Source organism: Barbus barbus, assembly GCF_936440315.1.
Source record: "Barbus barbus genome assembly, chromosome: 34".
NCBI classification, from domain to species: Eukaryota; Metazoa; Chordata; class Actinopteri; order Cypriniformes; family Cyprinidae; genus Barbus; species Barbus barbus.
In genome coordinates, this window is record NC_136762.1 from 15,141,329 (window position 1) to 15,199,807 (window position 58,479).

Consider the following 58,479-nt stretch of genomic DNA (forward strand, 5'->3'; position numbering starts at 1 on the left):
ATTATAGGAGAGGAAGAATTGTATAAACTTGTTAAATCATCTAAACCAACAACCTGCATGTTAGACCCTATTCCATCTAAACTACTAAAAGAGCTGCTTCCAGAAGTCATAGATCCTCTTTTGGCTATTATTAATTCATCATTGTCATTAGGATATGTCCCCAAAACCTTCAAATTGGCTGTAATTAAGCCTCTCATTAAAAAAAACACAACTTTACCCCAAAGACCTAGTTAATTACAGACAGATCACAAATCTCTGTTTTCTGTCAAAGATACTAGAAAAGGTAGTATCCTCACAACTATATTCCTTCTTAGAGAAAAATGGTATATGTGAGGAATTCCAGTCAGGATTTAGACCGTATCATAGTACTGAGACTGCTCTCATTAAGAGTTACAAATGACCTGCTTCTATCATCTGATTGTGGTTGTATCTCTTTATTAGTGCTACTGGATCTTAGCGCTGCGTTCGACACTATCGACCACAACATTCTTTTGAATAGACTAGAACACTTTGTTGGCATTAGTGGAAGTGCCAAATCATACTTATCTGACTGCCATGAATTCGTAGCAGTGAATGAAGAGGTATCATATCGATCACAAGTGCAGTATGGAGTACCTCAAGGCTCAGTACTAGGGCCTTTACTTTTCACGTTTTACATGTTACCCTTGGGAGATATTATCAGGAGACATGGTGTTAGCTTTCAATGTTATGCTGATGATACTCAGCTCTTTATTTCTTCGCGGCCTGGTGAAACACACCAAATTGAGAAACTAACGGAATGCATAGTCGATATAAAAAAAACTGGATGACGAGTAACTTCTTACTGCTAAATTCTGAAAAAAACAGAGGTGTTAATTATCGGACCTAAAAACCCCACATGTAATAACCTAGAACACTATCTAACACTTGACGGCAGCTCTGTCATTTCTTCTTCATCAGTTAGGAACCTAGGTGTGCTGTTTGATAGAAACCTTTCATTTGAAAGCCATGTTTCTAGCATCTGTAAAACTGCGCTTTTCCATCACAAAAACATATCTAAATTGCGACCTATGCTCTCAACGTCAAATGCAGAAATGCTAATTCATGCGTTTATGACCTCAAGGTTAGACTATTGTAATGCTTTATTGGGTGGTTGTTCTGCACACTTGATCAACAAACTACAGCTGGTCCAAAATGCAGAAGCTAGAGTTCTTACTAGAACCAGGAAGTATGACCATATTAGCCTGGTGAACACTGCACTGGCTCCCTATCAAACATTGTATAAATTTTAAAATATTGTTAACTACTTATAAAGCCCTAAATGGCTTAGCTCCTCAGTACCTGAGCGAGCTCTTATCACATTATAGTGCTCCACGTCCGCTGCGCTCTCAAAACTCTGGCCGTTTGATAATACCTAGAATATCAAAATCGACTGCGGGCGGCAGATCCTTTTCCTATTTAGCACCTAAACTCTGGAACAATCTACCTAACACTGTTTGGGAGGCAGACACACTCTGTCAGTTTAAATCTAGAATAAAGACACATTTCTTTAACCTGGCTTACACATAACACACTAATACACTTCTATTATTCAAATCCGTTAAAGGTTTCTCCCAAGGTTTTTTTCTCTATTCTGTCACAGAGGGAGTTATGGTTCCTTGCCGCTGTCGCCTCTGGCTTGCTCAGTTGGCGACACTTAATTTCCAGTGATTATCGTCAATTTGATTTCACAGATACTATTTAAACTAAACTGAGCTAGACGGTGACATCTCTGAATTCCATAAAGAAATGCCTTAACTGAAAATTGAGTGTTTAATCTTATTTCTATACATTACTGACACTCTATCCTCCAATTTGATACTGTTAAGTGCTTTGAAACAATCCGTATTGTTAAAAGCGCTATATAAATAAAGGTGACTTGACTAATTATGAATTTCCAATCAACATAAAATGTAACAAAACTGCCTGGAAGAGGACATGTGTCTATATCCTCCTAATGCATGGTGAGAAGGAGAGTTTGAGTGGCTAAAGACTCTCCAAGAACCACAGCCGGATAATTGCAGAAAATAGTTTAATCTCGGGGTCAGAAAACCTTAAAAAAAAAAAAAAGTCAAACAGCACCTACATCACCACATGTTGTTCGGGAGGGTTTCAAGAAAAATTCTCCTCACTCATCCAAAAACAATCTCCAGCATATTCAATTGTCAGATACGACTGGAACTTCAAATGGGACTGGCTTCTTATGGTCAGATGAAACTAAAAAAATCAGCTTTTTAGCAGCAAACACTCAAGTTGGGTTAGGTGAACACAGCGATAAAAAGTACCCGATGTGTACAATGAAATATACTGCAGTATGTTTGATGTTGTGGGCCTATATTTCTGCTGGAGGTCCTGTGCCTCTTGTTTAGACACAAGGCATCATGGATTCTATCAAATACCAAAAAATAAAAAAAAGTGACTGACTCTGTTAGAAGTCTTATAATGGGCCATGTTTGGATCTTCCAACTGGACAATAATTCAAACACAAACCTCAAAAACAACACAAAAGTGGGTCACTAAGCACAAAACCAAGCTTCTGCTATGGCCATTCCAGTCCTCTGACCTGAACCCTGTAGAAAATGAGTGAGGTGAACTGAAGAGAAGAAGCACCAACATGGAGCTGTGAATCTGAAGGATCTGGAGTGATTCTGGATGAAGGAATGGTCTCTGATCTCTTGTCAGGTGTTCTCTAACTTCATCAGGGATTATAGGAGAAAATTTAGAGCTGTTAAACTGGCAAATCGAGGTTTCAAAAAGGATTGGATAAAAGGGTGCCGTTAATTGTGGCCAATGTGTATTAGAGAAAAACATTTAATTCATAATGATAATTTTAAATTCTTAATATCCAATGAAAGGTTAGATTTTTGTGAATTTTTTAAATAAAAGATCAAAAGGATTAACAATACAGATTAATTTTCACAGCCTCCTTTGATCATATTTGCCAAGGGTGCCGATATTTTTGGCCATGACTGTATATTATTTTTTATATATTATATAGCATATTTTTAAAACTTTTGAAAGTATAAAATGTATGTTTATTTGCAACAGTTATGCTAACAACAACAAAAAGACATTTGACATTTAAACAGCGACATCTGCTGAGGCACACCGTGCTGCGTTGTCACGGGAACATCCCAGCAGAAGATAATGAGGAAATTACGCTCCCTTCACCAAGTGCATTCCAAAAGACTACATAATGACATGCACGTGCCCTGATCACTCCAAAGTCCCCACTCCAAGTGATAGGGATGATCACTTCCAATTGGAACTGCCCGTGAACCGTTCGATACACGATACCTGTACCGTTACACCCCTAATTGAAATGCATCATTTATGCTAAAAAAGGTTTGATGATGTACCTGCAGGAGCACTTTGACTAAGCAGAGCATCTGAGGCCTGAACACCAGTCACCATTGTGCCGGCCGCTGCGTCTGAGATAGTAGCAGGGTAATATGTGTAATGGGTTTCTGTGCCATCGCCCTCCAAGCATTCTGACTGAGAGAAAACAGCCTGAAAAACACGTTTAAATAATAATAATTATGTAAATGTATTTAGGTTAAATTCTATTCATCTATGTGAGGTGAAGCAATTTTCCACCTGCGTAACAGGCTGTGTTGTAGCAGGAAACCCAGTCACTACACTAACAGCTGTTGCACCATCAGTTTGAGCTTCCAGCTGCCCATCTGCGACTTGGATTACGCGATATGTAACCTGAGGAAAATTAAGAGGATAAGTTATGTTATGCAATTCAATCTTACACTTGTCTGTAGAAGCTACCTAAAGTGAAAAAAAAAGAGATGACTGCTAAATCTTTCTTGAGTCGTCATCAGAAAGAACACTCTATGGCAACAATGTAGGCTGGTTTAAACCTGGTATTAACATCTGTCTGGAATGGACAGCAATAAATAACATTGTGAAATTGTTCTCCATTGTCATCACCAGGTGTAAACTGGGCCTAAGTTCTCACTCAGGTTTGAATGTAACCCTTCCTCCCCATCTCCTACCTGCCCTGAGGGAGGGTACAGCTCCCCTACCTGCCCCCCAGCTCCCTCGGTCTTGAAGAGGTATTTAATCGGCTGCTCCGACGAGAACGTCGAAGCAGACTGAATAGTTGTGATTGCTGATGGGTCCTCTGCAGTAGCAACTGCCCCTGAGAGAGAGAGAGAGAGAGAGAGAGAGAGAAAACACACACACATCAATTCTCAAAACTTATTTAAAACTAAAACTTGCATTACTGCATCGTGCTTAATTTTATAATACCTTCTTCGATGACTGAAACATTGACATCAGGTTCAGAACTTTTCTGTTGTCTAAAAACACATTTTACACTGTTGAATATGTAGTTAAAATGGTGGTATTACAAATTGTATAGTTTGAATATTTAGTTATTTGCTACAAACCCTTTCATATCCACAGTCAGTGTGTAACGGGTAAAATGTGCCTTCACTCCCAGTTGCTTGATCAAACCTGTACTAGATCCAACAGAGGAAACCAACAATATAAACGTTAGCAGGAAAATACTTGTGAAAATGTGAGTGTGTACTTAATAAAATACACATAATAACCGCTATTAACAGTACTGGCCAACAGGAGTCACTCCTTACATTAACAATATGAATGTGTATTACACGGTAAATATTTTAAAATAAATAAATATTATATTAGATGCACAAGGATAAATAAATTGTGCATACAAAATGATTTATAATCCATGAAAATGGAGATTATATTTGATTCATAATTGAAAGGATAGCTAGCTAGCTACCAGTGCTATCTGGCAAGCTCAGACAAAAAAATAAATAAATAAATACGTTTTAAATGCGCCGCGTACACGAATAAATCACTTGCATATACATATAGCCATTATAAAGTTGGTGTTTAAATAAGCAAAAGAAATTGGTGAATTCACTTATATCTCACCGTTTACTGTTGTGCCGTCTTGTTCACAACAGGAGCAACCGGAGCGGTTAGTTTGTGCGCATGCGCACAGACTCGACTCCAATAAGACGTCACTGTGCATTGCCACTTTAGCCGCAGTAGTATCTATCATCACAGGGTTTTACAGAAGTTGGAACGTGAACTTTTTGGGATAGTTGTAAAAAAATAAAAATAAATAATAAATAAGTATGCATCATTTTCTGTAACTTTAATAATTCGCCTTCTTTTGGGATTAATTAGGGGTTAAATACATTTGAATTAAGCAACTTTAAGCTGCTTAATTCTTATAAAACAAACATGACTTTTTATAAAGCCGTTTCGTTCCGGTTGAATAGTGGAGCGTCCTGGGTACGATCTCATGGCGGGAGAGCTGACTAATAACGTTATGTAGGGAGTACGTTTGTTGGAGTCCAAATCTGAGTGTCAAATGTATGTCTGATGAAAACGCTCTCGGTTACTCACGTAACCTCGGTTCCCCGAAATGAGGGAACGAGACATTGCTATGGGAAATACCTTTTTCTCGAATACTACGGAAGTCTTATTGAATCATGCCAGTGAAACTGGCCAACGGCGTTCAAGCCGCGAAATATGAGCAGGAATCCCACTCTATATAAGGCAGTGCTTGTACGTCATCCATTCAGAATCTTTGACTGAAGCAACTTGCATTCTAAGATCCTGAGCTCGGTGACACGACAATAAGAGTCTCGTTCCCTCATTTCGGGGAACCGAGGTTACGTGAGTAACCGAGAGCGTTCCCCTTCAATTCGGTCACTCTACATTGCTATGGGAACGTATAAAATCCCGCCGTGTCACAGCGATGGAGCCTGGCTCGACTAAGCAGTAAGCACGTCAAGTTTCCTATTCGGAGGCGTAATGAGAGCGGCAATGATATTGGTGCTCTTAGTAAACACAGCTCAGGTCTACAGGACCTAGTCGAAACCATGTAAAAGTCAGGGAGGGGTCACACCAGGGGTGGAGTTAACTCCGGTGAGAATGTGAAATGGCGGCGGCCTCGGCGCTTTCATAGATTAGTTGAATTTGTTTAATTTCAATGAAATCATGTGTTATTATGATGCTCGGCCGTAGCGGTGCTCAGTAAGCAGAGTATGATGGTAATCAAGTCCTAAAAGACAGCTTGAACTATATCAAAACATTGTGATAAACTGTTAGGGACCGCACTGAATTGGTGGTGCGTCAATACAGGGTGTATACGACCCAGTCGAAACCACTGATACACAGATCATAGCTGAGGCTGAGTAGGCGCGTGCGCTGCTTGCACTGACAGCACTTGCGAGACAAGCGACGACACATCTAGGTTATAAAACCTCACGAAAGTGCTGGGTGACGACCAGCCTGCCGCCATACAAATGCCCTGAATAGACATGCCATTTGCCCAGGCCCAGGATGACGCGAGTCCACGGGTTGAGTGGGCCCGAACCCCTATCGGACATTCCACGCCCTTAGAGCTGTAAGCCAAAGCAATTGCGTCGACGATCCAGTGTGACAGCCTTTGCTTGGACACAGGCAGTCCTTTTGTGCGTCCATCAAAACATAACTGCTCCGAGAGTCTGAACTGTCTAGAGCCCTCGATATAAGTGCGCACCGCACGTACAGGGCACAGCAGTGTATTAAGCGGCTTCGTCCCGGAGGGTGTTTCGGGGCGGAAAGCAGATAGTGTTATGACCTGCGCTTTAAATGGAGTCGAAAGCACTTTAGGCACATATCCTTTTCTAGGCTTCAAGGTGAGTCTGCAATCACCTGGCCCGAATTCAATACACGAGTCGTCAATTGAAAGCACCTGCAGGTCTCCAACTCGCTTAACAGAGGCCAGCGTGAGCAGGAGCGCTGTCTTGAGAGAGAGCGCTCGCAAGTTTGCTGATTGTATGGGCTCGAACCGGGGTCCCGTGAGAGCGTCAAGCACAAGCGCCAAGTCCCAAGTGGGTAGAGTAGAAGGGCGAGGGGGGTTCAGCCTTCTTGCTCCTTTTAATGGAGCAAGTATGATCAGTTCATTTCTGCCGATCGAGCGATTTTCGACGTGCGTGTGAAAGGCTGTTGAAGCAGGCCCATACACTTTCAATGTGGATGGCATACGACCACTATCAAATCGCTCTTGGAGGAAGGCAAGAATTATTGGTATCAGGCAGTTGATTGAGTTTTCGCCCCGCGATACTTACCAACTTGAAAAAAATCTCCATTTATGTGCGTAAAGACACCTCGTGGAAGGAGCCCTAGCCTCAGAGATAGTGTTCAGCACACGCTGAGGAAGTGCATCTGTTACTGGCAAGCTCCGTCGAACGACCAGACATGAAGGCTCCATGGATTTGGGTGCCATATCGTTCCTTGTGCTTGAGAGAGAAAGTCTCTCTTCAGTGGGATAGTCCACGGGGGGGCTACCAGCATCTCCACCAGTTCTGGGAACCACGGCTGATTGGGCCATTTCGGTGCCACTAACAGAACAGATTAATTTTCCTCTCTGATTTTGCAAAGCACGCGAGGCAGAAGTTTCACTGGAGGAAAGGCATACTTGCGTACTTTCGGCCAGCTGTGAGCTAGTGCATCCACTCCCAGGGGAGAGTGTATCAGTGAATAAAACAGCGGGCAGTGAGTGTTCTCCGCTGATGTGAAGAGATCCACCTCCGCCCTGCCGAATACACTCCAAATCATTTTGACTGTCAAAGGGTGTAATCTCCACTCCCCGTGGATTACCCTGCCCCTCGACAGTAAATCTGCGCCATAGTTCAGGCATCCGGGGATATGTACTGCACGGATGGAGAGGAGGTGTCGATCTGCCCACAGAAGGAGGTCTCTCGCCAGCCGCAGCAGTGGTCGCGAGCTCACGCCGCCTTGGTGATTTATAAACGCTACCACTGTCATGCTGTCCGTCCTGATGAGAACGTGACGGTGAAGAATGTCTGGGAGAAAGCACTTGAGCGCTAGGTGTACAGCACGGAGCTCCAGACAGTTTATGTGCCATGACTTCTCCGTTTCTGACCATGTCCCGAAGGCTGGTCTGCCATCGCATACGGCTCCCCAGCCCATGCTCGATGCATCTGTCGTAACATTCTTTCTACTGATCGGCCTGATTGGCCAATACGAACACCCCGGCGATACAGAGTCATATTGCGCCAAGGGGTCAGTGTGTGCAAACAGTCGCGCGTCACTGTGATGCGCAAGGTGCCCGTGCGCCATGCATTCTGTGGCACCCGGCTCTTTAGCCAGAGCTGAAGCGGTCGTATATGTAGGAGCCCTAGACTGCACACTGTCGAAGCAGCAGCCATCTGGCCGAGCGTCCTCTGAAAGCATTTTAGCGGGGAAGAACGCCCTAGTTTGAAGACTTTGAGAGAGCTGATCAGTTTTTGTGAGCGTTCCTCTGACAAACGCGGTAACATATTGATTGAGTTCAACTCCACTCCTAAAAAGGAGATGTTCTGGCTCGGTACCAGCATGCTTTTTTGCATATTTACAGTCAGCCCTAAGCTCTGAATATGAGCGAGGAGTCTGAGTTTGTCGCTGAGCAGCGCGCTCTCTGATTGGACTAAGACTAGCCACTCATCGAGATAGTTCAGGATGCGCATTCCGCTCTGCTTCAGAGGAGAGAGAGCAGCGTCCACGCATTTCGTAAACGTACGAGGGGCCAGGGATAAGACGAAGGGAAGGACCGTGAATTGGTACGCTATCCCCTCGAATGCAAATCTCAGGAAGCGCCTGTGGTGGGGGGCTGAATGTGAAAATAAGCATCCTTTAAATCCACGGAGATAAACCGATCTCCCGGCCTGATATGTGAGAGGATTTGTCTCAGCGTAATCATTTTGAACGAGCGCTTTGAAAGCGCGCTATTCAGCGGTCTCAGCTCCAAGATTGGGCGGAGTCCGCCATCTTTCTTTGGCACCAGAAAATAACGACTGTAGAAGCCGCCCTCGCGGTCTGTGAGGGGTACTGCCTCTACACCACGCTTTGCAAGAAGACTGTGTATCTCCTCTCGGAGAACTGAGGCATTCCGCTCCCGCACAGTGGACATTAACACACCGTTGAAACGGGGCGGTCTGCGGAAGAACTGAAGCGTGTACTGAAACTGGCATCTACGATTTGAGCTATTATACAGTTAGTTAACAGGTTGACAGGATCAGCAGTCTGAAGACTGTAAAACATTCATGACAGAAAACAATTCAAAAGCTCTTACCTTTGATGATTGTTACTTCAATATATTTGAGTTTTGTGTGAATAATCCTTCTATTAGCCTAGCTATTTGAAATTGTGAGAAACATCTAATGTTGTGGGCAGGGTTCAAATGAGAAAAATCAATGGTAAAGTGCTTTTGCAAGCTCTTATAGCATTAACTTGTGTGTGAGCTGAGGGGTTTAATGCATTTCAGATGAAGACAATTACATAATACAACAAGGAAACTATTACTCAGAATAAAAAAAAAAATATATATTTTTTTTAATTATTATTACTAGCATCTAACAGCCTACAATATATCACCCTTTATTTTTTTTTAATCATAAAAAATGTTATTTTCAGCGAAAACCACAGCCTTCCCTTACCACAGTGCATCAGTGTGCCTTTTACATGTGCTAAAACATCATGAATTATAAATGGAACTATCAGAGATATTCACTTTGATACATTTCTCAGATCATAATTGAAATTCTCAGAACTACTTGTTTAACCTCCACATCATCTATTCACGTGTACAAATCAGAAAAGCAATTTCTCATCTTTTTGAACAAATTGGTAATGCTTTGGATCAGTTATGCACAAGTCATTAAATGCAAATTGGTTCAACTAGTTGTCATTATCTGTCAAGCATATTTTCTGCACATTTCTATTAGATTTTCTTTGTAAATGCAGGGCTATACACTTACTTTTCTTTTTAGGAGTGCTTGTGTTCCTAATTTTAAAAAAGCACAGTCAAAAAATGAAAAGAACATGCAATAATGTATAAATTTGATGTAAATGTATATTTTTCAAAATGAAAATGCATAAAATTAATTTTGTATCTTTTAGGATATAGAGTATATGGAATTGGATTCAAGTGAACCACCTCACAACCTCCAGCCCTAACCAAAAGTGCTGGAGTCACTTCTGGATTATTGTTTGGACTCTCATTCTGACGGCACCCATTCACTGCAGAAGATCCATTGGTGAGCATGTGATGTAATGCTAAATTTCTCCAAATCAGTTCCAATGAAGTTACAAACTCATCTACATCTTGATGGCCTGTAAATTTTCAATATTTATTTTTTTTTAGTTAGTTTTTTTAGTTTTAGTTAATTGGTTCCTCTATCCCGCGCCTCTCTCAAACACATAATTTTCTACAAAGCCCCTCCTTCCGACAAGTGCAGTCTGCTCTGATTGGCCAGCTGACACAGTGCATTGTGATTGGCCGAACACCACAAACACGCGTCGGAAATGTAACGCCCCTTACCATGATCACGAGCTTTCAAAGTAAATATAAAGACAGTTAATAATGTCCTTAGTTTTACTGTCAGTTCAAGCCTGAGAGGGAAACAGACTGGCGTGACAGACACAGTGATGACGCTCATGTATTTGCAGTACACAAGCCACGGTTTAGACAGCTGACTCCACTGTGATGTGACCCTGTCTCTCTCTATCTCTGTCTCTCTCTCTCTCACACACACACACAACGCGTTACGCTACACTGCGCAAAACTCTACATTTGAACAGTCAATACCAAATACATAATAGCAAAACATACTTACAGTCGCTGATTCAGATTGTCATAGCAAAGTCGGAATTGACAGCCAGCCTTGTACTCTCCTAGGTTCACATAACTGTTGTCCATAAAATGCATTGCACAAATTTGAACACTTGGGTTGTGCTGTTCTGTTGTAAACAAATCTTAACCAATGATTCCTAATTGCATCTACTTTCGGAAGGCCAAATAAAGTGCTTTTGCTTTCGCATAGAAACACACAGCGTCTCCCTGACATGGCTGCATCAACACTAGGCTACTGCAGTTACTGAAACCACGCCTTCTTTCTTTGCGTGCACATTTGCGCATCATTATGCAAATATTTCCACATTGTGATGTAGACATGTGGGGACGTGTTTGAATGAGGCGTTTCAGCCTGGTCTAGATCAGCCTTCTCTTTTAGGGGCTGTTTACACCTGGTCACTTCATGCGTTTTTTTTCTGAAAAGACCAGGTGTAAATGCCCTCTGAAATGCATTGGACGGATATAAATCTGATCGCTCAAACCACTTCAGGAGGTGGTCTGGGTCGCATTCCAGACGAAACAGGACAAGTGTAAATGCATCTGGCTGTTGAAACCACATATGCTGATTTTACTCCTCCCAAAATATTAAGATAATATACGTGTGAGAGCGTTTTATAGGCTATATGGCATGTTATAGTCAGATATGACTGAGCTAATGCAACAAGCATCACTGCGGATGAGTAGCTGAGTATCTCTTCAGCAAGCCGACGCACACTGCCACGAATGAAACTGAAAGTAAGTTGCAGATGCTCAACACACAATCATCTTCATTAAGTAGTGAGACTAACCTATCTTTGCAGTGCTGATGCCGCGGTCTCTGATATTGAAATTAGCTGATAATTAATAAAATGCAGTGCATATGTATTGCTTTCATTGACGTGAATGTTAAATTTGCATATGGCGCCAGAATTGAAGAACGGATTTATGTCAGTTTTGCGAAGACACATGTGGCCAAATGAAAACGTTTTAACAAATCAGTTAGATATCCGATCAGAGAAAACGCATGAAGTGACCAGGTGTAAACAGGCCCTTAGATAGAATAAATCCTTTTGTGGGAGACTTTGAGCTTTGTAACTCTGCAGATCTTATACATGCACAACCAGCTACAGAACACAATAACGAAAGGGAAAACAAGAAATCATATGACCCCTTTAAAATGCACGTTTGTACTTTTTATTTTTTTTAACAACTGTTTATTGAGTTTTATTTTGTGGAACAGTAGTACAAAACAAAAATCAGCTGTACAAATTTAAAACCCACCCCAACCCATCCCACCCCTTGGTAGACTTAAAATAAAAAATAAAAATAATAACATAAATAATAGTAATAAACACATATTAATTCATATTAATAGATAAACAAATAACAATAAAATAATTTTTACAAAGATTTTAGAAAAGAAGACACAACATTAAAAGCCATGAATTTACAGTTTTCACGTTAGATCCATGTATGCGAAAAGTAGAGAGTTCATTGAGATAATGTCCAACAAATACACAGTCCAGGTTCTTCTGTCTATTGTGTGAGGAGGATTCCAACGGTTGACTAGCAATTTTTTTTGATGCTGTGAGAGCAGCTAACAGTAAAGATCTTTGTTGGACGGACAAGATGAAGTTCCAAAACTCATTCATGAAAAAATGCAAAAATGTGCCTAAAACTCCTTGGGAACAGAGATTATATGAGAAGACGACAGATTCATATAAAAACTTTTCATTGGAGTCAAGTAAACCCTATGCAGCAATTTCCAATGAATTATTTGGTGATTAGGGTTTTTAGAAGACAATTTAAACAGACCCCATACCTGATCGGAAAATAAAACATGCACATCCTCATTAAGATCCTTAGCCCAAACAGTTGTAATAGATAAAGGTTTGTATGAATGCTCAAGAAGAAAGAGATAGATGACTGAAGCAGAGGAGGGGGATTCCAAGGCACCCCATATGCCCGTAGGGCCGATCTAATGCACAAATACATAAAAAAGGAGGTGCCTGGCAGATTACATTGAGTTTTACGATTCTGGAAAGATTTTAAACCACTATCATCATATCTCCCAGAGTGTTTACTTTATTACGAGTCCATTGCAGACAATGAAATGGAGTACTGCCTGACAAAAGGTTATTATTGTGAAAAATAGGTGAATGCCTATTCCATTTTGTAACTAGTTGTGAACATCTTTCAACATCCCTCCATGTGGAGAGGAGATGGGTTACAATGGGACCAAACCGAGATTTACACTGCCTAAGCAGAACTCCCGAAAAAACAAGATGCTTCAATTTATACGGATAAACAATAGATTCCTCAATTGCTCTCCAAGACACAGAAGCGTCAGGATCAAACCAAACTGCTAAAGGGCGGAGGGAAAAGGCTTGAGCATACAGTCTAAAATTAGGGAAAGACAGACCTCCATATAATCTACATCATTGTAAGGTAGTCAGTTTAATACGAGGACGTTTCCCATCCCATATATACCGTGAAACACATGCATCTAGTTTATTCCAGTAGCCAACCAGTGGAGCGAGAGGAATCATGGAAGAAAATAAATTAATACGTAGGAGAACATTAATTTTAATCACCGATATACGGGCCTGAAAAGAAGTAGGAAGACGAGACCAATTTTCCAAATCTGAGGATACTTTGGCTAGAATACCATTATAGTTTTTTAAAACGATTTCCTGCAGGGAAGGAGAAACATCTATCCCCAAGTACTTAAAGACTTGAACCAATGGAATAGATATAGAAAGGGACATGGAATACATTTTAAAATTGAGGGGAAGTAAACATGACTTACTCCAATTCATTTTAAACCCAGAGAGAGATCCAAAATGGTCAAATAAATTCAATACACGAGGAATAGAATGTGACGGCTTCTCCAAAAACAATAAGATATCATCACCAAACAAAGAAATATGATGATGAGTATTCCATATATATCCACTGAACCTTGGTTAATTTCAATAAACTCAGCAAATTTATTTCTGAATTGACTGCAAAAATTTTCATCCTGGAAAAATTTAGGGTTAAATCGCCATCTAGTGGCATGAAATGGCCGAGGGATCAAAGATAATCTGCACAAATTTCCATCATGATCTGACAGAGATAAGGAACAGATATCGGCATCACGAACAGCTGAAGATAAATAAATAGAAATGAAAATATAGCCAATTTGCGAATAGGATTTATGAGTAGCAGAAAAGAAAGTGAAAGACTTAGCAGAAGGGTTTAATAAACGTCAACTATCCACCAACGAGGATGAGGTTACACTGCTGAAATTTGTCAGAACACAAAGCTTGAGAGTGTGATTCCTTTGGTCCAGATCTATCTAGAATATGCGACATTACAGAATTCATATCTGGACCCAATACAATTTCAAAATCTGAAAACTTCAAGAGATTGGTTGACAAAACAGAGAAAAAAGTAGGGTCAGGAGTACAAGGGGGATAAACTGAGAGATATACAATATTCCTATTCTCCGCTATTGTTTTTATATGTGTTATTCTACCATCTGTATCACAACCTTTATCTAAAATAGTAATATTTAAAGTCCTCCGGACCAATATTAAGACACCCTTGGTTTTAGTATCCAAAGATGAGTGAGATACCACTTCATAAAACTTATTACACCTGTGTATATCCTCTTTCAAATGGGTTTCTTGAACTAACACTATATCAATCTTTCTCAAGAAATCCAGAAAACCTGTATGTTTGTGAGGGCCATTTAGCCCATTAATATATTAAGGTCAGTCATAGGTATCAAACAGAATTACTGCATAAGACAAAATACAAGTTTGAAAATAAAACCAGTCGAGTCTACCATTAAACCACCCCCCACCCTCCCAGTTACCATTCAAAAAAACAAGCACATTCCCATGAACTATGGCAGATCAAACTAAGAACAAACCTTGATCTGCAAGCACCCCTTAATATGGTCCGTGGTGTCAACAAAACCCTGCACATTACTGTAGCACCAACATTTTATTATGGATTGTGGTTGTAGACTTAAAAGAACAAACGATCAGGAGAACGAAGTAACATCAACGCACGTAAATCCATTTATTAACATTAAACTGAGACAAAGAAAAGGACAGAACTGAGGACTTATAAAGGAAATGGAACAAAAGGAGCGAACATGAGCAATGATTAATGCAAAACAGATGGAGATAATAAACGATGATTAACTAAACAAGAACAGGAAAACCCAAAAAAGGACAAACAGGAACTAAACAGAAACCAACACGTGACACATTTGGCCCCCACATACTAACTAGGTAGTATTTCTATTTAAGAAAAAGAAAGAAAAAAAGATAGAAAGATAGAAAGAAAAGAGAGATAAAGAATACAACTAAAACAAATAAAATATCATAATCAGTCAACGATACTGTATGCACAATGAACTATGAATTAAGAAGTGAACATTAAAGTGAACAATGAAAGATACAGTCACCAAACCATTTAGAGCATCTCTTCTCCGATTAGGCAGCAAATGTCCAGCTGAAGTTCACTGAGAGTTGGTGGATGAAAGGGATCTGAAAAAAACTCTTGCTTCTTCTGGAGAATATAACATTTTAGGTTCACCTTGATTAAGAATTACTTTCAGCGTTGCAGGATAAAGGAGAAAATTCTGGATGTCAGCGTCTCTCATCTCCTTCCTAATTGGCGCAAATGCAGTTTTACTTTTTGCGGTGACTGGAGAAAAATCTGGAAAGAAGTTTTCACCGGGTCATGAAGTCTGGCGCCCCGCAGAATGAGCTCTCTGTCCATGTACCGCAGCAGTTTAAAGATGAAAACCCTTGGTTTAGCGCGATCTGAGGAGAGCCTTGTGTACACGCGATGCGCTTGTCCGCTTCAATGTCTTTGGCCGCCAGAGACGGGAGCCATGTCGGTAGCGATCTTTTCAAAAAGCCCATAGGGTCGTCCTTTTTGGAACCTTCAGGCAATCCAACCAGATGCAGATTGCTGCGCCTATTACGATCCTGTAAGTCCACAACCTGTTGCTAGAGCGCCGCAACGTGTCTATCGTGATCTGCGACAACTTTCTTTTGCTCTCTCATCTCCCCTGTAAGAAGATCCAGTTTAGAGCATAGCGACTGAACAACTGACATGTGAGAAGTGAACTCGTTCCGCATCGCCGTCGGTTCTTAGAATGTCCTCAAAGTGTGTAACAGTGTTCACCATCTTGTCCATCATATCGCTTAAATTCGGTGACTTGGATTTCTTCTTAATCGGAGAAGCCAACGGAGACAACTCCTGCTGTTTACGACTACATGCTATCAGGTAAAGCACCACCAATGAACACAACTTAAAACAAAGCAAAAAAAAATCAGCAAAAAGAGGCTCTACTCAAGTACTAGGTTCATGAGCACATCACGTGACTCCACGTTTGTACTTTTTACATGATATGGATGATGTTTTATTTTAAAAATGGTTGAAAAGTTCTGGTCAGATTGATTTACACATATGTGAGTGTACTGTGTAAACAGGGCCAGCAGGTCAGTGACCATGGTTTTTCACTGATTGCAACATGCATGATGATGAAACAATATCACAAACTAAATATGAATGCAATCTTATGTTTTATCATATGTTTCTATGTTTATATTATATTGTTTATATTTCACAGTATAAACAAATATATATGTATAATTCTTGGATGATACCTGGTTCTAATTTCTTGGTTTTTTTTCAAAATGTACATGATGTTAGAAGGAGTAGTTAAGCAATATCTTGAGACCTTTGCACAGTGGCCCAAAGGACTTATTTGGGAAGACAGGTTTAGTAATGATCTGCTATTAGGATTAACAAATTGAGGGAACTCCAGAAATTAATCATTAATTTGAAGATGAAAGCAAATAATTTCTCAATATCTTGTTTGGGACGAGTGGCTTTTGAAATAAAGACACGGCCAAAGTTTTGTTCATAGTGTGTTCTGCACGATCAGCCTTCATCATGGCTTTCAATGCACTGTGTATTTGGAAAGGGCTCCTTTTAGTTTCTTTGCTCTTCCTTTCTGTCCATGGAGAAGCCTCAGGGCTGTAAGTAAGTTTGAATGGTGACTGTTTAGTAATATCTTTGTAATATCTACATAGAAATATTGGTAACGCTTTACAATAAGGTTCATTAGTTAATATTAGTTAACAACATTAGTTAACATGAACTAAGAATGAACAATACTTCTACAGCGTTTTTTAATCTTAGTCAATGCTAATTTCAGCATTTACTAATGCATTATTAAAATCGCAAATTGTGTTTGATAACATTAGTTAATGCACGGTGAGCTAACATGAACTAATAATGAATGATTTTATTTTTATTAACTAATGCTAACAAAGATGAATAAATACTGTAATAAATGTATTGTTCATTGTTTGTTCATATTAGTTAATACATGAAATAATTATTACACCTTATTGTAAATGTTACCGAAATATTTAGTTGAACTAAATCAATCTTTTTTTTTTTTATGAAATTTGCACTTGAATATGATCCTCAAAATGTTGAAAGTTTTCTCAACTATACCATACAATAATTTAATTTTAAAATAAAAATACTATATTTGTCACAATGAAAGACGGAAGGATTCAAGCTGCGGAAAACAATAACGGTTTATTGAAAAACACACATTAGAGTCACAACAGTCAGGTGATAAATGGTGCACAGTGTACGTCTGGAAAGGTAACGCAGGGATGTAAAGAACGGCCAAGATCCCGGTGGCGGAGATCAAAACAAATTCTCGGATGTCACGAGCCATGGCACGCCACCAGATTCATTGTCTAACCAGAAAAATGGTGTGCCCGATTCCTGGATGACAAGCCACGTTGGAGCAATGACCCCATCGGACTACGTCGGACCATAACCTCTCCAGCACAAACAAACGGCTCGCTGGACATCTGGGGCGGAGGCGTTACCCCTTCTAAGGCCGTGCAGACCTTCGATTCAATCTCCCAAGTGACTGCAGAGATCACCAATCTCTTGGGTACAATGCACTCGGGAGACACCGGGCGGTCCGAATAATCAAAAATGCGTGACAAAGCATCAGGTTTTACGTACTTAGACCCTGGCCGATAGGAGATGGAAAAATCAAAATGTCCGAAAAATAGTGCCCAACGAGCCTGCCTGGAGTTAAAACATTTAGCGGCCTGGATATATTCAAGATTCTTATGGTCGGTCCAGACAATGAAAGGAACCCCCGAACCCTCTAACCAATGACGCCATTCCTCCAACGCTAGCTTGACGGCCAGCAACTCTCTGTTACCGATGTCGTAATTGCGTTCGGCAGAGGACAAACGGTGGGAAAAGAAGGCACATGGATGCATCTTGTCATCCGAGGTGGCACGCTGGGATAACACTGCACCTACCCCCACCTCTGATGCGTCAACCTCCACCACAAACTGGCGTGTGGGATCAGGGGCCCGGAGAATGGGAGCCGAAACGAAGCGGCTTCTAAGTTTGGTAAATGCAGCCTCGGTTGCATCTGACCACCTGAACGCCGTCTTGGTGGAGGTCAAGGCAGTCAAAGGAGAGGCTAGTTGGCTGAAATTGCGAATAAAACGCCGGTAAAAATTAGTGAACCCAAGAAACCTCTGCAGGGCCTTGCGGGAATCAGGGGTTGGCCAATCTACCACAGCCTTAACCTTGTCAGGATCCATGCGAAACCCCTCGGGCGACATGATGAAACCCAAAAAAGGAACCGACTGTGCATGGAACGCGCATTTCTCCACCTTGACAGCCCATTCTCTAACAGCCTCCGGAGTACTTGCCTGACATGCTGAATGTGTTCCTGGAGAGAAGAAGAAAATATCAATATGTCATCCAGGTAGACATATATGAACTGATCGACCATATCTCTCAACACGTCATTGACAAGTGCCTGGAAGACCGCGGGGGAGTTTGAAAGCCCAAAGGGCATAACCAAATATTCAAAATGCCCTCTGGGAGTATTAAACGCGGCCTTTCACTCATCCCCCTCTCTTATGCGGACCAAATGATAAGTGTTTCTTAAATCTAATTTGGTGAAGACGGATGCTCCCTGCAACCTCTCGAACGCTGAAGACATCAACGGCAAAGGATAAGTATTCTTTACCGTGATGTTGTTCAAACCTCGGTAGTCAATACAAGGTCGCAGAGAGCCATCCTTCTTCGCGACAAAGAAAAATCCTGCCCCCGCTGGAGAAGAAGAGGGGCGGATGATCCCGGTTGCCAGAGAATCAGAAATGTATTTCTCCATGGGCTCCCTCTCTGGAACAGAAAGCGAGTATAATCTACCCTTAGGCGGAGACATAACTGGTACTAAATCTACTGCACAGTCGTAGGGACGATGAGGAGGGAGAGAATCAGCCCTGGACTTACTGAACACTTCCTTCAAGTCGCGGTACTCCTCGGGCATGTTAGACAGGTTCACCCTCTCATCCTGCAACGAAGAACAAGAGACAGAAAAACCAGCAGACACAAGACAAGAGGCATAGCAATTCTCACTCCACGCGGAGACGGTGTTGCGACCCCAATCCACCCTAGGATTGTGCTTAGTGAGCCAAGGGTGACCTAACACCCCTGGAGCCAGTGGGGAGTTGGTGATGAGAAATTATATAGTTTCTGAATGATTTCCTGAAGTGACGAGGGTGATGGGTACCCATGCAGGAACATATCCCACTGCGCCTTGTCATTCCACTCTCCGCCGCCAGGGTCCGGAACTGAATGGAATAGTCGGAAACGGATTGCTACCCCTGGCGGAGATCCGCGAGCATGCACGCCGCCTCACGCCCGACCAGTGCGCGATTGAAAAGAACAACATGGATGGCAATTTTCCCATACCGCCGTACCCCACAATGCTGCCTTCCCTGACAGCAACGTCAGCACTAAAGCCACCTTCGATGCCTCCGTGGCGAAAGTCTGTGGCTGGAGGGAAAAAAACAGAGAACACTTAGTTAGGAACGCTCTGCAGAGATTCGGGTCTCCGGCTAACACCTCCGGTGTAGGGAGTCTGGGTTCGTGCTGTGTGTGGATAACGGGAACTGAGTGAGTCGGCGGTGGGGTTGGCGCAGCGGGTGATCTTAACAGTTGTACCTGGGTGGTGAGCTCAGACCACTGCGTTACCAACGTCTGCACGGCTCGTCCAGTTTTCAACATATGCTCTTTTTGATCCATACGAGCGCTGTTACTCCTTAACAGATCCTGAACGCTGAAAGTCTCTGCTGAATCCATCGTTGGTCAGATCCTTCTGTCACAATGAAAGACGGAAGGATTCAAGCTGCGGAAAACAATAACGGTTTATTGAAAAACACGTCAGAGTCACAACAGTCAGGTGATAAATGGTGCACAGTGTCCGTCTGGTAGGTAACGCTGGGATGCAAAGAACGGCTAAGATCCCGGTGGCAGAGTCCAGTGGGTGACTGAGATCCGGAGACGAAGAACCAGGAAACAGGAAAGTGTGGAAATCACAGACCATGACACGGCAGGCACTCCAAGGATCTGACAGAGAGGGACAGCGTGAAGACATCTAATATAGTGCTGGTAATCAGCCGCAGCCTCAATCAGCCACACCCCCCCCACACACACACAAAACAGAGCGAGGATGACACCTTGAGCCCATGAACCGTGACACTGCTTAAACCGAAGTGCAGAAAGTTCTAGAATACGTATTTTAATACAAACGCGGTAGAGCTGTTTTAGACATTTTCGTTTTTGATTATGTCTGAAACTTGGACAAACATATCTCTTTATGATTTATTATCTCTCAACAGATCTTTCATGGTGACGTTTCCTGCAGTGATCGAGTCGGGATCTGAAGCTAAACTGTGTGCAAGTCTTCTCAAGCCCAATGAAAGCCCTGTCATGAACATTTATCTGGTTAATGGTGATCAGAGCACTTTACTGTTACAGGAGAAAGCTGAGGAAGAGTTTCACCGCTGCTTTAACTTTCAGGTTTGCCAGCAAGAAATGTGCATTCATACATCATTGAACACTTATTGGTCAAGATTTAAAATAACATATCATCCAACAGACCCCTCTGGTAGAAGCAGAATCAGTGCAGACAATGAAGGTGGAACTTCAGGGGAAGAACTTCAAGATGACCGAAGAGAGAAAAGTAATATTCAATTACTCAATTATTCAATTTAATAATACCATTTGACTTTCATCCAGACTGATAAACCCATCTATATTCCAGGACAGACAGGTGAATTGTTCATTTTTGAGATTTGAAGTTCAGTGAATTGTGAGGTTGTTTAGTTTGTTTCACACTGTTGATGACATGGTGTTTAATGGGTTGTCATTAGTGAAAGAGCATTAGCACTGTGGGGCACAACAGATATAGTCCACAGCAGCCACACACCAAACCACTGGGCTGTTTCTTGCTGCTTGGTTTTATTTGCTAAGTATATAAAGCTTATAAACCAAAACTATCTTAAAAAATAATATGTTCTTTTAATCGTAAAATATATCACATAAACATAAACTTTTTTTATTTACCCATAAACTGAACAACTACTCTGTCTAAACTGTTACTCACACATTCATCTATGTACATCACTTTTGTAAATATAATACTATAAATATATAATTATACACATTACATGTATAATGCAATTGCTGAGGAATTATTTCAAAATGTGTAGTCTGCTCACATATTTGTGCTACATATGAGTTACTTTGGAAATTACATTGTTTTCTCTCTATACTATCTAATCTAACGGGTATTTATGGAGTAAGTATTCTTAATTGTACTTGAATTAATACATTTTTAAATTAGATTCAAATTACATTTTCTTCCCACATTTCTCAGAGCCTCTAATGTTGCACTGCATCCCAGGAATGACAAGTGAGAAGTTTGCAATCTTATGTTATAACATATCACTCATTTCACAGTGAATTTCAGAGTTGTATCCATGGATAGAAATTAATTTTTTTGATTTAATTATTTTCCGTACCCCTAATGCACCTTTAAATTAATATATTATTTGCGCTGGATTTTTTTTTTAATTTGAATGAATTTTGTGTTTGTTTGTATGTTTTTAGTACAATACAGTCGTGCTGGAGGTAAGCACATTGTACCCATCTTTTACAGCCATTCATGTCATTCACAACAAAAATCTGATCGAATTTGCATTTTACGTTTGTTGTACTTGCAGTTATTAAATATTCAATGATTAAAGATTATTAATAATGGTCAGGATCTATGTAGATGACTAAAGCTAAGCTATATCGGCACTGTGTTCTTCGGGATCAAACAGGACAATCTGAATAACAGGATTGGTCAGTGGAAAAATATTTCCTCAACAAGGTGGATATTGCAGCTTTCTCATGAGTTGAACCCAGAGGCCCATCAAGGCATTTATAAACTGATTGCTGATATTGGTGAACGGGCGATCACACATTATTTTGAGGTGAAGAAGTATGGTAAGTGACAATATCACAGAACGTTTTTGCATCATTAAATCTTATTCATAACCTTTTTAATTGATTCACTGTAATTGATTTCCAGTTTTGCCCAAGTTTGAAATTACCATGAAAGCTCCAAAAGAATTAAGTTTTGGTGATAGTGATATGAATATGGACGTTTGTGGAAAGTAAGTGAAGTTTTCTTCTGTTTTATTGCATTAAAATTCTAAAATACAATAAAAAAAACACAACATTTGGTCCCTTTCTATTAGGTGGCCTTAACTACTATGTACTTACATTTAAATTAATCATTTGATACAATGCACTTATTGTGTACATACATGTTTTTACATTGTACTGTTAGAACGGGAAGAGACAGCACCAATTTGTAAAGATTAATAAAGAATACAATGGACTTAATATAAACTTTATGATATAAACACTGACTACTTACAATGGGCACAATCTGCATGAGAGTTAAGGCAAAGGCCAATGACAGCAGTAGGAGTAAAAGTCGTAGAATTTTGTATGAGTACGCTTTTACAATAGCATATGAATTTGCTGATTTGATAAATTGTATGAATTACTACTACTTCAACATGACACTTTGTTAAGGGTTCTTCGTGACGGGGCCGTGGGGTATGTAAACCAAAGTTAAAGTAACATCAAATGCTGTGCAAATAGTCAAGGTGCTCAGACCAACACAGGCGTACCATTGGAAGTGTTTTCCTTTGCAGCTTTTGGTCTTCTCCGTAAACGCACAGTATGGCCAAATTCAAATCCGTGACAGGCCTTCCTTTGGTCTTCCCTTTCAACTGAAACGAAGAGAAATATATACATGTTGAGACAGTGTGTTAAAAATGACCAAAGTGAACAAAATATTTGAGAGGAAGGACTATAAGGAAAGATATGATCAACACATAATATAAGGATATGTTCATTAAAACAAATCAGTTATTACTAAAAGTGTTCAACAAAACCTGTGAAGGGTTGAACCTTTGAAGGACTTGTTCAGCCTCCTTGGCAGCTTCTTCAAGATCAGCATTGGGAGCTTCGAGTTCAAGTTCTCTGTTAATTCTAGCAGCTTTCTATAAGAACTGGTCAAAATTTGATTCAGAGTTTTAAAAACATGCCATGATGAACCACAAAAAGAGAGAGCAAAATATGTGTAAATGAATTACGGATTACAGTTTGGAAAAATAGGAAAGGAAAAACTGAGAGAGAGAGAGATTTTGATTTTTAAAAATCTTTATTATACATTTAAATTATTTCACATATTATCTCATTTTATAATCTCACCAAATATTAAAGTATTATTCTTAACTCAAGTACTTAAATCGTTTCAAAATCCAGTAGATTTTTCATACAACAATAAAAAGAAAAATCATGTTTAATTCTTGTTTTAACAAGTCCTTTAAAAACCTTCACTATGTTACAATCATTTCCAAAATCAATTTTCTGTTTTCGACTTAAATTGATAGACATCTTTGCTTGACCTATAATAAAATTCAGCAAACGCCCCATTCTTTTCTTCATTTTAGATTCCTTAAAACCATAAATAAATACAGGTATACTGAACATTTCATTAAAATCATCAAAAATCATTGTCAGCACATCAAACAGAGACTGTAACCTTTGACAATGACTAAAACAATGAAAAATAGTTTCTCTCTGCCCACAAAAAGTACAACTATCTATTACCTGGGGATTCAAAATATAAATAAATGCATTAACTGCAACAATGCCATGCAAAATCCTCAATTGCAAATAATATATTTTGTCAATGGTGGCTTGTATAACGTACCCCACATTGGTTTAAAATTAGAAGCAACACATAGATGACTTCGCCATGGATTATCAGAACGATTTACCAACTGTTTTTTATTCAACACCTTTACACACACTTTATAAAAATATTTTCCACAAGTAAACTTAATATTTCTGTCCTTCAAATGATTTGATACTGTTAAAGGACAGTTCATTTCCCTATCTGGTAAATCCGGAGAAATCATCATTGCTGGAAAATTGTCCTCGGCTTCTGGTCTTTGTTGTACTACTGAATAATCATATATAAGCATCCATTCTTCTTCAGATAAGGAACTTCGAAATTTTTCCAACATCTGTCCAACTATTTGTTCAGAACGAAGTCCAAGTTTATGAGTCAATGCAACAATATTACTTAAATCCCTTCCAGCCACTTCCACCAAATCCTTCATTGTTATAATCTTTGCATTTTTCATTTTTTGTTCAAACCATAATGGTATCTCACAAGATAAATTCAAACGAGACCCATTAATCAATGGTTCTAATAATAACCAATGTAAAGATTCTCCATCAGTAGACCTTGTTATTTTCATCAAACACCAAGATTTCCGAACTCCTTCATAAAAAAAGAAATTACTTTCCAATCAATTCTCTTACAGTCTGTCCAAAACACTTCCTTACTTAATCCCAGCTTTCCAACCACACTTAAAAGTTTAAAAGCAACATTATTCCAAGACAAATTCTGATACAATAATTGAACAAATTGCAGTCTAAAAGCTGCTTTCCGGCTTTCAAGATGTATTAGACCTTGTCCTCCCTCCTCTAAAGGAAGATACAACACACTTTTAGGAAGCCAATGTAATTTGTCCCTGAAAAAATTAACAATAGATGTTTGAATCTTTTCTAACAGGCCCATTGGGGGTTCTAACACTGATAAACAATGCCATAATATGGATGCCACTAAATTATTGATTACAAGGATTATCCCCTAAATGACATTTTTGTTAAAAGCCATCTCCACCTTGCCAATCTACCTTGTACTTTTTCCAAAACATTTTCCCAATTTTTCCCCATTGTCACTTTATCTCCTAAAAACACCCCAAAATATTTAACCCCCCCCCCCCCGTCCAGAACATTCCACCAGGTAAAGTTGGTTTTTCAGCTTGCCAATTACCTACTAGCATAGCTGAACTCTTTGACCAATTAATCTTTGAAGAGGAGATTTTGCCAAAATCCTCAACAATTTTTATTAACCTATTAACATCTTCTTGGTCATTAATTAAAACCACTATATCATCAGCATAAGCTGACAACTTCACTGGCATATACCTACTATCATATTTAAAACCACAAATACTCTCTCTTATTTGATTTAAAAATGGTTCCAAAGCAATTGAATAGAACATTCCAGACATTGAACATCCCTGTCTTATTCCTCTTTCAACCTTAAAAGAACTCAAGCCACCATTGATCTTCAATATGCTTTCAATGTCCTCATAAAGGACCTTTATCATATCTATAAAACCAGGAGGAAAACCAAAAGCTTTAAAAGTATCCCACAAATAACAGTGTTCCACACGATCAAAAGCTTTTTCCTGGTCTAATGAAATCAGACCAACTTTTAATCCAAAAATCCTTGAAACCTCTAAAACATCTCTGATCAGTGAAATATTATCAACAATTGATCTTTTGAGTATACAATATGACTGATCTATATGTATTATCATTCCAATCACTTTTTTTAATCGATTAGCCAACGTTTTGAATAAGATTAATGCTACTGGTCTCCAATTTTTGATTTCTTTCAAATCACCTTTTTTGGGGAGCAGGGTTAAAACTGCCCTTTTGCAACTCTGTGGCAGCTGTCCTCCATTCAAACTTTCATTCAGAACTTCAAGCAAATCATCACCCAAGAACTCCCAATAGGCCTTATAAAAATCAACAGGAAGACCATTAATTCCTGCTGCCTTGCCATTTTTTTAAACTTTGTAATGAAATATACAACTCCTCTTTTGACAAAGGTTTCATCAATTCTTCAAAAGATTCTTTAGGCACCTGAGGAAATTTATAAAATTTTTGTGCCAGAATTATTTTCGGAATTATTATGGTCACTTGCATAGAGCTCTTCATAAAAATTAACTGCTCTTCTGCGTATATCAGATATTTTCGTGAGTTCTTCCCCATCAATAGATTTTAAAACAATGAATTCATCGACACTGGCCATTTTTCTTTTCCAGGCCAAAAAATAAAAATAAAAAAATTCTGAAATCTTGATCTCACCAAAGCCCCTTGTGCTCTGACTCCTAATAGATCAGCCAAAACTGTTTTTTTTTTTTTTTCAATGATTTAACATGATCTTGATCTCCTGTAGAGTCACAGAAATTCTGAAGCTCCACAATATCAACTTCCAAATTTTTAATGTACCCAACAGTGTCCTTGGTTACATTGAAAGCATATTGATTACAAAACAGTTCAATTTGAATCTTTCCACCATCCCACCATTGTTTCAATGAACTGAAATTTTCCTTTCGCAATTTCCATTTTGCCCAAAAAAATCTAAAACAACTCTTAAAATTAAAATCTTCAACAAGTGCACAATTAAAATGCCAATACGCACTCTTGTTTCTTATAGAATTGATATAAACAGAAGTAATCACTATAGAATGGTCTGAAAAGGAGGTTCCGGAAAATTGCTGGAGTGCCTTCTGTGTGAACGCAACCATGTCCCGGGATTGATTCCGGGATCAATCCCGGGTTGGCGACAGTTCAGTCCCGGGTTCAGTCCCGGAAAGAGCGCTGTGTGAACAATGCCGGATCAATGCAGTAAAGGTGTTATCATGCGACTCTTTTACCGGGTGTTTTGAAGGCAGATCAAAGTTCACACAACGAAAAATGTGTAAACTGGAATGAAGCAGCGATCGGAGCTCCTCAGTATCCGCGCTGAAGCTGAAATCGCCAGTTTAGTTTTTTTTTTTTTTTGTTCACCAGTTTAGTGAAATGGTGCGCAGCGCATTATACACGTCACATGAAATGTCACATGTCTTTACGGGATCTTTACGGGTTGTATGTGGAAAATGTTTGCGGAAAATCACTGGCAGTGTGAATGAACCAAAATCTAATCCGGGAACAATTGCCGGAACACATTACCCGTGTATTTTCCGGAATCTCTGTGTGAAAGGGGCTTAAAACTACCAGAAGGTTAACTCAAGAGGAGAGTTTGGGAGGGTGTCCGTCTCAAGAAGAAGAGTTTTGAGCATCGATTAGTCTGATTTAAAATTTGTAGCCGCACCCAATTTTTGGGTGGAGTGGCCAATCAGAGGCATGAATTTTTAGCGGGAGAAACTTTCTTTGTCTCCGTTTATGGTCCATTTGCATTTGTATTGCCGGTCTCGAGAGTTGGTGCAGTTTTCCTTCAAAACATAGTAAAAACTGTATGAAACATTCACTCCTTTTCGGAATGTGTTTGAAGTTTGATAGGGAGACCAGCGAGGTGACCTGCTAGCGTCTTTTTGATACTGGGGAAAAACCATTGGCAATTTAGCACCCATATAAATGTAAATGGTGAGGCCAGGTCAGTAATTTATATGCAGATGTCAAAAGGCTAAAAGGGTCTCTTAAAACCAAGTGTAATGAACCATCAATGAGCTTATGCAGACACTACATATGTGTGAACTCGTGAAACGCTTTAACTGTAGCAGCGGAGGACTATTATTCTGTTGCAGAACTAAAAAAAAATGTGATGACAGCACCAATGCTTGACCAATCAGTGGAAAGGGGCGTTTAATTACAGACCGCCCGAGGAGATTGAATATTCAAGCTGTTTATCCATTTCTACCCCTGAAAATAAAAACTGAAGATAGAGAGAGAGTTGTTGTTGTTGAAAAAAAAACAAAAAAGAGTCATTTACTGATGTTACTGTTTTAAATATTTAAAAAACTGAATGAGCGCAACATACACAGAACAGTAACTTACAGTTACTCTCCCCCTCAGTTTGAGTGGGTGGATGTACCTCTGTATGGTAATTATCAGTTGTTGTAGCCCACTATTTGTTTACACACAGTTAAAGGTCATTAGCTGTGCTTTTCTATGTAGCTCAAGGGTCTCGGCCCTGGAGGGCTGGTGTTTACAGAGTTTTGCTCCAACTTGACTCAACACAAAGGAAGTTTCTAGCATGCCTAGTAAGACCTTGATTAGCTGGTTCAGGTGTGTTTAATTAGGGTTGGAGCTAAACTCTGCGAGACACTGGCCCTGCAGGATCGAGTTTGGAGACCCCTTGATGTAGATGAAGATAAGAGTAGGATTATGTTTTCAGATCACATGTGCATCACAGTTTTGCATGTTAGGTTTTCCAAACTTTAGTTTTTGCTTTTCAATTAAATGAGTGATTTCAGTTTTATATGTTGCAGGCTCATTTATTGGTGATAAATAACACTGATGATAATAAACAGTCAAATAATATTGGGTTTGTTTGGGGCTTGTTTCTGAAGCTGTGGTTGTTTATTTTTCTCATGAGACTTGGCAACAGTGCATACTTTGTACTTTAAAGATTTCAGTTGAGTGCCTGCACATTATTTACTAAGAATTGAACTCTTCAACTTCTCTTTTCACTGCAAATAAAATGACTATTTAGATTGATTACATGCTTGGGCATTCCAAAATGCAACATTTTTAAGTTGTTCAACTCAATTACATTGTGAGGAAGATTCATAAAAACTGAATGTTTATTTTATGTCTATTTTGTGCAAGAGTAAGGTTTCTTTATATCTTCACCTGAACTGAACCTGCTTGTTATATTTAGATGCTTGGTCTTGATCAAACTCATCATCACAAATTAACCAACCAATGCACATTAGCACAAGTTTTTCAAAATGCATTGCCTACATGGTTGAATCATTAATCAGATGATCAATACAACTGTTTTCGAAGGACCTCCTTTAGCATGAGACTGCCTTTATAAGAGATGTTCCAGTTAATGACATGATCACTCGTCATCATGGATCTGAACGTTAGCTGCTGTTGGAAAGGGCTCCTTCTGTTCTTTTTCCTTCTTGTCTGTGTCAATGGACAAACATCAGGACCGTAAGTTTTTAATGATTTCTGCGGAAGTTATTCTTTTTTAAATAGCAAAATCTTCAGAATTTTTGTAATCAAATTTCCAGTTCGAAATCTTTAACAATAATGATAAATCTATTTTGCTTTTTTTTTTGCTTTTCCATTGTGTGAACTGACATGAGTATTTTGTGCCCCTTTGACTAATAATAATAATTAACTTTAAATAGTGCAGATTCTTAAATATTCTTCATTTAACTTTTATTTTAAATATTTAAAGTTTTATGGGTTTTTAACTGTAAAAACTTTAACTTTAAATGAAAAACTGGCATTTTTGATGCCACTGTGCTTTTCTGGGACAACTAGAAATGTTTTGTTTTCTAGATGTGAAAAATGATTAGTATACCATTAATCATTGTACTGTGATTTCTCCTGTATTTATTTAACTGATCTGTGTTGCAAGATAAATGTTTGCTGTGTGAAAGGCAACTTAAAGCATAAGAAACATGCATATCTAATGACTTGGGCACTATTGTATGATAATTATCTTTTTTAAATAGATATTTCATGGTGACATTTCCTGCAGTGATTGAGTCAGGATCTGAGGCCAAACTGTGTGCAAGTCTTCTCAAGCCCAATGAAAGCCTTGTCATGAACATTTATCTGGTTAATGGTAACCAGAGCACTTTACTGCTACAGGAGAAAGCTGAGGAAGAGTTTCACCTCTGCTTTAACTTCAAGGTTTGTCATCAGCACATTATAATAAATATGTTTGGATCATCGTAATGCATCTAGTTTTTGGAGATTACATGTTTGCAGAGGTTGTGAATATATATGATATTTCTTCTCATCAGGCTCCTCTGGTAGAAGCAGAATCAGTGCAGAAAATGAAGGTAGAACTTCAAGGAGAGTCTTTTAAGATGACTGAAGAGAGAAAAGTCATGTTCAAACCTTACCATCCTCTGACCTTTATCCAGACTGATAAACCCATCTATATTCCAGGACAAACCGGTGAGCTGTGAATGTTTCAAGTAAAGCATGCTATCATCATGCAATGAACTGATGTAGAAGCATAGGCCAATAATGAATACTGTTGCAAAAACAAGCAGATGGTAATTATAAGTAAACAGTTCAAAGGGTTTGTAAACAGAAAAGAGGAGCAGATAAGTCGGAAAGTAGATAAGGATGAAGGGTTGCTAAAGGCTTTAGCATAACAATGGCCATGTACTGTGTGTTATTGAGAAATCCCTTCACATCCAAACCAAAATTCAGCCTAAATACTGTAATTACAAAAAACGTATGATATAAACCAGTAACTACATGACTATTTTTATACGTTATCTAGAGATACTGTGTATCTGTGATAAACCCTTCATGGCTGTCTGGAATTCCTGATTCTAACAGGTCAATTGGGGCAAACTGTTCAAATATTTTTGTAAAATGATGGCAAAAAACAGCCACAGATTTGTCTCAAATGTGCGTTCACACTGCAGCAGAATACAGTTATACTACTGTATATTTGAATCCTTAATATGGTTACGTTCACACATAGCCTACATTTGGTTAGTTACAAGAGTGAGAATGGCTCGGGTTGCTTAATGTAACCCTGGTTCCCTCCACTGAATTCTTCATTTAAAATGTAAGAAGACTTTGCAGTTTCATTCACGTCGTTGTCTTTGATATTACATTAATTTAGTTTACTTTAGTTTAGGCGCATGCACTCTTAAATTTAATTCTTCTCAGTAAGTAGGTATATTTTGTTAAATAGTTCTGATTTATTTTATGCTATTGACTGTCAGACTACATAAGAGATTTAGACGTTAAAAGCAGAGGTTATAAAACACATTTCTGTTTTCACAGTGAACTTTAGAGTTGTTACCATGGATACAAACTTTGCACCGCTTGATCAGCAGGTCTGATGCGTTTCGTCTTGGATTTTTATCTCCCTCATTGTCTTTTGCATTCTGAATATATTATTAAAAACAACACATTTTTAGCTTTTAATTATTTTAATATCCTTATCCTAAATTATTTAATTATTATTTGTTCTTTTGCAGTATGGTTCTGTTGTGCTTGAGGTAAGAACACAAAAATTCCTTCTGTACAGTCATAATAAGCACATCTTTTAAATATTAACACTGTAGAAATTCTGTTATATTTGCAGTTATTGTATTTTCAGTCATTTGTTAATGGTCAGGACTCAGGACATGTATAGCGGACTGTAACTAAATATCTGAACTGTGTCTAAATAGGACAGTCAGGGTAACAGGATTGGTCAATGGACAAACGTTTCCTCGACAAGGTGGATTTTGCAGCGTTCTTATGAATTAAACCCAGAAGCCCGTCAAGGTGTGTACAGCTTGAAGACTTATATTGGTGACAGGATGATCTCACATGATTTTGAGGTGAAAAAATATGGTAAGTCAAAAACAAACCATTTGAAATTTTTCATGGGATGAATTTCAGTAATCAGTAATCTACTCTTCGTAGATTAATTTCTAATTTGACTACTAAAAGTCTAATTTCTACCTTCTGACTTCTAGTTTTGCCAAAGTATGAAGTTACTGTAAAAAGACCCAATAAAGTGAGTGTTGATGAAGAAGAACTGTTAATTGAAGTTTGCGGAAAGTGAGTGGTTTACTTTATTTCCTGCATTAATGTCAATGTCAATGTCAATTTTATTTCTATAGCACAACTAAACACAACAACAGTTGACCAGAGTGCTTTACACCAATACGGAAAGATAATAAAAATCTCAAATAATAAATCATAAAAACAATTTAAAAACAAATAAACACAAATAAACACAGTGCACTACATTTCATCATTGACCATATGCCAGTTCAAACAAATACGTTTTCAATCTAGATTTAAAAACAGATATAGATGGAGCAAATCTAATACTGGAGGGTAGTGCATTCCACAATCTGGGAGCCGCTACTGAGAAAGCACGGTCAACCCTACTTTTCAGCTTTGATACTGGAATACGTAGCAATTGCTGATTAGACGACCGGAGAGACACAACTGGACGATGTTCTGACAGTAAATCCGAAAGGTACGGAGGTGCCAAACCATTTAAAGATTTAAAAACTAAGAGTAGAATTTTAAAATCAATGCGGTGTCGTACAGGCAGCCAGTGCAAAGAGCGTAGCACTGGAGTAATATGGTCCAGTTTTTTAGTACATGTCAGAAGTCTTGCCGCGGCATTTTGTACCATCTGTTACCGGGATAAAGCTGACCGGCTACTCCCGTAATACAGTGAATTGCAATAGTCTAGCCTAGATGTTAAAACAGCATGAATTCTTTTTTCAAAGTTATTAAAAGATAATATAGATTTTACTTTAGCTAAGAGCCGAAGCTGAAAAAAGCAGGATTTGACCACTGAGTTTATCTGCCTGTCAAATTTTAAACCGTCATCAAACACAAAACCTAAGTTCTTTACCCAAGGCTTTACAGAAAGTGTTGAATTTCCTAGGGTTATTTGACTAGGAGAATCAGATTTGCCAAAAACTATGATTTCAGTTTTATTCTCGTTAAAATTGAGAAAATTTAAAGATAGCCAAGCTTTCACGTCAGATAGGCAAGCCCTAAGTGTTTCCCATCCGTCAGTATTAGGTCCTGTATTAGGTTTTAAGGGAAAATATACTTGAGTGTCGCTCGCATAGCAGTGGAACGACAACTCATATTTTCTGAAAATAGACCCTAATGGAAGCATATATAACGAGAATAAAATGGGAGCTAAAATAGATCCCTGTGGAACACCACAAGATAGAACAGCAACCTCTGACGAATATTCCCCAATATTAACATTGAACTTCCTGTTTGAAAGATACGATCTAAACCATTCAAGGGCAGCTCCTTTGATACCAACACTATGCTCCAAACGAGCGAGTAGTATAGTATGATCAACCGTATCAAAAGCCGCACTCAGATCTAGCAACATAAGTACGGTGCAAACCCCAGAATCGGCAGATATTAACACATCGTTTAGAACCTTTAGGAGTGCAGTCTCTGTTGAATTATATTTTTTAAAACCTGACTGAAAAAGCTCGAATACCTTATTTTTCTCCAGAAACCTCTGCAATTGTTGCAACACTGTCTTCTCTAAAATCTTTGAAATAAAAGGCAAATTAGAAACAGGTCTAAAATTCGCCAAAATATTTAAGTCTAAGTTTGGTTTCTTTACTAACGGCCGAATTATAGCATGTTTTAAAGCTTCCGGTACGTACATGTTCCCAGACATCGATTTATTATGTTTAAAATATAGGGCCCCACTGCGTTAAAAGCTTGTTACTTACTTTACTTACTTTTGTCATTTAGCAGACGCTTTTGTCCAAAGCGACTTACAAATAAGAAAAAGTAACTAAAACTAAAAAGTTACAACTCTATAAATACTATCTACCCACATATTTAAGAAAATAAAGAAATTAAATAAAATTAACACATGCATATAACAACAACATTTCAATAATAAACATATCAATGAAAAAATTAAATAAAAAGCTACTACTATCCCTTGCCGGTGTCCCTGCCCGGTGGAGTCGCACGGTAGAGTCGATGGTCTTTACACTCTTTACTTTTTTACTTTTGTCATTTAGCAGACGCTTTTGTCCAAAGCGACTTACAAATAAGAAAAAGTAACTAAAACTAAAAAGTTACAACTCTATAAATACTATCTACCCACATATTTAAGAAAATAAAGAAATTAAATAAAATTAACACATGCATATAACAACAACATTTCAATAATAAACATATCAATGAAAAAATTAAATAAAAAGCTACTACTATCCCTTGCCGGTGTCCCTGCCCGGTGGAGTCGCACGGTAGAGTCGATGGTCTTTACACTCTTTACTTTTTTACTTTTGTCATTTAGCAGACGCTTTTGTCCAAAGCGACTTACAAATAAGAAAAAGTAACTAAAACTAAAAAGTTACAACTCTATAAATACTATCTACCCACATATTTAAGAAAATAAAGAAATTAAATAAAATTAACACATGCATATAACAACAACATTTCAATAATAAACATATCAATGAAAAAATTAAATAAAAAGCTACTACTATCCCTTGCCGGTGTCCCTGCCCGGTGGAGTCGCACGGTAGAGTCGATGGTCTTTACACTCTTTGGTCTTCACACTAAGAGGGCTTCACACGACGACTGCCGCGACCGCTGCCGCGGTATAATAACCTTTATTATACCAAACCAACAAATGATCATTTCAATTCAGCTGGACCCACTTTCCTGTTTATCAACTACAAATGGCCAAGCAAGTGCACACACTGACAAGATACACGATACAGTACGAGACCAAACGCGATTTCAGCAACTCTCATCCTAGTAAACAAAATAAGCGTTTCCTAGCAACGGCAAATGCGCTAAACACTGAGACAAGTAAATACACTTACGAGCTGATTTTAAACTTCCGCTGATAGACTGCTTCTCTTAAAGACCACTTCATTACACTGCCTTCTGCTGGCGCTTGAACCCACTTTCCTGTTTATCAACTACAAATGGCCAAGCAAGTGCACACACTGACAAGATACACGATACAGTACGAGACCAAACGCGATTTCAGCAACTCTCATCCTAGTAAACAAAATAAGCGTTTCCTAGCAACGGCAAATGCGCTAAACACTGAGACAAGTAAATACACTTACGAGCTGATTTTAAACTTCCGCTGATAGACTGCTTCTCTTAAAGACCACTTCATTACACTGCCTTCTGCTGGCGCTTGAACCCACTTTCCTGTTTATCAACTACAAATGGCCAAGCAAGTGCACACACTGACAAGATACACGATACAGTACGAGACCAAACGCGATTTCAGCAACTCTCATCCTAGTAAACAAAATAAGCGTTTCCTAGCAACGGCAAATGCGCTAAACACTGAGACAAGTAAATACACTTACGAGCTGATTTTAAACTTCCGCTGATAGACTGCTTCTCTTAAAGACCACTTCATTACACTGCCTTCTGCTGGCGCTTGAACCCACTTTCCTGTTTATCAACTACAAATGGCCAAGCAAGTGCACACACTGACAAGATACACGATACAGTACGAGACCAAACGCGATTTCAGCAACTCTCATCCTAGTAAACAAAATAAGCGTTTCCTAGCAACGGCAAATGCGCTAAACACTGAGACAAGTAAATACACTTACGAGCTGATTTTAAACTTCCGCTGATAGACTGCTTCTCTTAAAGACCACTTCATTACACTGCCTTCTGCTGGCGCTTGAACCCACTTTCCTGTTTATCAACTACAAATGGCCAAGCAAGTGCACACACTGACAAGATACACGATACAGTACGAGACCAAACGCGATTTCAGCAACTCTCATCCTAGTAAACAAAATAAGCGTTTCCTAGCAACGGCAAATGCGCTAAACACTGAGACAAGTAAATACACTTACGAGCTGATTTTAAACTTTCGCTGATAGACTGCTTCTCTTAAAGACCACTTCATTACACTGCCTTCTGCTGGCGCTTGAACCCACTTTCCTGTTTATCAACTACAAATGGCCAAGCAAGTGCACACACTGACAAGATACACGATACAGTACGAGACCAAACGCGATTTCAGCAACTCTCATCCTAGTAAACAAAATAAGCGTTTCCTAGCAACGGCAAATGCGCTAAACACTGAGACAAGTAAATACACTTACGAGCTGATTTTAAACTTCTGCTGATAGACTGCTTCTCTTAAAGACCACTTCATTACACTGCCTTCTGCTGGCGCTTGAACCCACTTTCCTGTTTATCAACTACAAATGGCCAAGCAAGTGCACACACTGACAAGATACACGATACAGTACGAGACCAAACGCGATTTCAGCAACTCTCATCTCATCTCATCTCATCATCATTGTTTCAAAAGAAACGGAGGGATGGCATCCATTGAGGAGCTGACGGTTTTAATTGACCCACTATTTCTTGAAGATGGGAGAGAGAAATAGGTTCAAATTACTGGAACTCCGCTTTACAAGCTATAGAGAAAGAAGGATCAAAAGAGGAACAAGAAATCCCCAATCTAATGTCACTGATCTTATTCACAAAAAATGTGAGAAAATCATCACACAGAGTCTTTGATGCAGCAGAATACTCATAAACACATGGATTGAAACAGCGTTAAAAACAGTAAAAAGAGTTCTTGGTCTATGATAATTTTTAGTGATAAGTTTAGTAAAATAACTTGATCTAGCTGCTCTCAAGGCGTTTTGATATTTTAACAATGAATCCCTCAATATTTCAAAAAAGACCTGGAGCTTATCTTTCCTCCATCTACGCTCTGCTCTTCTGCAAGACTGCCTCAGGGAGCGTATGTTGTCATTAATCCATGGGTCAACTCTTGGTTTAGGGTTTAAGGTCTTTACAGGAGCCACTATATTTAAGACATTCACACATGTAGAATTAAACTCAGACAAAAGCTCCTCTGTACTTAATTCACACTTGTTTGCATCCAAAGCTTGCATAGTATCACAAAAAGCTGATGAAAAAACTATATTAGTAGCAGAGTTAATTAATCGTGATTTACGGACCTGCTTTTTGAGTTGCAAAGAGTTTGTTGATATAGGAATAGAAAACATAACACATTTATGATCAGAAAACCCATTATCCACTATCTCCAGATCATAGAGAGAAATTCCATATGATAGCACAAGATCAAGAGTATGACCACCCTGATGGGTAGGAACATTTACATGATGATCTAAATCAAAGGCATTTATCAACATCATAAAATCTTTAGCTAAAGGGTCTGTTGTGCAACACACATGTACATTAAAATCACCAAGAATTAACAATTTATCAAACTTTGGTACAAAAGAGAGAGCAGTGTTTTTTTTTTTTGCTATTTTTAGCATTGTATTTATTTTTTAACTCTGGAATCAGTTACCTACTGGAAATCCCATCCTAATTTATTATTTTGTTAACTCAACCCTGGGCTGTATATCTGTTGCTTGTTCCTTTTTCACAGATACACTTACGGGCAACCTGTACCTGGTAAATCATGGGTAAAAGTGTGCCGTAATATTATCTACCACCTTCAAACCCCTGATAGAAATCCAGTATGTTTAGAGGAAACCACTGAGGTATGCGAGTTGAAATTCAATACAAGTAACGGTACATAATATATTTCTTCCATTTATCCAAGTAAACCACTCTTTAGTTAACGTTTGTGTTAATTTACTATAATTAGATAAAACAGACAGGCTGTGCCATCCATACCATAGATGCATCAGTCTTTTTGAACTCCACACTAAAGTCTAGTCTGCAGAATTCTCTTCATGTTGAAGCAGTGGTTACAGAAGAAGGAACAGGTGAGCTGTTGGATTTGGTCAGATCCCTGTTACCCACATTTATTTTTCTTTTTATATATATATATATATATATGTTTTTACCATTTACAGAGATCACCATGACAAAATCTGAAACTATATCTCTCACTTATGAAATTGGAAAAGTCACACTTTCTGACCTGCCCAAAACATATGAACATGGATCAGTTATAGAAGGAAAAGTAAGTCTAAAATGAGTTTATCTCAGTTTAACAACATTAATATGTACATAATTATTCTATCATTTATTCCTTCAAAATCTTATTTTCAACAGATCAAACTTTCAAATTTCAAAGATGCACCAATTCAAAACAAAGTGGTTTATCTTTTGGAGGGTGAAATTTGGTCCTCAAAACTGCTCCTAAATCTCACTACAGATAGCGATGGACTGGCTAGCTTCGCTCTTAATACGTCTAGTCTTCCTGAAAAAGATATTAATCTGATGGTATGATCACATTATTTACCTAGTTTTCTTTTTTGTTCACTGAAGGGTTCAGTTGCTTGAGTAATTTTAGTTTCTTTGTTTTTCAGGCAAGTGTGTCTCCAGGGCATCGTTATCAAAGTCACAAAACACCTTACTTCTCTACGGATAGAAAAACAGTTCAGCTTTTCCGGCCCGCCACTCCATACACGCCAACATTAAGCGAACTGATTATAGAGAATATTGAGCAACCATTAAAGTGTGATGCTGAGTTTACCGTGACCATCAAGTATTATTTTATTGGAGAGACTGTTGAAGATTTTAAAACTGACATTGTCTATATGGTGAGAACATGTGCATTATGTACATTCTTACAGTGATGAATTCATTGTTTGTTAGCAGTATTACAGTGAAAAGGGGCAGCACTGGTCAGTTTGTCATTGGAGTGTCACCTGTCTGTTTCAGGTCTTGTCCAGAGGAGTAATCGTTCATCATGGATATGAGAAGGTTGAAGTGAAGTCTTCTAATGGAGCAGCAAGTGGCACAGTGTCGTTCAAACTGTCTGTTGGTGCAGATATGGCTCCTGCAGTGCAGATTCTGACATACTGTGTTCTGCCAAGTGAAAATGTTGCAGCTGGTAGCACAAAATTTGACATTGAAAAGTGTTTCAGTAACAAGGTATGTATTGTATCTTTAGAAATAAGCCTCTTGAAACTGTATTTCTGGCTCAGTCCTAAAATAAATAATATTTACTGTCATTATAGGTTTCTCTAAAGTTTTCTCCCGCTAAAGCAGTTCCTGGTGAGAAAAACACTCTCCAGCTCTCAGCTCATCCTGGTTCATTGTGCGGCCTCAGTGCTGTAGATCAGAGCGTCCTGATCCTGGAGTCAGGAAAACGTCTAAATACTGACAAGGTGTAAATACTTTAAGATTTGTATTGATTACCTGTATTTTTAGTCTGGAAATCTACAGGATGAATCAAGCGAGAACAGACTATCCTTAGATATCTGTACCTATCAGTAGTTAAGATGACATCCAGATCTCAGGAGAATAAACATTAATATGAATGTGGTCTCATCACAGATCTTCAAACTGCTGCCAGTGCAATCAGTGTCAGGTTATCCTTACACTGTTGAAGATCAGCAGGAATGTCTGCATGTGAGACCCCGCCGAGCTCTGTCGACAGACAAAGCCTATGAATCCTTAAACGTAGGTGGATTATATGACAGTACAATAGATAATGATTGGGAGATATGAATTGGGTAAATTCTGTACATGCATAAATGCAAGTAATTGCACAAGAAAGCCAACCTGATTGTTCTGACAATTAAATGTGCCGTTTTGTTGCCGTTTTACAGAGAGTGGGATTGAAGATGGCTACAAATTTGGCTGTCCGAGTCCCTCAGTGTCTGTCATACAAAGGCTTGACTTATCACAGATACAGTGGTATGGGTACGTGGTATCTTTATAATCCACACTGTCATTTTTAAATATGTAGGTGTTAGTTTTAAAGGGGTCCTATATTATGCTTTTTCACTTTTTGAATTTTAGTCAGTGTGTAGTGTGTATGTTTGGGATAAAAAGATCTACAAAGTTAAAAATCTCAAAATCCACTCCAAAGGGAGATATTTGATTTTTTAAAAATCCCCTTTCAAGAACTACAACGAATGGCTCGTTTCGAAGTTGTTTTCCTGTATTTGTGATATCACAAAGCGGCCCATTAGAATATCATTAAAATAAATCCCGCCTACGGAAATTCAAATAGTTGGAGGGTGGGGAGAATGCTTGGTTGAGCACTGCACGTTTCAAAATCAAAACCCGGGGCTGGTGTTTTTATATCACTGTATTTCTGAAGGAAACCGACTGTCTTCAGAAAATTTTGGATGTCATTTTCATTTCATCTTGTATGTAATGTCTGATAAACAGCGTTTGTGAGAGGAGCTTTGCTTTGTGTACAGCGTTACCGCTTTCTACCGCTCCAACAGCGCCTCCCGCTGGCAGATAATTAATTTGCATATATATTTGCCGCCACAAATAGTCTAACTCTGTGGGACTATGGTATAAGTAAATTCAATTGTATAACAGTTTCACTGCGATTCATGTTATAATGGTAGAATTGAAGAATAATAAACATAATACATATCACCGTTGCACTTATCTGTGCAGTCAATGCAGTTATGTTTAAGCTGTTGTTGACATCCAATCTAAAACGTCATTTGGCCAAAGAAAACAACAATAACGTTACCACTTTAATATGTCTTGCAATATCTGTGCGTGCAAAGGTTCTGCGCTTTCCTCTATATTGATATAGAAATATAGATGAAATTGCTGTTTTAGCAAGGGGCAGGGCAGTAGCCTACTGAAACGCCATTCGCCAATCACAACGCACCGGGACAGCTAACCAATTACAACACATTTGGTGAAAGCGGGCCTTCATCAAACCTGGAACTAATTGAGCCATTTGTGCCAGACTGGGGAGAAAGGTATTGTAATAATCTAAATTATGTGAAAAATAATGCCACCAAGCATGAGAGAATGTTCTAGTACACCCCCAAAACAAAATAAAGACTTGGTAAAAGAGCATAATAAGACCCCTTTAAAATATATTTCAAACATGAAATATGTTCAATTTGTTCAATAAAGTTGGGAAATTCATATCCACAACTAGAGCAATGTAGAAGGAAAAGGCAAACATTTTTCTGGGGTTGTTTTTACATATGAAATAACTTTTGTTTTTTAATCATAATTATTGATTAACAAATCTAAATGAAGCATGCTTTCTGTAAACTAAAATTAAAGTTAATGCATTAAAGGAACAGTTCACCCAAAAATTTAAATTCTGTCATCATTTACTCACCCTCAAGTAGTTCCAAACTTGTATGAATTTCTTTGTTCTATCGAACACAAAGGAAGATATTTTGAAGTAAGTTTGTAAGTTTGTTTTGGGGCACCATTGACTTCCATAGTAGGAAAAAAAAATACAATGGAAGTCAATAGTGTCCCAGAACAGCTCTGTTTCCCACATTCTTCAGAATATCTTCCTTTGTGTTCGGCACAACAAAGACATTCATACAGGTTTGGAACTACTTGCAGGTGAGTAAATGATGACAGAATTTTAATTTTTGGGTGAATTATCCCTTTAACATCTCTAAAATATTAAAACTACAGTTAGTAAACTAAAATAATTTAAATTAAATAAACTCCACAGCGCTGAAATAAATCTGTATCATGAAGATCTGTTTTCCATTTGCTCTTTTACTTACAGCAGTATATGCACTTTGCTATTTTGATGTCCTGTCCTGTTCACATACAGTACATATTTCCGCATTTACTTCTTTAAATATATTTCTTTCCAGTGATGTATCGGCAACATGCTCCAGTGCAAGTATTAAGGATGTCTTCACTGGCAGATGCTGATTTTGCTACATCTAGCAGAGATTCTCCTGCAGTGACAATTCGGACAGTTTTTCCAGAAACATGGATCTGGGAACTTGCTGAAGTGGGGTCTGTGAAACATAATCAGTACTTTGGACATCAAAATTTTGAAACATAACTTTAATACATGATATTCCCTCAAGTCCAGATGACAAAAAAATGACAGATTCTGAGTTTTTTTTTCTGTGCTGAATGTAACAGGAAAAAATGGATGCTTAATGGTAGATCAGAAACAAGTAGGACTGTTGTTGTAATTCCAAACCAGGGACTCTGGATCAGCTCAGATTCCTGTCACGGTTCCTGACACCATCACCTCTTGGGACACGGAGGCCTTCTGTCTGTCCTCCAAAGGTCTGGGTCTGGCTCCTCCTGCTCAGCTGACAGTTTTCCAGCCCTTCTTCCTGGAGCTCTCTCTGCCTTACTCCATCATCCGTGGGGAGATCTTTGAGCTGAAGGCCACTGTCTTCAATTATCTGTCCAAGTGCATCATGGTGAGACTTCAGACCCAGTCTTATGCAGTCGTATCAAATATGCCACTAATCATGTGTGTTTGACTGACAGGTTAAAGTGACTCCAGCTCCTTCCTCAGACTACACTCTCAAAGCCTCCTCTGATGATCAGTATTCATCCTGTCTGTGTGCTAATGAAAGAAAAACCTTTAAATGGATCCTCACTCCTTCTGTTCTTGGTGAGTTTTTTCAGTATGAATCATTGTTTCTCAGTGTTTGTGTCTGTTGTATCTTCATGTACATGTCTTGTGTTGTAGGAGTCTTGAATATTACAGTCAGTGCAGAGGCAGAGTCATCCCAGACTGTGTGTGATAATGAGATTGTGAGCGTGCCAGAGAGAGGACGCATTGACACAGTCACACGAAGTCTGCTTGTGCAGGTCAAATGGCTCTCAGACGTCATTTATCCATGATCCTAATGCTGCTTATGTCAATATGTTGTGTTGATGTTGTTTTATGCTGCAGGCTGAAGGAACTGAGAAGACAGAGACCTACAGCTGGTTACTGTGTCCAAAGGGTTTGTATGCAATTATTTTGGGGCTTAAGCACTGATAATGCTGGGATTCTTTGGCTTCTGTTTAGTTTTTAGGGGACCAAGAAAGATTTCAACTAAAAGATTCTCAAAAAATTTTGATGTTTTGTAAAGACTAATTAGCCCGTTATATTCTAAACACAATCCATATACCAAAATATGCTCATATGTATGTGACATTTTAATAGAGAGCTGAAATTTGTCAAACTAGTTCTGAAGTCGTGCCAATTGTTTATTATTTTTTTTAAATTGTGGCTATTTTGTCTTCTTTTTTACAAAGTGTTCTAATCACAATCATTTCTGCCTGTGATTTGTTATTATTAATGGGACTTCACAGATGGCATTAGAATGTTAAGTTTATAGTGTTTCTCTGCTGATCACTGATATGTTTCTGTCTCTCTGGTTCATAGGTGACAGTATTTCAGAGGAAGTGAATCTGACTCTTCCTAAAGATGTGATAGAGGGATCAGCCAGATCCTCTGTTTCAGTCATTGGTAATATTTACATATACAAGCAGAAATGAGGAGATTGTGTTTTGATTCTAAATTGTAGTGAGTTTCACTTGTGTTTGGCTTGTAGGTGATATATTGGGTCGTGCACTGAGCAATCTTCATGGATTATTACGGATGCCGTATGGCTGTGGAGAACAAAACATGGCTGTTCTTTCTCCCAATATTTATATTCTGCAGTATCTGGAAAACACGGAGCAGCTCACCTCAGCCATCCGAGAAAGAGCCACAGGCTTCCTTAAGAGCGGTGAGAGAAATCAATTATATCAAGAAAATACTGAGAATGATAAAATATTTTTTTTATTTTTTAACACACCTGAATGTCATTCGATTAAGCTGAATAGTCAGACACATTGGATCACCCCAAACAAACTGTTAAAGTGAACTATTATCACGCTAAACAGGATACCAGAGACAGCTGAACTACAAGCATTTTGATGGTGCATACAGCACATTTGGTTATGGTGATGGGAATACATGGTAAATATTTTTTCACTGTTTTGTTAAGTGAGTTTTGTTAGTAATCTACAACAACATATATATATATATATATATATATATATATAATCGAAACATCTGATGACATTTTTTATAAATAAATCTTTCAAACACCAGGTTGACTGCCTTTGTCCTGAGGTCTTTTGGCAAAGCACAGAAATACATATTTATTGATCCACAAATTATTCAGAGTGCAAAGGAATGGTTAATAAGCAGACGGGATTCAGACGGCTGTTTCATCCAACAGGGAAGACTGTTCAACAACAGAATGAAGGTCTGTCAGTCTGTCTGTCTAAAAAATATTTAGGCTTTAATTTTAACATCAACATTGTCTAGATGAACCTCTAATAGTTTTGAGTGTGTTACTTTATTTACCTCTATTTCTCTTCTATTCGAGGGTGGAGTGAATGATAATGTGACCATGACTGCCTACATTACTGCATCACTGCTTGAACTGGAAACTCCAGTAACAGTAAGTTCATCTTCAGGAAACACAGTATAAACTCACAGAAAAATGACGCTCACAGCAGCTGTTTCTCTGTTTTTGTCTCAGGATCCTGTCGTCACTAAAGGTTTGTCATGCTTGAGGTCCGTCACTGAGGATGTTAAAAACACTTACACCACTGCTCTGCTCGCCTACACTTTCAGTCTGGCTAAAGACACGGACACTCGACAGAAGCTTTTCAAGAAACTGGAGGATGTTGCCATTTCAGAGGGTAAAAGATTTGTTTCTGATTAATTTCTGTTGTCTTTTATAACTTTTACTGAGTTACTGGTGTCTCTTTTGTCCATGTGTCCTAAAGGGTCTCGTCTCCACTGGTCTCAGTCTGCATCTGCTGATGACTCTGATTCTCTGGCAGTGGAGATCAGCTCATATGTGCTGCTAGCTGCTCTCACTGCAGATTCACTCACTACAGCTGATCTGGGCTTTGCTAGCAGGATTGTCAGCTGGCTTGTGAAGCAGCAGAATGCCTATGGAGGATTCTCCTCCACACAGGTGACCCAAACTACTCAAATCAAACACATGATTGCTGAATAATGGGTGAAAGTCACAATACTGAACACATTTATTTCTCAGGACACAGTGGTGGCTCTTCAGGCTTTGTCTTTGTACGCCACCAAAGTGTTCAGCTCTGACGGCTCCAGCACAGTGACTGTACAGTCAGCAGAAGACACTCACCATTTTGATGTCAATCAGGACAACAGGTTACTGTACCAGGAGAAGCAGCTGCAGAACGTTCCAGCCAAATACAGCATTGAAGTGAAGGGCTCAACCTGTGTGTCTGTGCAGGTCTGTAGCGCGTTCAGCTTCACTCACTTTCTGTCTTTCCCCTCTTAGAATTTTGCAACTGTTCTGCTATGATAGGATTCATTTATTTATTTATTTTTGTTTGTTTGTGTTGACTCTCTCAGGTGGCTCAGTTCTACAACATTCCGACTCCTACTGAAGCTAAAACATTGAGCATTGATGCTAAGATTGAGGGAGATTGCAACATATTGGGACAAAATTTCATCTTGAGCTTCACTGTCAAGTAAGAACACAAGGCTATTTACACTAACTCTGCCCACCAATGTGTGATTGGGATAGTCAACACTGCAAAAAGGCACTCATTCAACATCAATTTCAGTGGCGTAGATGGTAAGGCGTGTGCTTTGACACGATCGATCCGAGTTCGAACTTGCCTTTTGCCAAACTTTTTTTCTCCCTTTTCAATTCATATATTTTCAATAAAAATGAAGGAAATAATCAAAAATTTAAAAACGTATCGGGTAGGGTTAGGTTAGGTGTAGGGAGGGCTTTATTGTCCCATTAAGGTGGCATCCATTTAATAGCCTAATTTTAATTAAAACTATTATTTACACTCAATACATTATTATTGCGTATGGTTTTATAATTTACTGTAATACTGAGGTGCAGATAATTGCCACTATTTGCAATTAGTAGTATGAATAGCAGAAAATCTTGCTATTTTAACATAGTATAAATAGCATCTATTGCTATTTACACTTAGTGCAAATAGCCGCTAACGATAATTATATATATATATATATATATATATATATATATATATATATATATATATATATATATATGCTGTCAAACAATTAATCGCACCCAAAATAAACGTTTTTGTTTACGTAATATATGTACAGTATTTCACAGAAGTGAGTACACCCCTCACATTTTTGTAAATATTTTATTTTATCTTTTCACGTGACAACACTGACGAAATGCCACTTTGCTACAATGTAAAGTAGTGAGTGTACAGCTTGTATAACAGTGTAAATTTGCTGTCCCTCAAAATAACTCAACACACAGCCATTAAGGTCTAAACCGCTGGCCACAAAAGTGAGTACACCCCTAAGTGAAAATGTCCAAATTGGGCCCAATTAGCCATTTTCTCTCCCCGGTGTCATGTGACTCGTTCGTGCTACAAGGTCTCAGGTGTGAATGGGGAGCAGGTGTGTTCAATTTGGTGTTATCGCTCTCACTCTCTCAATACTGGTCACTGGAAGTTCAACATGGCACCTCATGGGAAAGAACTCTTTGAGGATCTGAAAAAAAGAATTGTTGCTCTGCATAAAGATGGCTTAGGCTATAAGAAGATTGCCAAGACTCTGAAACTGAGCTGCAGCACAGTGGCCAAGACCATACAGCGGTTTAACAGGACAGGTACCACTCAGAACAGGCCTCGCCACGGTCGACCAAAGAAGTTGAGTGCACGTGCTCAGCGTCATATCCAGAGGTCGTGTTTGGGAAATAGACGCATGAGTGCTGCCAGCATTGCTGCAGAGGTTGAAGGCGTGGGGGGTCAGCCTGTCAGTGCTCAGACCATACGCCGCACACTGCATCAAATTCCCAGAAGGAAGCCTCTTCTAAAGATGAAGCCCGCAAACAGTTTGCTGAAGACATGGATTACTGGAACCATGTCCTGTGGTCTGATGAGACCAAGATAAACTTATTTGGTTCAAATGGTGTCAAGCGTATATGGCGGCAACCAGGTGAGGAGTACAAAGACAAGTGTGTCTTGCCTACAGTCAAGCATGGTGGTGGGAGTGTCATTGTCTGGGGCTGCATGAGTGCTGCTGGCACTGGAGAGCTACAGTTCATTGAGGGAACCATGAATGCCAACACGTACTGTGACATACTGAAGCAGAGACTGGGCCGCAGGGCAGTATTTCAACATGATAATGACCACAAACACACCTCCAAGATGACCACTGCCTTGCTAAAGAAGCTGGGGGTAAAGGTGATGGACTGGCCAAGCATGTCTCCAGACCTAAACCCTATTGAGCATCTGTGGGGCATCCTCAAATGGAAGATGGAGGAGCACAAGGTCTCTAACATCCACCAGCTCCGTGATGTCGTCATGGAGGAGTGGAAGAGGACTCCAGTGGCAACCTGTGAAGCTCTGGTGAACTCCATGCCCGAGTGAGTTAAGGCAGTGGTGGAAAATAATGGTGACCACACAAAATATTGACACTTTGGGCCCAATTTGGACATTTTCACTTAGGGGTGTACTCACTTTTGTGGCTAGCGGTTTAGACATTAATGGCTGTGTGTTGAGTTATTTTGAGGGGACAGCAAATTTACACTGTTATACAAGTTGTACACTCACTACTTTGCATTGTAGCAAAGTGTCATTTCTTCAGTTGTCACATGAAAAGATATAAGATATTTACAAAAATGTGAGGGGTGTACTCGCTTCTGTGAGATACTGTACATGCATGTGTTTGTATTTATATATAAATAATAAATATACACAGTATACACACATTATGTAAACAAAAACTTTTATTTTGGATACGATTAATCGTTTGACAACACTATATCAACTGAAGTCTGAAGTCTGGCCACAGCTAAAGATTTTCCTAGTTTGCTACCAGTCATTTCAACTATTAGTCAACTAATCACACATTTATGATATTAATTTAACGTGTGGCAGGGCAGAGACTATCTCTTGTCTAATATCTACATCTTCTCCCTGTGTTCCAAAGCAAATGACACTTGTTGTGAAAGGTCAGAAAAACAAATGTTCAAGGCTATAACTCATATCTCTGGAATAACTCAAAATACTACTGGAAAATAGTGTGACCAGATTGCAAAAAATGCAAAGCCGAGATTTGGCATAAATGTATGCACTTCTGTCATTCAGCATGATGTTTCCATGGTTGCGATGTAACATTTAATTGCTAAACTATTATTTATTTTGCAAACAAAGCTTGTGTCATAATATTTACCTAAAACAACATTCACATACCAAAAAAGTATAACCATAAGTGGTACTTGGTCAAGGGTGGTTGTCAAGTTGACTAACGATTAGGGGGCAGCCCTAATATATAAACCATAATTTTCACGAATTTGTAATTTTGTTACTGTATGAGGCATTTAAGAACCATTTCTTTCCATTTGCTTTTTCCCCCCCAGATATGATGGTCTACAGGAAAGCACTAACATGGTCATTGTGGATATTAAACTCTTATCTGGATTCACAGCTGATACATCAATGGTGCATCTGAGTGTTTCATCACAAACTTGTACAATTTCTAGAGGTCAGTAATTTGAGAATAACAAGCACTTTTTCCACACAGCTTGGAACTTCTTCTGGAATGTTTGCATCACTTGTGGAGCGGGTTGATGCTAAAGATGATCATGTCATTGTATATTTAAAAGAGGTGAGAGAACAGCAACACATAATTTTATGTCATCACTGATTTTTGAGAACTGGGAAAAACAGGGTGCAATATTGGAAGAAATAAAAGTTATTGCTTCTTACATGTACTAAGCTACTGACCTATGCTTTGATTCTCCTGACTTTTTTTTTTAAATCAAAATGTGCTTTTTACCTTGCCTTATTTTGCAATCAAGATGTTTTTAACATTTCAAAACACATTCTCATTTTAAAAGACAGATTACATTTTTATGTGACCAACGATTCCTCAACAAATATAAAGTATCATAATCAAATATTATCAAAATATTCATCTAACGGAGGTGACAGGGCCTGTTTACACCTGGTCACTCCGGGGCTGCTTACACCTGGTCACTTCATGCGTGTGTTCTGATCGGATAGCTATCCGATCGTGAAAAGACCAGGTGTAAATGCCCTCCGAAACGCATTCGAGGAATGGAATGCGGCCCAGACCACCTCCTGAAGTGCGCTTCGGACCACCTCCTGAATGCGCTTCGGACGCTGAATTTTGAATCGATTTCTTCTCGTAAACTCAGAGATGTGGATTCGGATGGCTATTAAATTACCACACGACATTGGTGTTTGTCAAAAAACAGTAGGTAATTCGGCCGGGGATTTTTACGGGGGTGGTGAGAGAAAAACACCAACGTCCTGGATTCGGACAGCAATTAAATCACCAACTACCCCCTGTATATGGTGAAAATCACTTACATCCCCCTGAGAAATTATTACCGTCGGAATCTGGCTATAGATTTGATATAATAATGATCAAATTTAATTGAAGGGGATGATTGTGTTAATTACATTCTATTGTTAATCCCTCATAACATTTACAATTGAAAATATTTTCATTTTTTAAACCTAATACCAGTAACAATTGTTTTGTCCCATGTTTCAAGAATCAGTGTCATATAAGCTGATTTATAAACATTTTATTCTTAATGTCCATGACTGATGAGTTTATTTCCTCCTGCAGATCCCCAAAAATATTCCAATGAATTATCAGATACAAATGAAACAGGTTCTTCCAGTAAAGAATCTCAAGCCAGCTGTTGTCAAAGTGTATGATTACTACCAAACAAGTAAGATTTTATATGTCAGTGCTGAAGTTTTTATCATGTGAGATATTGATTGTTTATTCAGATTGATTCCATGTACATTTTTCCATTGTTGTATGAATGTTAACATCTTCATTTTTCTTCAGGTGATCAATCAGAGACTGAATACTCCTTCCACTGTCAATGAAGCTGCAGAACTGATGTATGTCCCCTCGTAGTTCAGCTTGGATGAAGATGTTTTAATTTTATATTTTTTCTCCTTTATAATGTTCAGACTTATTTCCAATTCATCATCTTAAATTTTAATAAACCCCCAAATTGTTTTGGCCATGTCTCAACAACCTGAGCATATGATTAAAAAAATTGTTGAAAACAAGTTATGGTGATCTGTTTTTAATTTTTCTGTGTAGAAGCTACATGCTATGACAGTATTTCAGAATCAGACAAGAGGATTTTAGGATGATACTGTCACAAGCTCTCCAGTTTGTCTTCCTGCCCGTCACAAGACCAGTCACCTCTGCGGGCTACATTTCCCAGAATCCTCCCTAGCTTAAACCTGCTCACGCTTCCCAAATACCGCACCTGTCTGCCATCAGCGTCATCAGTGGGTCTTTATAACCCAGCACTTGGCACTCTCACATTGTCTGGTCTGAAGGTTGCTACTCCTCACTCTTACCTGGCTCCATTTACCTACCTCTGTTACTGTCTGTGTTCTCCTGCAATCCCTTTGCTCTCTCACCATCTGAAAGACAAAGAAAGGACTCAGTCAGCTCCATTGCCTGTATTACTAAACTGTTGATGCTTACCTTGCCCCCTCTGTTAAATATCCCGCTGTCCTTATCCTCTGCCCCTCTGTTGAATCAAGCCTGTTGTGATTTGCCACACCTGAGTGTTCCCGTGTGTGTTGCTGACAGATACTTTGTAAAATGTCATCAGATATGTTTCCAGATACTGTCCATTTATGACAATTATACTGTAAGTGTAAGTCCTCCGACCTTAATTATATAATATAAAAATATAATATTTACATGTAGTTTTACGCATTCTCACTTATGTCAGTGGAGGACTATGCAAAGTCCGATTCATTTACACAAACCGGTTCTTTTCGGACAGTTCTGCTCATTGAACCGGTTCAAAAAGCCGATTCATCGATTCATCGTTATCAAGCAATGATGTCACTACGCATTTATTTTTTAACAAATCTGTGCCATGTTGCATCAATGAAACATTCGAATAAAGTCATTTGTGTCAACACATATTGAAACATTCAAATAAAAAGTTATTTTTGTGAACGCATATTTCTGATTATTGCCTTTCATTCACTTAAGTTAATAATGTTTGCGGTCACAGTTTCATTCGCGGATCCTTTATGGCAGATAAGACTGACTAATATTGATTAGCATACGATAAGATTCCTAAAGGTTTCGCACCTACAGCACACATTACAGACACTGATGCACAAACGCGGATATGTTCTACATATTGTGACGAGTCGGCTGCCTCCCCCCTTATTGTCATCACCACCCAGTCCCGTATTCGCCGCCCTTCACCAGGCTCCCGACGGGAGTGGGTGTGTGAGAGAGGAGGGGCGCTGAACACCCAGGGCTAGCGGCGTGTGATGAGGCGCACCTGATGTGAATAGAGCCTCATCACCGCCACTGTTTAAACACCGAGCACGCCTCTCCTCAGGAGACCGGTCTCAACCCCGTGCATGCACGCTGGTGTCCTCGTGGGTCCAGGAAGGGAGTGTTGAGGAGGACTGCCGCACCCGTTAGGCGGTTGACGGGCCAGGATGCCGGGCCGTCGAATCCCCCAGAAGCGCCGGGAACCCAGGAGATGAACGAAGCCGCGCAAGAGACGCCGCCGCCACTCGCTCCCGGCCCCGAGAGGGGAGCGCGTGCGGCCACCGGACTCCGCCCCTTCCCTGGACCCATCCCTTCTGAACACTACCCTCCTGCACAAGCCCCGCAGCACAACGAGGACACCAGATTCCCCGTTTATTTGGACACTTTTCCCCTTTGGACACTTTATTTTCCCTTTTTATTGTTTAATAAAAACCTCTCCGAGGCTTGACGCCCCACCCACTGTGTCTGTCGTTTGCTCCTCCCGCCACAATATCCTAAGTATAAAGAAAGAGTAAATCAGTCTGATAAACTCATTGATTTAAGTTAAACAAACATTTTAAAACTAGTCACTCTGATTACACCAGAGGCCAGTCTCCAGAGACTGGGTCCCTTAGTGGGCACCTGGCGGTGTGGGAGCCCCTACCAAGCGTGTCTCATTGGGTCCTGCGTTGCAGGCTCTGGTTCTACCAGTCTAGTATTCCTAGAAGATGACGGGTCTGAGGACAGTTGATTCGATAGGAGACTTCGGCTGAGGCAGTCCTGGTGCCCATGGCCCAGGACTCATGAGGGCAGGTCCCGCTGGGGAAGAGCGGCATACACCGCCGTATTCGGTGCCCGTCTCTCCTCAGTGCCCTCAGGAGATCCGTCTGCCAACCCTGCCACGTTCGGTGTTCCAGGGCGCAGCGATCTCCAGCGAGCATATATCCCAGTTTCTTCCGCCCGGAAACGTAGCGGAGCTGAGATGCTCGCCACCCTTTCGGGGGTCTCTAGAGCAGCTAGTTCATCTTTATCCTGCCGGTGTGCCATTCCAGGATACCAAACTAGTCACTCTGATTACACCAGAGGCCAGTCTCCAAAGACTGGGTCCCTTTGTGGGCACCTGGCGGTGTGGGAGCCCCTGCCAAGCGTGTCTCATTGGGTCCTGCGTTACAGGCTCTGGTTCTACCAGTCTAGTATTCCTAGAAGATGACGGGTCTGAGGACAGTTGATTTGATAGGAGACTTCGGCTGAGGCAGTCCTGGTGCCCATGGCCCAGGACTCATGAGGGCAGGTCCCGATGGAGAAGAGTGGCATACACCGCCGTATTCGGTGCCTGTCTCTCCTCAGTGCCTTCAGGAGATCGGTCTGCCAACCCTGCCACGTTCGGTGTTCCAGGGCGCAGCGATCTCCAGCGAGCATATATCCCAGTTTCTTCTGCCCGGAAACGTAGTAGAGCTGGGATGCTCGCCACCCCTTCGGGGGTCTCTGGATAAGCTAATTCGGCTGTTCCCTGCCGGTGTGCCGTTCCAGGGCACAAACCAGCCGCTCTGATTACAGCAGAAGCCAGTCTTGAGAGACTGGTTCCCTAAGTAGACTATTTTGCAGCATGAAAACTACTGCCAAATGTGTCTCAGTGGGTCCTGCGCACTGTAGAGAGAGGCTACAGAATCCAGTTCGGTTCTCGTTCGCCTCAATTCAACGGGGTGAATTCCACTCTGAGCAGGCTCTGGTAATGGAACAAGAGGTAGATACTCTCTTAAGGAAGGAGACCATCGAGGTGGTTCCTCCTCACGAAAGAGAATCCGGGTTCTACATCATAGTTCCAAAGAAGTATGGAGGGTCGCGTTCCATTTTAGATCTGCATCAGTTGACTCACTGGAAGTTCCTGAGGTTTGCTTTCGGGGGCAAAGCTTACCAGTATCGGGTTCTTGCCTTCGGCCTAGCACTCTCACCCTGCACTTTCACGAAGTGTGTGGATGCTGCGTTAGCTCCGCTGTGGCTACAGGGCATCCGCATACTCAATTACATCGACGATTGGTTGATTCTCGCTCAATCAGAGCGGATGGCGGCTCAACATCGAGATGTTGTTCTCGCTCACATGAAAGTGTTGGGGTTAAGACTGAACGCCAAGAAGAGTGTTCTTTCTGCATTACAGAGAATCTTAGGTTACATATGTAACCCCAGTTCCTCGAGGGAACGAGACACTGCGTCTCGAGGCCACACTTCCGACATCCCTGCCAGCGCTTGCTTCATTCTAGAAGCTGACGCTGGTTTCACCGCACGTGCTTTTATACCAGCTGGTCATTACGTCACCTCGCCTGTGACGTCTCGCCCATCCTTTGGACAAATTTCACTTGTATTCAGAGCCGGTTACGCTGAAGGCGTCCCCAAAGCGTCTCCAGACGTAGCGTCCCTCAAGGAACTGGGGTTACATACGTAACTTAAAACGTTTTTTCTTATCTTCTTCTGATAGAGTAGATTTGCAACAACACATATTAATCTTAGTTAACAAGTTCGTTTGCCCATATAATCATTAGGAAATAGAGTAAACCTATTTGGGTTGCTGTCCACTGATGAGGGGCTTGATTGAAGTGTTGGGGTTAAGACTGAACGCCAAGAAGAGTGTTCTTTCTCCATTACAGAGAACCACTTATCTTGGTGTGGTGTGGGATTCGACCACGATGCAAGCACGTATGTCCCCTGCTCGGATCGAGTCGATCCTCACGGAGGTCAGGAGAGTGAAAGAAGGCCAGTAACTCACTGTCAAGCAGTTTCAGAGACTGCTGGGTCTGATGGCAGCTGCGTCCAACATGATACAATGATACCTATTGGCCTGCTGTACATGAGACCCCTACAGTGGGGGCTCAAGACCAAGGGGTTCTCCCCGAGGGGAAACCCGCTTCGCATGATCAAGGTCATGTGGCGGTGCCTACGTGCCTTAGACATGTGGAGACAACCTTGGTTCTTGTCTCAGGGCCTGGTGCTGGGAGCTCAGTGTCGCCGCGTAACGCTAGCAACGGACGCGTCCCTCACCGGTTGGTCCACCCCCTGTACAGGCTGGCGCACCAGATCCTTGTGTGGTCCCAGGGCAAACTTCTCTCATTAAGAGCAGTTTACATCCCTGGGCATCTCAATGTGGGAGCAGACATCCTGTCGAGACAGGGGCCGTGGCCCGGGGAATGCATGCTTCACACCAAGGTGGTGAAGCAGATCTGGAGAGTGTTTGGCCAGGCTCAGGTGGACCTCTTCGCCACTCAGGAGACAGCGCAATGTCCCCTCTGGTACTCTCTAGTTCATCCAGTTCCACTGGGGCTGGATGCCATGGTACAGACGTGGCCGAGGCTTCGTCTGTTCGCCTTCCCCCCGACTGCTCTGCTCCCTGGAGTTCTGGAGAGAGTGCGCCGGGACAGGGTCCGGCTGCTCCTAGTAGCCTCCGTTCTGGCTGGGCCGAGTGTGGTTCTCGGACCTGATTTCCCTCCTCGACAGCTCTCCATGGGAGATTCCCGTCAGGAGGGATCTCCTCTCACAGGCAGGAGGCACCCTTGTGCACCCCCGCCCGGAGTTATGGAGGCTGTGGGTGTGGCTCATAGCTTCTGGCTCATAGCTTCCGGCTCATAGCTTCCGGTCTCTCAACCGAGGTTGAGACCATCCTCCAATCCAGAGTTCCCTCAACGAGGAAACTGTACGCCCTGAAGTGGAGACTCTTCACTGCAGAGATCGCCAGCTCGACCCAGTTAACTGCCCGGTTGGTACAGTGCTGGAGTTCCTGCAGGCTCGACTCTCCGCAGGGTTAACCCACTCCACCTTGAAGGTCTTTGTGGCGGCGATTTCGGCCTACCATGCCTCTCTTGGTGGACAGTCAGTGGGTAGACACCCCCTAGTTAACACATTTCCGCCGTGGTGCACTGAGGCTAAGGCCTCCAGTACGGTCCCGGATTCCTCCTTGGGACCTGGCTGTGGTGTTGGATGCTCTCTGTAGGCCTCCCTTCGAGCCTATTGAGGAGATCTTGGATCGCCATCTCACCCTGAAGATTGTGTTTTTTCTGGCGATTTATTCTCTAAAGAGAGTTGGGGATCTGCAGGCCCTGTCAGTGGTCCCTACTCACTTGGACTTTGCGCCCGGCATGGCCAAAGCCTTTTTGTACCCTCGTGCAGTGTACATCCCCAAAGTTCCTTCCGTCTCGCCACAGCCTGTCGTACTGCAGGCCTTCAGTCCTCCTCCCTTTCGGGAGCCTGACTAGCAAAGGCTTAACTGTATGTGTCCAGTGCGAGCACTGGATGCATACGTCCACAGAGCTGCCCTGTGGAGAAGGGCGGACCAACTGCTGATTTGCTGTGGTCCCCCTAAGAGAGGTCTTCCTGCTTCAAAGCAGACCCTCAGTCGGTGGATTGTCGATGCCATTCACATTGCCTACGAGTCCTCTGGCCTCCCCTCGCCGATGGGAGTGAAGGTTCATTCCACTAGGAGTGTGGCGGCCTCCAAGGCCTTCCTCGCAGGTGTCCCAATACAGGACATCTGCAACGCTGCGGGATGGTCTACGCCCCTGACCTTTGTCAGGTTCTACGGCCTGGACATGCGGGCTACTCCAGGCTCTTCTGTCCTCTTGCCCTAGATGTGCTCCGCATGGATACACACTGGGCAGGGATTGGTAAGTCTGGCAGCGTGGATATCTCGTTCCCCAAAGCGTCTCCAGACGTAGCTCGAGTTCCTGAAGAGGAATGTCTTAGGTTACGTATGTAACCCCAGTTCCTCGAGGGAACGAGACACTGCATTTCGAGGCCACACTTCCAACATCCCTGCCAGCGCTTGCTTCATTCTAGAAGCTGACGCTGGTTTCACCGCACGTGCTTTTATACCAGCTGGTCATTACGTCACCTCGCCTGTGACGTCTCGCCCATCCTTTGGACAGATTTCACTTGTATTCAGAGCCAGTTACGCTGAAGGCGTCCCCAAAGCATCTCCAGACGCATCGTCCCTCAAGGAACTGGGGTTACATACGTAACTTAAAACGTTTTTTCTTATCTTCTTCTGATAGAGTAGATTTGCAACAACACATATAAATCTTAGTTAACAATTTCGTTTGCCCATATAATCATTAGGAAATAGAACCTATTTGGGTTGCTTTCCACTGATGAGGGGCTTGATGAAGCAGCTTCAACTCAAGCTCTGATATACCCCCCAGGGACTTGATATAAGGTGATTACAAAGGGCAAGGTATCTAAGATGAAGGTGGAGATTGGGGAGGTGGAGGGGTGCTGGAACAGACTGGAGAGAGGTAAGCAGCTGCTTATATACTGTTGATTGAAAGATTAGATGGGCTCGCTAGGAACTTCATTTATGAACTGAATTTCTTTCGCTAATCTCTTTTTCTTAAGATTTTTCCCATAAATTTATATTTTAAAAACTCCCATTTACTACCACCTGGCATTTCCTACCAATCTTAGTTATAATCTTCTTTATATATGTGAAATAGTCATTCTGAGTTAATAGGTCAGAATTAAATTTCCAATACCCTTTGGAATTACTAGATTCACCCTTTTGTTTTAAACTTAAATCAATTACACAACAACCACTTAAAGGAGCACTAGAGATAGAGCAATTACATGCTTATAAACAGCCTCAGTGCCAAGCCAATAATCAGTTATTGATCTCACATTTGCATTGGGTTTAAACAAAGTAAATCATCTAATACCTGGATTCTGAGTTCTCCAGAATTCAATTAAAAGATCTGAAGAGCAAAAATTTTGAACAATGCTATTGATTTGGGAAAAATTAATTTGGGAAGGATTTCTTTCTAGCCACTCATCTGGAGTAAAATCCCCTCCAATTAGAATAAACTCTGTCGGGTAAATAATCTTCAACTCATTTATAATGTCAGTAATTGAAAAGAGCAAATTACCATTCTGATTACGATTATTATATCCATACACATTTATCAAAATAAATAAAAAATCTCTTAGCTGAGAACAATTGCTAGCCAATGTCCCTCATCATCAGCTTTGTGAACAATTATCTTACCGGGATATTTGTGCAAACAAATAGCTACTCCCGCAGGTCGATTTGTGCTGTGGCCCGTGACAAAAAAAAAATGTCATTACCTCATTGATTACACCAGAAAGGAGCATCCGAAGCTTCCGAGTGAGTTTCTTGAAGAAAAATTATGTTTGATTTTTTTGGCTTTTGCAAAAAAGAAAAATACCTTTCCTTTTAACTGAATCTTTCAGTCCCCCTACAGTTTAAAGACGAAAATTAAACATTAGATAATAACGAGAACATAGAACCGGGCGTTAACTCTTTAACTAGGCTACTAAATATAATAAACTCTGTAAACGCTAGAAGAAATTTCAGTGAAATAATATAGAGTCCCTCATCATGTGTACGCCCATCTCACTTATCAAGTGAAAATCACTGTCTAAATACCCATTAATTTTCTGAAATACGTTTCCCATTTATGAAACCAAAAGGTCCATGACAACTAGCTGACGTTCCTTCTTTCCTGGCTTGCTCAATCTTCGGCCACAACGCACGTCTTTCTAGTCTATATTCTGTTGTCAGGTCCTCTGCGAATCTGATTCTAGCATCCCTGCACACCACCGAGTCTTTAGTTCTTTTCCAGATCTCATCTCTCACTTTTCTTTGCATTATTTTACCTCTTCTGCATTAATTTTGTACCGCTTTTGGCACACTTGTAATCATAGCGCAATGTTGTTTCAGCTGCATGCTAATATCTTCGTGCTGCTCTTCCACTTTAACTCCAAGTGCTTTAATTGCGTCAAGGATAGCGACATTCGACACATCACTGGTCAGATTGTTTCCAGACGATTTTTTAGCTTTTTTCCCACTTTGAATTTTAAACGGAGAGGATGGGTTGGAATCAGTTCCCTGTTCTCTTTTACCTGAGACTTCATCAGTGTCCATTGAGTAGCAATGCTCCTCCATCTTCAAATTAGAAGCGATTACAAACAGAAAACTTAAAGCAAACTTGAAAATAACAATGTCGAGTATAATGGACTAACACTTGAAATTAACGAGAGTATAAACGCCTCACTTTAAGTAAACACGGGACTCATTTATGGCGCAGATAAAATGTCGACTACTCAGTCCGCCATCTTGCCTTCCTCAGAACATGCTTTCTTGCTGAACGAGAGAGTTGAATCGGCCATTTTTCATGCTGAATTCATGTCCTTGGTGGAAACATTTACATTAAGCCATAATCAATTCTGTTTTGCCAAATAGCTGTACACTGTTAGCCCGCATGTTTGGGTTTTCTGTGGGCAAGCCCACGGTTGGTTGGCCCACAGAAAACCCTCATGGGGACACAAAAGGGCAAAACCACTTGGGGCCCACATGGGCTAACCCACACGGGGTGTATTCGGGTTTTCTCTTGCCATGCCCACAGTGGGCTGTCCCACGGAAAACCCTCATGTGGTCCCAAAATATATAGACTATATAGACTGACAATATATACAACAGACAGTGGCACAGTGTCATTTAAACTGTCTGTTGGTGCAGATCTGGCTCCTGCAGTGCAGATTCTGACAGACTGTGTTCTGCTCAGTGAAAATGTTGCTGCTGGTTGCAGAGATTTCATGACTGAGAAGTGTTTCAGGAACGAGGTATACAAAAATTTTTTAGATGAATAATGAATGAATGAATCAATTATAATATATTGTCAAATATTATAATTTATTGTCATTGTTGTAAAAACAACAAGATTACATTAGAGCCTCAATCGACAGTGCAATTTCATAAAGTGAAAATACATAGAATGCAAACATAATAAGGTCCAACATGATCAGCAATAACCCAGTATGTAAACAGTAATAACTAGTAATGTGTATTTTAGATAATTTAGATATTACTGTCTCCTGCCAAAGCAGTTCCTGGTGAGAAAATCACTCTCCAGATCTCACCTTATCCTGGTTCTTAGTGCTGTTGATCGGAGCATCCTGATCCTGAAGCCAGGAAAACGTCTAAATACTGACAAGGTTTAATTGT

At 40.2% G+C, this 58,479-nt stretch overlaps 2 protein-coding genes across 12 annotated transcripts in view; one reads left to right on the forward strand and one right to left on the reverse strand.

The window, feature by feature from the left end:
* LOC306853838 (upstream stimulatory factor 1-like) overlaps positions 1-5,012 on the reverse strand; it is a 9,129-nt gene extending 4,117 nt beyond the window's left edge. Inside the window, exons 1-6 of one of the 10 annotated variants that reach the window (XM_079391483.1) lie at positions 4,939-5,006; positions 4,419-4,485; positions 4,279-4,328; positions 4,053-4,168; positions 3,616-3,729; positions 3,378-3,528 (exon numbers count right to left, since the gene is read on the reverse strand). In XM_079391483.1, coding sequence (XP_079247609.1) covers positions 3,378-3,528; positions 3,616-3,729; positions 4,053-4,168; positions 4,279-4,328; positions 4,419-4,426 — 439 coding nt within the window. In that variant the 5' untranslated portion in view covers positions 4,427-4,485; positions 4,939-5,006. Of the gene's footprint in view, positions 1-3,377; positions 3,529-3,615; positions 3,730-4,022; positions 4,169-4,278; positions 4,329-4,418; positions 4,491-4,938 lie in introns of all 10 variants that reach the window. The other 9 variants (XM_079391480.1, XM_079391481.1, XM_079391488.1 and 6 more) reach the window with 9 other exon arrangements.
* Positions 5,013-22,057: 17,045 nt separating this feature from the next.
* On the forward strand, positions 22,058-49,424 carry LOC306854595 (alpha-2-macroglobulin-like). 2 transcript variants are annotated; one of them, XM_079392746.1, is made up of 37 exons: positions 22,058-22,084; positions 22,170-22,254; positions 28,757-28,909; positions 29,440-29,620; positions 29,734-29,890; positions 30,740-30,792; positions 30,937-30,957; positions 31,132-31,297; positions 31,423-31,507; positions 36,861-36,975; positions 37,083-37,203; positions 37,294-37,403; positions 37,496-37,666; positions 37,753-37,986; positions 38,108-38,320; positions 38,407-38,556; positions 38,726-38,851; positions 39,001-39,094; positions 40,999-41,146; positions 41,343-41,568; positions 41,639-41,765; positions 41,844-41,965; positions 42,051-42,102; positions 42,528-42,611; positions 42,697-42,873; positions 43,031-43,106; positions 43,242-43,398; positions 43,522-43,596; positions 43,678-43,840; positions 43,928-44,121; positions 44,203-44,415; positions 44,538-44,656; positions 47,554-47,635; positions 47,718-47,801; positions 48,795-48,900; positions 49,023-49,078; positions 49,287-49,424. In XM_079392746.1, the coding sequence occupies exons 3-36, from the start codon at positions 28,824-28,826 to the stop codon at positions 49,061-49,063; spliced, it is 4,329 nt and encodes a 1,442-aa protein (XP_079248872.1). In that variant the 5' UTR covers positions 22,058-22,084; positions 22,170-22,254; positions 28,757-28,823; the 3' UTR covers positions 49,064-49,078; positions 49,287-49,424. The 2 variants fall into 2 exon arrangements, with proteins under 2 accessions (XP_079248872.1, XP_079248871.1); XM_079392745.1 differs by lacking the exon at positions 49,287-49,424 and having other exon boundaries at positions 22,059-22,084; positions 49,023-49,252.
* Positions 49,425-58,479: the final 9,055 nt, after the last annotated feature.

What these genes read in the sequence shown, in the direction of transcription:
- LOC306854595 (XM_079392746.1), top strand. Translation starts at nt 28,824, where the DNA reads ATGGATCTGAACGTTAGCTGCTGTTGGAAAGGGCTCCTTCTGTTCTTT. An exon ending in TTTTGAGGTGAAAAAATATG is followed by an intron (nt 31,298 to 31,422) that starts GTAAGTCAAAAA and finishes TCTGACTTCTAG; the next exon opens with TTTTGCCAAAGTATGAAGTT. An exon ending in GTTTAGAGGAAACCACTGAG is followed by an intron (nt 36,976 to 37,082) that starts GTATGCGAGTTG and finishes TACTATAATTAG; the next exon opens with ATAAAACAGACAGGCTGTGC.